The sequence below is a fragment of the Grus americana genome, chromosome 6 (genome assembly GCF_028858705.1).
Source record: "Grus americana isolate bGruAme1 chromosome 6, bGruAme1.mat, whole genome shotgun sequence".
Taxonomy (NCBI): Eukaryota; Metazoa; Chordata; class Aves; order Gruiformes; family Gruidae; genus Grus; species Grus americana.
The window spans coordinates 2709812-2770759 of record NC_072857.1 but is presented as its reverse complement, the minus strand read 5'-3'; the positions used below and the strand labels follow the sequence as shown (position 1 = coordinate 2770759).

General features: G+C 44.6%; 2 protein-coding genes across 3 annotated transcripts in view; one reads left to right on the top strand and one right to left on the bottom strand.

The window, feature by feature from the left end:
* Positions 1-2249: 2249 nt before the first annotated feature.
* On the top strand, positions 2250-40288 carry LYPD6 (LY6/PLAUR domain containing 6). The gene is made up of 5 exons (XM_054830178.1): positions 2250-2658; positions 30445-30605; positions 32076-32174; positions 37500-37630; positions 38599-40288. The coding sequence occupies exons 2-5, from the start codon at positions 30488-30490 to the stop codon at positions 38800-38802; spliced, it is 552 nt and encodes a 183-aa protein (XP_054686153.1). The 5' UTR covers positions 2250-2658; positions 30445-30487; the 3' UTR covers positions 38803-40288.
* Positions 40289-53431: 13143 nt separating this feature from the next.
* MMADHC (metabolism of cobalamin associated D) overlaps positions 53432-60948 on the bottom strand; it is a 14283-nt gene continuing 6766 nt past the window's right edge. For both annotated transcript variants that reach the window (XM_054829883.1, XM_054829881.1), the window contains exons 6-8: positions 59988-60118; positions 56844-56930; positions 53432-55501 (exon numbers count right to left, since the gene is read on the bottom strand). In XM_054829883.1, the coding sequence (XP_054685858.1) occupies positions 55307-55501; positions 56844-56930; positions 59988-60118 (413 nt within the window). In that variant the 3' untranslated portion in view covers positions 53432-55306. The remainder of the gene's footprint in view (positions 55502-56843; positions 56931-59987; positions 60119-60948) is intronic.

The window sequence follows — 60948 nt, the reverse complement described above, 5'->3', positions numbered from 1 at the left end:
GATGCTGTCTCATGGTCTTGCTGTTCCTTTTGTCTTCTCTTCAGGAAGCTCCTCGTCTGTATTGTTATGATTGATTCATTGGGATGATTCACGAGGACTGAAAGCTCCAGCCAGATGAGTCTGTTCCTATTCATGGTATTCGTGGGAATAAATATGAATATAATTACCTATGCATTATTAAATCCTGTGTATCAGGCTAGGGTTTTTCAGTCTAAAGGGTGATCTTTGAGCTGAGTCAGGACCTCAGTCCCAGGGTGTTCGCCCTCTGTTAGCAACACTCAGTGTCCGCTCCACTCCTTTAACCTCGTTCTCTCATTAGCTCCCCTGAAAAGGAGATGTCTTTCTCTACCCATTTCTTTTTTGGGGTAAGGCCGCCTACCACCTCAGTCCGTAGAGGACCACTGAATACTTGCTGTGCCGCAGCCAGTTTACAGCCACCACCTGATGCAATCGGTGAACCCAGCGAGTAAACCCAGCCAGATGCCCTTCCTTGGCCCAAGCAATGCCTTGTGTCTACCCGGGGCTGCCACAGCTTCCTCCTCACATGGGCTTTCTGGCTCCTGTCCTCTCCGTCCAAGCGCTGCCTGCTCAGCACCAAGCGAGCTGCCTGCTCAGCACCAAGCTCTCTGCCTCCACACCCAGCCCTGACTAAGGTCTTACGCCCAGAGCTGGCATCTGCCTTTCAAATCACCTGCCCGAGCAGCTCATCGTCCAGAAACACCCAGCAGCTCTGGTCCGGCACCAGGGCGAGGGAGGGGATCTTGCCCTGCCCACACAAAGGTTTGGTCCTCGGTCCCTTAAAGGCTTTCCCAGACCTCTGTATTTATGGTCTGTTCTGCTAAACCACTTCTCTCTTTCCCACTCATTTCTTCAAGTCCTCCTTCTGCCTCCACCTGACTTGTGGGATACAATGGTCCGAGGAGGTCTGCCCTTGACTTTCATTTTTTTTGACGCTGAGTCATTGCTCCATTATGCAATATTTTTCCTGCAAAACTCTAAGGAATCTTTGAAATGAATCTTTATACCATATTAACCCTAAGAGGAAGACATGGACCTCTCCAAGATGCCATGTAGGTAAATAATAAGCAATTAATTCAAGAATTGGGTCTGACTGCAGCCTTTCCAGTGGGTGAACAATGGTTATATCAACAGAGCAACTCTTAAAATGTGAGATTATACATAGGAGCATACACGTGGCAGTGCTCAAAACCCAGAGGACAAAAATATCTTTGGCCGTGTTGGAGACCTGTTTGAGAGCACTTATATTTTGCAGATGATATTCCCACAAACATTTGCAAGAGGAAATGGGAGCAGCATGGAGCAGGAAAGACCGGTGGTGCCACGCCAGGCTCCCACCGGAGCCCCTGCCCCTGATTTGTGTTTGGGATGGGAGCGGGGGACAGGTTGTGTAGCTTCTCCCATCAGCAAGAGCATTCCTGGCTTTATTAGCAGCTTTCAACCAGCAGCCAATGCTGATTTAATACTAATGCTTTTTTTGATGAATTGTTGCTTAGTCTGTTTTGAATACTTTCTGCATGACTAATTAATGTACCGAAATGAATTAAACTGTGGTGTTAAACTTTACGCTAGTATGTGCAAACAAATGGCTGGCAGTCGCAGCTCTTCTTCAATATTTTATCTAATCTTTGCATTCTCAGGGACTGGGCATTGCTTGTTATCTAAAAGCCACTTAGCTAAAATGTGATGTCATGCTTCTCTAAATACGTGTAGGTATTTATGTTCAGTCTGTTGAGAAACAGACTTGAATATAGGGAGATATACGTAATTACATTCTTTTAACGATAACAAAACCCACTTGAAATTGGCAAGAGATGAAAACCTGCAGCCTCATATACGGAGTTTTGCTTGAGTAAAGCGTTCTGTAACATTATGCTGGGATAAACCGGCGTGATTCATCCATCGCTGGAAGGACACTCCCAGCAGCAGCAGATAGTTAGAAATCACTCCCTAGCGAGTGACCCCTGTGAAGAGCGGCATCAGCCCCCTCAGAGGGGCAAAGCCGCTGGCAGTAAGGTAACCCTGCAGCCAGGAGCGTGAGCATTTCACGCGGGAGCAGCGCTGGCGAGGCGCTCGGTTCGCGCTCTGCTGTGGTGGGATGCGATTCCTTCTGGCTCACAGCTCCTCGTTCTCCACGCTTTCGAATTTATGCTTTGTAGTCCATAGATTGTTGGGGTTTTTGGGTTGTTTTTTTTTTTTTCCCCGAAACAAAGAAGACTTGTGTAAGAGAGCAGAATAATAACATAATTGTTTGATATGTATATATATATGCTTGAAATAATCCACCATCTAATTTTTAATGAAGCATGAAAGAAAACTAGAGCTCAGCACAATCCGTGCCCGGCGAAGATCCTAATCTTCCCTTCCCGACAGCGGAGAGCTGCAGCGGCGGGCACATTCGTTCCATGACCGAGCAGCGCGGCTGTCGCCGGCCCCGGGAGGGAGCTGTACCGAGCCCGCAGCCCGAGGGGCCGCCGCCGGGCCGGGGGAGCCGGGAGTCGGGAGAGGGCAGCGAGCGGCCGGGCGGCACCGCCCGCGGGGGAGCACCGGGGGGACGGGCCCGGGGTCCCCCGTCCGCCGGCTCTGCCGAGGGCGCGATGGAAACTCCCTGAATGGAGCCAGGACACACGCGCTGCAAAGGTACGCCTCTCTCTACTATGCGAAATCTCTGTTTTCTAACCTTTGCCTCTAGTACAGCAAAAAAAAAAAAACCCAAAAAACCCCAAACCCAAACCAAACCCGCACCCCATCTTGCGATCTCAGTCTGGAAGTCCCTTCGGGTGGCGTGTGCGCAGACCAACGTGCCGGTGCTGTGGCAGGTAAAAGGTGAACCCGAGCGGTTTCGGGTCGTTCCAGCACCCGTCGGGTAATTTCAGCTCCGCGCACGGAGCAGTCGCCCCACCGAGGGCGCGGAACCGGCCCCGTGTCGGCGAGAGGACCCGGGGGGGGGGTGGTGTCCCGGGGAGCCCCCTCCTGCCCACCCGTTTTGGGGGTGACAGCCGGGCTGACACACCGCCGCCCTCCGAGTCCGCCCCCCCCCTCCGCAACACCCTCCTATCGCGGATTCATTTATTTTGGGGGGTTTCGGGGGGCTTTTGCCATCCGGCGCCGCCCCCCGGGTCTCTCGGCGGCTGCTCCGCGGAGCGGATGGGGAGCTCAGCCCGCGGGGGCAGCTCCGCGATGCTGACACCCAAAGGTGGGTGCTCCCGGGGCAGAAAGGGGTGTCCAGCCGCAGGAGCGGTTTGTCCGGGTGCTTTTTGCAACGAAGGTGGGGTGATGGAGAGGGCGAGGTGCGGTTGTATGTCCGGCTGGTCCTGCCCCGCTCCCCAAATCCCCACTGGATTTAGCAGGAGATGAGGGGGGGGGGGGGGGGTGTGTGTGTGCAAGCTGTATTTTTTTATTTTTTTTGAGAGTCTGCTTATGAAAATGCAGTTCTTCACAAATTGTTTTCCGAGTAAAAGCAAATGAAATAATCTGTCGTGAGTCTGCAAAAGAGAACTGCATTGCTGGTGCAAAAGAGCTTCCTGCTCTTCCTTGGTATTAAAAAAAAAAATCCCTATGTAAAAAATGAAATTAGTTTCTTAGACAAATAGTTGTGTTTCCTATTGTAGCCAGCGTGTGCGCTCTTTTCTGCTAAATATGCTTTCGTTGGAGGGAATATTAACACTTTCTTAATTATAATTACATTCTATAGCTAGCACGATGGAAAACACTAAATTACATCGCTTGCCAGTACAATAGGTGAGCTGTATAATTCTTTCTTGTGTCCATGTGATTTCTTTTACATTTTTGAAAATTTACTTGGTAACGGATGTTGACAGGTATGAAAACCTGCACAAATTGTGGGACTAGCTGCAGAAGTATCCGCTGTGTTTAATACAGTTCACTGTTAGGTGTAAATTTGTTGATTTTTATTTTTTTTTTTTAATAGCATCAGAAGTCCAGGCTACGCAGAAGGGCTGTGTTTCGTCTTTTTTGGTCAATATGAGATTCATTGTAAGGCCACGCCAGAGCACAGGGCTGATGGTTATCACGGACTGTGAACGTCTGGTGGGCAGAACTGGCACAATATATGTATTCTCTCTCAAAACAAAATGATGTTGCCTCAGAGAGCTTGTTCTGTGGAAATTAATGGCGAATAACAGAGATCTCAGTGTGAACTGGGTGGAGATCCCCAGTGTGGCCATTAACATACCTTTAGAACTTTTTTTTTTTTTTTTTTTTTTTTTTTGCTTTTATTGCTGTGGAAACCCCATTTCGTACAGAGATACGACTATCTCGATGCATCAGAGCTGAGGGCTGGTGGTGTCAGGAGGTTAGGCTGGCTCCTGCGTCCTGCTCCAGCTTCACGGCGGCGGAGCCCTGAGGATTTCGGTCCTGCGTGTTTGGTTTTCTGGTGTGAAAAATGTAACGGTGCCGTCTGCTGTGGAACAAGCGCTTAGGGAAGGGCAGCGGAAATGAAAAAAGTAGATATCTGTGCTTTAGCGAGCGATGAGCTTGCAGGCTCCATGCATTGGTAGAGAGGAGGTGTCAGGATGAGGTTTCTTCACTAGGTCCGCGTTCGCTTTGCTGTGGGAGAAGGTAAAAATAAAGCCTCGGTGAGGCGCTTACGGGTGGGTGATCACTGCAATAATAATAGTGATTTAGCTCATTAGTACTGCTCAGATAAAATGATTCCCAACACTCAACTGATCAGTTATGCAAACACTGAGGAGAGGCTTTTAATCAGGCCGGTCCTTGGGTCTAACCCTGCCGCCTCCTGTACGGCCCTGGGAGGTGCCAGCGGGGAGGGAATCCAACCCTTCGAGTTTCCACTGGATTTTTTAGGCCAGTGCTGACATAAAAAACATCTGACAAGTCATCCTGGTTGCATTACAGTAGAAGACTTGTTTGCTGTAAATCTAAAACTTTATTCATGCGTCAGTGATCCGTTTGTTTAATTATCTGGCATTCGCGTGTCTGATCTTGAGTCTGATTTCCTCCAACTCTCTGGTGTAAAAGGTAAAGTATAAGTTACGATGTAGTTCAGAAATAGAATAAATTATTTTTTCTGGTTTTGCTCACAAGTAGGATTGGGGTTTTCCACTGGAAACCCAAGTCTGAATCCCTTGATTTGTCCAGGCTTCCCACTACCCTTAGAAACTGGATAGATCGGCAAGTACGGCGGTTGAAGGAGTGCTAAATTAATTGCTGTACATCCTTCAAGATGTTATTTAGCCATGTACGAACCTGACCTTGGTAAGCTATAACCCCCCCCCTCCTTTTCCTGGCCCCCACATTGCACATAACGTCTGTCAAATTGATGTGATGGAATAGGCAGAACAACTCGCAGGGGTCAAGGGATACAACAGCCGAGCTTGGGCGATGGTGAACTCTGCAGAAGAGATTGAAGTATGTATCGGTGCGGCTGATGGTTTGGTTTGATAAAGCTCAGTAAGACGTATTTAGTTAAAATGAACTCATTTGTCTTGAAAACAAACTCTTATTTTAATCCTAGGGTGGCTGACGTGGTCCCTGGGTAAAACATGGCGAATCTCGATTGCTGATAGGTATCTTCCTTTTGGGAGAAGATATTTACTGAGTGAGAATAGCACAAAGTAGGTGGTAAGGTAGAATTGCTGGTACTTCTTTGGCACTGAATAAATTTTTACATTAGACAATACCTTCTTGTGATATAATTGGTGAGGAAGGACATGAGTACAAATATATCCCATGTTTATTTCATCTTTTTTTTTAAATTATTTTGGATTCAGTGATTTTTTGAGAGGATGGGTCGGTTCGAACAATGAGACTGCCTGCCTGCTGGAAAGCCTTCTTCCTCTTATAAAGTGAATAATTCTTCATAGATTTCCTTGTTGCCAAGCGTTTCAATAGCTGTAGTAGACCTTAGATGCCCATTTTTCCCCGGTGAATTTATTGTGTTCTTTGTTGTGTGGTGTGACCTACTCAGCGAGGAGCGTAGTTCTTATCCCTCAGTCGCCATATGTTCGCAGCAATGAGTGTCGTTTTCCGTAAGTGCCAGTATTCGATCTGTTGTGCATACGTGGGACTTGATTGTCTCCGATAGAGTTTTTATAAAGCTGTGGTGGAAATTGTGAAGGTTTCATGGTAGAGATGTATCTATGTAGGTGGGACTGCTTCACCACGGACCATATATCATTGCTAACTTCTGATTTTTTTTTTTGACATTTGTAAACTGAATAAAATCCTGTTTTATCACTTGGCACATGTTGAAAAAGGGAAAAGTTGTCTCTAAATCACACTCATTTGTACATTGCACAGCTTTGCGCCTACGTGATCCCCAGTTCAGACCCTTCTGCAGTGCTGCAGGGCGCGATTGGGTCTGAATCCACAATATTGCTATTTATTTGGCTCACAGCAGTGCCAAGGCAGGGCGTTAAGACTGGGTCTCTCTCAGAAGGGATACTGCAGATGCACGCAGCAGGAGCTGTGCCTCGTGCCAGGACTTCACTTTGCTGTAATACTCAGAAAATTCTTCATGGGAACCTTGAAGTTAAACATTGGGCTGGACGTGGGCTGAGGACATAGAATATCCTGCGTGCTCCTCCATTGGCGTGTCTTTACGAGTAAGCCGTTGTGGGGGCTCGCCTTGCTGCCTTGCCTGGCTTTATATAAACTGCTATGTATGCTATATAAACTCCTATGTATGCCATATAAACTGCTATGTATGCCATATAAACTGCTAAGTATGCTAGGACGGGACGGGAGGAATAGAGTCAATTATAATTAAAAGTTTTACCGTGTCTTTTTTCCCGTTCATATAGTATATAAAATTCCTTCTGCATTGCTATTTAAATTCCGGGGGTTTTATCTGACCTTTCATTCTCTTCCTGTACAACTGCCTTTCCTTTAATAGAATTACATAAATTACTGTCATCAAATTCTGCCTGCAATTACTTTGTATCAGTCAACCTACTGCTTTTGTGTGTATCTGCTTTCATCTCATTAGCCGTTGTGCGGATGAATTATGACTTGTAGGTAGTTGACTGACTAGCTGTCAGATGATTCCTTTGTATACTGAAGGTATTTGGCTGGTAAAATGTTAATGTAAATATTTCAGCATTAGGCGGGTTACAAAATTACTGGGGTTCGTATTGACAAGGGTGTTTCCATACTCAGGGTTATGCTGTGCAAAAGAAGAAAAGTATGTAAACAGATTAACAAAGCAAATTCTTGGGATTCAGAAGTTGGCTTATAGTGCAGTGAATAAAGTAATTCTGGAAAACTGGAAGTCAAGTGAACAGGGTATTTGCCTAGTATTTTGTATTCAGAAATCCTAAAGGCTGTATATTCATGGCCTTGCCTAATTTTGAGCTTATTAGATACGGCTATGAAGTGCCCAAGGGCAATTAAAAAATATCCCTCAAAAAAATAGCTTTTCACAGGAACTTAGATGAACGGCCGCTGTGTTAGTGTTTGTGTTTTTTAAATTTCCCCCCCTCCCTTTCAGTGGCTGGGAATTGCGAACTCCAGTCCCCATTCCCTTGCACTGTTCTCATTCCTTTGTTCACGCAGAGATTTTCAGATGAAATCACTTTGCAATGCAAGTCCACGCTCTTCTCCAGCATTCGTACTGAAGCGCAGTCGGGGCGATTGCAGCTTGTTGTCCTTTTATGCCGCGATGTTCACATCACTGTTACAGAAAGCAATGGGTTTTTGTCTGGGTGGTGGAGGGAGGGACCTGATAAGCTCATTTCAGGAGTTTAATCAGCTGCAGAATGGATGTTTTTAAGTAAACGATGTGTGTCTACAGCTGTGCTTTGGAAGCTAAGGTAAAGGTATGTCATAAAGGTTTCAGTCACCTGAAAATAAGGTTGGTAGGAAGGAGAAGGACAATCAAACCAAAATATTCTTCACTTAAACCACTCGATTTCTGTTTGCCAGCTCCAAGCTTTCTTGTGCAGATTTTCATTTGTTTGTTGCTCCGCGTTGGCACTTTGAAGTAGATGGAGTAGATTCAGCTAGGTTATTTTTCAGATGTTATTTTTTGAATAAATGAATAAAAGCTAATTTGGGCAATTGTGTGTGTAACCAGTTTCCCAAAATAACGCTGATGTGAGTGGAAACAATAGCTCTTGTCTCCAGAATAATGAAAGTCCTTGACAAAATTTTAGCATCTTAAGATACCGCTCTGTGCATCTGTTGCTGAAGTCATACGGTCTCGTGGGCTTCCACCGACCAAAATCCCAAGGAGCGGCAGTTTAACTTCAGCATCCCAAATAAACTTGAACCTTTTCACCTGGCGCTCGCCTTTCCGGTGAGTGCATGCGCTTTATTTGAATGCAATAAGCAGAAACAATATCCGATCGGGTGGCCACTGATATGTTGTGATATGTTTAATTCTGTCTCATGCATGTTGTCAGGGATGAAACACGTGATGCTCGTGTTTGTTTTGGAAAGGCTTCCCTGAATTACAGCGATGCTCACTTTGTTGGAGTTGATGGGTAAAGCGTGTTTAGGCAGGATAATCGGTTTGATGGTTCTGATGTGCACGTGCAGTTGCGTTAGACTCGATCCATGGGTGTTGTATAAATACCCATCTCGGATGACGTTTGCGTCACCGTCGCCACATAAGGTTTGTGGCATAATAAAATAGACCATTTGAATTTTCATAAACAAGGCAAGACTTCAGATAAAGATGGTTTTGACATGAGCACTAGTGGGTTTTCATGACTGATTTGGCTAATACTGTTATTGCGGTAGTGTGTATGCTTAAATATTTAATGGAGTTTAAGTTATTTTTACATACTTTTTTTTTTTTTTACTGCATCTATTGAGCTGTTTGTTTTTGTGGATGCTGATGAGGAAAGGATGTCAAAAGCGTTTTCAGACTTTTTTGGCCTTAAATATTTAGCCAAGGGCATTTGTTTTCCTTGTGTTAATATAACAAGAGTCTAAAGCTAAACCAGTACGGGGCTGGATTTCGTAGAAATCCCTACTGGTTTTAGAGCGCTCTTTCCAGACAAACATTTGGGGCTAAACTGCTGAGGAAGCAGATGCCAGTCTGCAGATATTAAGAGTTAATATCTCTTGAGATGTGTTCATTCTCTTAAGGAGCTTCCAGCCCCCAGCGAGGCTTCTCGGGAGCGAGATAAGAGGGGCTGGCGAGGGCGGTGGCCAGCATCTTCCGTCACGGTGTCGAGCAGCGCCGGAGGAGCGGGTGAGCGTAGGGTAGGGATACGTCTGTCTTGTGCAGAGCCAACCGTCAACGTTGAACTTGAACCCTGTGTCGTTGGGGTAACGGCTGTGACTTCGGGTAGGTTTGCATAGCTTCTGAACAAGCTCGTTTGGCGGATAACAACTGTGGTGTTTCAGAGCATCCAAGAAGTAGTTTTGGGGGGAGTGAAAACTTTATTGATTCCTCCCAGCCCAGGAAAAGAGTAAGTGTCCTTGTCCTCCTTGTTTTACCTCCTGTCTCTGCTGAATGATGAGCGTGTGCATGGAGATATATATATGTGTGTGTGTGTGTGTGTGTGTGTGTGTGTTCACTAGTTGGTCTTCAAGGACTGAAAAAATTTTAAAGTTGTTTTATCAGCGTCAGGCAAGCTGCTATGTAAGTATGAAAGTTTCATTGCTATTAAGTGTTGGGGTTTTTTTCAACAAGAGTTTAGCTTGCTTATGCCAAACTGTACAGTACTTCAATGTAGAACAGAGTGCAGAGTTTTTTTGTGGGTTTAAAGTGTTTTTAAAATTCTTATAATTTTCTTCTTTTTTTTTCCCAGATAAAAGAGGTTTTAAACAGCTTCTACCTTGATATACCTTGGTTCTAGATCTGATATTTGAGTGGCAAAAAGGAAAAAGACTTTCTCGTGGCTTTTAGTTCTTGTGGCCATTTTTCTGTGGTACTGGTTTACTGAGAAAATTTCAGTTCAGGCAGTGAAGAGCATTGTTAAACCGATGAGTTGTTACCCAGGTAACAACTAAAAGGTAGAATATTTTCTCTAAAGGTAGAATATTTTCTCTTGAAATAACATTTTGTGTTATTTAGTTTGGTGTTCAGACAACAAACCTCTGGCTTTCTGGAACTGGTGAAATGAAAATCTTTGAGTATGACCCGGTTTGGCAGCAGACTAACCAGCAACACGCTTTGCCCCAGTAGACCATGAGCCCCATGTCTGATGAAACCTGCTTTCTTACGGCTTTGTGTCTTATGCTGGTGTGTGGTTTGTAATTCATTTTTTTTCCATGATTGGGGCACATAAAAGTTTTCTCTCTTTCTTTCTCTGTTGGGTTTGGGGTTTTTTTGTTGTTGTTTTGGGGAGAGGTTTTGGTGGTTTTTTGGGTTGGAGGTTTTTTTGTGTCTAATGAGGTACTAATGCAAGCTCCAGTGTTTCCTCAACTGAGGCACCTGGAGGATGTTTCCAGTGTGTGTGTGTTCACTAATTTCCCAGCCTCTACCTCCATGTCCAGCCTGGCCAAATGCCACTGATGGGTCCAAGCATTGCTTTGGATGGAGAAGGGAGCAGAAAGGCACATAATGACACACCCGTATGATGGCAAAAGCCTCCTTTCCCTAGGAAATCATGCTGAAGATGGGATCAAAAGAAGGCTGAAAAAAGAGAGAGACGCAGTAACATAGACACATCAGGTTGCTTTTTTGCCCATCTCTGGTGAAAGGGTACAGAAATGGTGGGGTGACCATTAGGTGACCCAATACATTGACTGGTGGTGGGATTTGAGGTTTGAAATCCTCACATATGGAGCTGGGTGTTGTTTCCCTCACCTTGAGAGTCTGGTGTCATTACAACTTTTTAGCACTTCTAATAATATAAAAATACTTATTTCCTAGCTGGCTCTTAAATACCTTTTAGTGGATTAGTTTGACTCACATCAACTAAGAGCTTGATCATCTGCCAGCCGCTAGTGTTGGGCCAAAGCTTTGTAAATTAATGAGCTCAAGGTGATTAGTACAGGTTTTGGTGCTTTGGACCATGCACCAAATTGTTGCCATGCAAGGTGTGTGTGGCTGTACATCTGTCACTTTTTCCCCCCCTTTTAATTCTTCTGCTATGAAGACATTTGCCTGGCTTGACAGTCAAAATAAACATGAAGGGCTCTGTCTGATGCCCTTGAATGAAAATTCTATTGAGGGTCCAAAAAGTAGGATCAACATTATAACCACTGCTTTGTTATAGAGACACTTATTGCTGCGATAATTCTGACTCTGATCTCAATTCAAGACCGTCGTGTATTTAGCAGGTTTTATCTGGGATCCATTCACAGGACGTGTTATGGGAAGAGGTTTTAAGGTCTTGCAGCAGCACTCCCGTGTTGCTATTGTGAATGGAAAAATAGTCTTTAAAAGTGTTGGTACTTCCATCGTATAGAGTGGTGGAAAGCTACCCAGAGCTTCTGCAGACACCAGTGCATCTTACTGATAAACTGTTGACTGTTAGTGAGTCAAAGAGAGGAACTGAGCTGTTGCTGTTACTCAACAGGGCAAGTTCTGGTGATGTCTTTAGCACGTGCATTATCTGTAGAATTTTTAAAAAATATAGTAACTTTCAGTAAAATGTAACTTACTTTGAAGGCAGGGAAGACTCCTGCATTTCAGACATCTCAAATGATGGAAAAATGGTGTGCACTGGATATCCAAATTCACTCCGGCATTTGTAGTCCAGTGACAATTTGATGGAACTGGCCATGGAGGCTCACGTTCCCGAGGCACGTCCCATACCTGCTTGCATACAGCATCTTCAGGAACAGAGAGCACTTCCACACTGAAAGCCTTTTAGTCGATTTTTGTCCCTTTTGGGGATTACTTGATAAATGTGTTCGTTGATGCCAGCCTTGGTCTTCACTCTGTTTTTCTCTCCGATGTAATTGCTTTTCTGAGATCTTTACAATCCTCTTCTTTCCACGGTTGTCTGAAACGGTTTACATTTGTTGGATATCATAAGCTTTCTTGAGGGAGGATTATTTTCAAGATGATTTGTCTTGAAATGATTGCCTGTGCTTTCAGCAGCTGTCAACAGCATCTGACAGGGCTGGACCACCAGTTAGCAGTCTCAGCTAGATCTGTCTGAGCACCATTCATGTGCTGGATTTTTTGCATTATTCTCAAGCATTTCAAGACAGACTTTAATATCTGCTCATTCTTTTCAAATCCAAAATACCTGCAGAACTGTTAACTTGATATTTCTCAGGGCATCGTGTCTCACAACAGTTCCATTAAAATTGGTTTATTATTCAGGAGTGAGGCTGTATCTGTGGTCTCCAGGCACTAAGTCTCCGTGAACCTCTGGCAGGTATATTTATTTTATCAATCCTTGGTTGCCCTGTCTGCTGGGGTTCAGGTCCATCTTGTCGGACTCACCGAACATGGGACATAGTTGGGGTCCATGCACAGTTGTGCATGCAGCAGCTGCCTTGTGCTTCTGGGCAGCTGGAAGAGCAGTTGGGTGCCATTGAAATACTAGAAAAGTCATGTCCCGTGGACAGACCTTGCAAGACATGATACTTGGCTGTATAATACAGCACTTTCTGTGTCATCTGAAATGTTTTGGTTCTCTGACACTTAAAATGACATTTTGAGATTGCTTAAAGAAAGCATCACCATCGCCAGATCTTTGGCCATCTTTCACGGCCATTGCTGAGCCCAGTTCAGGCCACGTGAGATGGAACCTGCCAAGCCTGATCCTTCAGGGGTGGCATCCTCCGTGGCCGATGCTCAGGGACAGTTGGGCGATAACAGAGTACATTTGTGCAGGTAAAATGCTGCTAAAGCTAAGCAGCCGTTGGCCTCAGTGTGAGTTGTAACATCTGCTTTGCAGATTCTCTCCAAATCTGACCCATAATCATACTCTTGACTTAGTTGTGATTAGAACTCCCAGGTGTCTACAGCTATTGGGACTGGTTGGCAGTGGTGCTAAATTAAGATCCAAATGATTTCTTGTAATTCAAAACAAATAGTGACTTTTCCATCTCCAGTTGGGGTTTTAGGTTGCGTCTTCTCCCCCGTGTCACAGGCTCCACGTTTGGGAAATGAGCAGCTGGGCAGGCATGTCCTGTGGTGGGCAGATCTGAGCTGGTGGTTTGGTGCCTGCCCCTGTTTTGAAGTCTCTGCGTCTGTCTACGCTGACTTAAATATAGCCGCATTCCGTAAGAGCCCACACTGTATTTTGTTCGATGCATGTAGAAGCTGATAGTGTGATAAGATGGTAACTGTGCCTTGAGTTGGACGTATATATATTTCTATTAACCCCGAGGGCAGCATTGTAAAAGTGCTCTTTTGTTTCCAGTTTAGCACACACAGGAAGCTCGTTTTGGCTTCATTTAATATCGCTGCTCAAACTGGCGGGGAATCAGAAATTTAGTTACATGACATCATACCTCTGGCACAGCAGCATGGCTTGGAGCTTCATAGAAACCAACCCCCCTGATACTAAATCAAAAATTTAAATAGCTCTGCAAGTCTGTCATAACAAGAGAAGGTTGTATGGCACATTTTTTATTTCTTCTCTTCCGCTTCGAGAAGAAAGACGAGATTTTCCGAGCTGTTGCAATGATCTGGGTACCGGAGTTTGAGCAAGCACAAGGGATGAAGTGATGGGTTCGTGCTCTGGGGTTGGGTACCCGCCCTGTACCCCTCTGCTGCTGCTGCTGGGGCTGAAAATTCGCCTGATCTCCTGGTGCGGTGCCTCCCCTTTGGCCTGGGCCTGCCGATCTCCTGCAGAATTGTAATCATGAAGATTGCACACATTTCCACTTAAGCTAAAAATATACATATATATATATATATATGCTGGCAGATAAGGGCATGTAGGGGTTTAGCTTCAAAGAGTTGTAGCTACTTTGTTTCTGGTACACAAATGATTATTTTATTAATTTTTTTTTAGCTGAAATAATATAAAGCAAAGACTTAAACCACTGATTATTTTGTTTTCGCAGGTGAATAATTTTCATTATTTAGGTTTTCATAGTGTGTATTTCTGGAGGAAACAAATCACTTGTAGATGGGGTGAGACCTTTTTTTGCTTTCCAGTTAGTTTTATTGCATAGGGAAGGTGTCATGGATGTGTGCAGAGAGTAAATGCAAGAGCAGACTCTACAAACTTCCATCTAGTATTTTTTTCTTTTATTTCTCTACCTCTTTTATCCTGAGTGATGCTTCCCCCCCGCCCCCCGCCCCGGCAGGAGTGTAAATAAAGCAATAGGTGTCAGCTTGTTCTGGAGGAGTCAGCTCTGGTGCCCGTCTTCCTTGTAAACAAGGCTGTAGCAGAAAGAGCAGACACCTGATCAGATGTGGAAACCTGTTTTCTCATTAATTCCTGATGCTTCTCACGCTGCTGTATAACTTTATGAGGAGTTCAGAGAGATACTGTTCCCCTGGTTCGGGAGGCTTGGTTACTGCACGCCTTATCCTGCCGCATCTCGGCAGGCCTAGATTTCTTCGGTTACCTGTCCCTTCTCTGCAGAAAGGTATATTTTTAAAAGCGTTTGTTGTGCTCTGAGGGGTTTTGTACGCTGCAGACAAGGGACCTGGCTGATGGTGGGTGAGAGCGCGATGATTTCTTGGTGCCAGACCCGACGGCACTGCTTTGGCTCCAGTGCTTGGCTAAGTGGGGTGTGAGCAAACTATTTTTATCGTGTATTCATAATTGTGGTGCTCGGAGCTGCGGCTGCAATGATGAGCTTATGTGTAAAGCTGCTGTGGGTGCAGGAGGTGCCAGGTCCGGGTGGGTGCTGCAGCTCTACGTGGGAACGACGTCTTTGTTCAGGTGTTGTGGGAGGATGCTCGTCCTGCCATGCAGTGGCACAGCAGCCCTATGGAGCCGCTTTTCGAGGTCAACAGAAGGTTTTTTGCTGACCCGAATGCCATTGCAGCAAGCTCCAGAACACCAGAGGACAACAGAGCAGGTCTTCTCATGGGAATTTCTGGTTTCCTCATGTTTTTGGAGTTACCGAGGCTTTACATTTAAATATAGAAGCAAACCCTGCCAGACTTCCACCGAGAGGAGCGTTGAGGGTGTAATCACTGAGATAACCACACATCTTTTAGCTTGTGACCCCTGTGTGCTACCAGTGACCCCTGTGTGCAAATGCAGGAGCTGTGCGTGCTCGAGTGCCTGTGCCACGAGCACCCTTGCATGGCATGGTCTCGGCTGCCGTCTGGTCGCGTGGCTCTCCCAAGCGATGTCCGGGCATGATGCTGGGGCTAAGCAGGGCTATGCACCACTAACCATGGGTGCTTTGTGTGTGGCCACCCCTTCTTGGCCTTCTCTTGGCCCACTTCAGCCCAGAAATCTTAACCCCAATGAGTTATTTAGGGAGAATAACTATTGGGAATGGGATCTACCAGTGAAGGAATCATGGGTAATCAATCGGTTTTCTTGGGAATGAAAGAAGGAAACAAATAGGAAAGGGGAGCAGGAGTTGGTTGACCCTTTAAAAATTATGTGAAAAGATTCAAGATACTACAGGGGAAGGTTCTCTGGCCATGGTTCTCTGGTGAACAGGCAGCTGATGGTGATCCTCACTCCTTGGCACTGTTCCTTCTAGCTCCTGTAGCCCCTGCCCAGGATGGTGACAGATAATCATTGCCACCAGCAAAGACACGCTAGCACGTGCTATCACCGTGTCTTCGTTTCTGAGTATCACCAGAGATGACTTCACTTATGTGTTGGGTGGAAGCGGTCAGTGCCCGGAGCTTACAGAAGGCCACCAGTGCTGAGATTTGCCTGCAGTGCTGCAGAAGTTGGGGGCTCTTCTTTGGACAAAGTAGATTTCTACAGCGCTTCCTATGGAATGGTATCAGATAATCTTGCTGTCTGTTTGTAGTGCTGGTTTGCTCCATAGCATAGTCTCACTTTTTATAGTTCTTTTTTTAATGTTTTTCTTGCATTGGTAGTTTGAGATATTTACAGCTAGTGCATATTTTACTTAAAAATAAAACAGAAATGCCATTTTTCTTTAGTTAGAACCCAATATGGATTTAAGCACATAGATGGTTTTACAACCAATGACTTGTGACATAATTAGACATTACGGAAATTAAATCAGTCTTTTAGTGCCAAAATGTGTATCTGTTGGTGAGTAGGGTGTGAATGATTATAGACGTTGTTGAGTAATCTGTGTTTTATCTATAATATTCTTGGAAAGGCCATAATTTCCTATAAGAACCTTGGCCTGATTTAATTTTTCATGAGGTCTCAATTGCACATAGAAGAGAAATTAACTAAAATAATGCCATAGAAAGCAATCTGGAATTCCTCTCATCAGACATGTTCTCACTTATCGTTCGGACCAGTAAGATTTTTGAGTTTTCAGCCCATTCGCTAGTTAGCCTCTCTGTTGGCTTTAGGGAGTAAACTTCTATCATACTTTATTCTAGACTGATTTAATTTTTTTTTTTTAATCAGGTTTTCAATTATCTGTAAAATCTTTCAAATAAGCAGTTCTTACTAGTGCTTGACTTATTGTCTGTTCATTTTGTTTTGGGTTTTTTTTCTTTCTTTTCAAATAATGACATGAGCCACATTTTCTGGCGTGGTTGTGCTGCCATCTATATGTCTTGCAGTACTGGCCATGCTGACCTGTGGGCAATGCTCTGTTAGTGCAAAGGAGCCTTCAGCCTTTGGGAGGAGGGTTCTCAATGTTAGGGAGGTCTTTGCTAGGAAAGAAGTACGACGAAATCAGTGTGGCCTCAAACCGGCAGGACTTGCAGCTGTTCACAGCCAATACAGGTTAGATGATGTGACTTGTGATGGAGGACTGGATCAGTCCGTGGTAGCTCCAAGGAAGGAGAAGCACAAGACCTGGATTACCCGGTTTGTGTGAGTTGAGCTTTTCTCTTTCCATCAGCACTTCAGTCTTCAGTGCTCATGAACATTTATGTTTAGAGTTTATCTCAGTATAATTTGTAGGTAAGAAAATGAGAAGAGTAGTTTGGCTTAGAACAGAACGGTGGAAGAAGGTCAATTGCTGGAGCCCAAGCAGCTTCCTGATGGGTAGAGTCAGCAGGTGGTTTCTTGCAAGCTTTTGGGAAAATTGCCAGAAAGTTATGGAACTGCGCAATGGCAGATGTGTCTATTGAAGAAATTGGAGAGAGTTTGAAAAGGAAAGTCGTGTGTTCTGGACTTTGGGACCCTTTTAGATGGCTTGAAAATACCAGTTTTGACAAAAAATGCCTTTGTGGGGAAAAAGCATTCCCTCTGGTAGTATTAATGCCACTGCCTAATGCTGATATTGGCCTGGTGCTTCAGCTGGAAAGCAAAACTGTACAAAGTTTCAGTTCAAATGTTTTAAATAAAAGGGTCTTATTTAATTGTAAATATTCATTAGTATTTGTTGTGATAAAAATACGGCAGTGTTGTGGCTATGACTGTGGAGGGTCTCTGCTAGAAGCCTACTTTCTCCCAAGGCTGGAGGAAGAGATGTCCTCTCAGGCTCATTATTTATAATAGTATATTTACTGTCAGCGTTGGAAGTAATTGTCAGAAAAGGTAAATTTTAGAGAAAACAGTAGAGGAAGGGCAGTGTATTTTCAAGTCGGATAAACATTTCACCCATCAGACATGGATTCCTCAACAAGTTGGGGTAGGACCAAGAGTGGAGATCAGGTCTAATGAAAACCAGTAAATCATGGTCTTCCAGCAGTGAAAATGTCAGCGGTGACATAATGAAAGCTATATATCGTGGCCTGTGGAATGCCAGATGATTCATCTGTGAAAATTAAGCAACTGGTTAAATCAGGGGGGCACATTTGGAAAATTACTTCTGCTTTTAGCATGTTCTGTAGGTGAGTGTTTAAGGCAGATGAGTCGGAGCATGATTTTGAGGTATTCTTCAGCTATGCTGAAGATAACATCTCTTAGCTGGCAGACACTTGAATTACTGATGATACTCCATAAACACTCTGAACCTTGGGAAAGTGGACTCTGATGCCAAGGTGATGAGACATTTGGATCGAGCAAGAGGCAGAGGAGATGAAGAGATAAACGAAGGAGCAGAGGAGTCTGCAGTGAAGCTTGATCTCCAGGAGGTGAGAGGTTTGATGGGCCAGATTGAAGATGGAGCAGGAGGAGGTCTGCCTTAGCTCCCTGTTACTGATATCCAACATGTTATTTCATATCTTACGTGATATCTTTTCCATCCGGTGAACTAATGATATTAAAGCGTCTCAGCTGAATGAAACGGACACTAGCAGAGATGACAGTGCATGGAAAGGTGGTGGGTGGAAGGTGTTAACGGAGGTGTTAGGGCAAATGCATGAGACATCAGGGGCTGGTTACAGCTGACGGCAAAGGGGTGATGAGGATGTCAAAACCCCTCAGAGGCTGCCTGACCACCCTCCACAGGAGCCTGCCCCAGCTGGCCTTATCAAAGGCACAAGACCGAAGGGGTGACAACTCTACATTACGGAGATGTTCCAGGATGGAGGGTAAAATTTAAAGCTTAACTAATACCAAGTAGGAGTTATGTTTTAAGTCGTGTACTGGAGGTCGGTAAACTTGCTGAGCAATGCACACTGACCCAGCGTGGCCAGGTACAAAACGATCCGTGAGGTGCATGCTCCAGTTTACCCCAGCAAAGCAAGTCGAGCAAGACCCATGCCTGTTGGTGAGCGGGGCCACAGAGGCAGGAGGGTGGACCCACCAGCTTCTGCATTTTCCTCATTTTCTTATGGGAGGAAGTGTAAAGAGATGTGGTTTTGTTCAACAAATGTGGTTTTTGTCTCTATCCTGGACAACCCAATCTCTTCACACTCAGCTCATGTTCCTTTTCTCTGCTGATCTCGTGCCACGTACGCCCCGGTGTCCTGGCTCCCAGGCTCCTGCTTCAGTGTGCTTCACTCTCCTGGGATTTGTTCCGTTTCTGTTGCCAGAACCAGGGTTTACCCGTTATGATGGGCACCGGGTGGTGGTCCCATGACTCACAGGATCTAGCCCACAGAGTCTTCATATAAGGTCCTCAGTGGTTTTCCTGCCCCCTCTTCCTCTTAGCAATTTTTTAGGTAGCTTTATTTATGTATACATTATTTCTGCCACAAGACAAAATGAACATATGAATATAATTTTGTTATTTTGGGAAAATATCAGCCAGGCAGGCATTGTCGTTTCAGAGAGATTCACTTTTTCTGTCCTTGCGCACCGTTGTTATATGAAGCTAGCCACGATCAACACAGTAAATAACCCACAAACTCCAGGTAATTATTTCTGGTGGGTTAAACTAACAATTGGAAGAAAAAAACTAAACCACCACAAACAAAAAAACCCTAACCAAATAACAGCAAAAACAAGAAAACAAAAAAACTTTTCTGACATTGCTTACCAACTAATTGGTCTGGTTTTGTGGGAAATCCAGGAGGCTGAGAGCCTGGCTTTGTGCTCGCAGTGATTCCATTGCAACAGGATTTTACCTCTGTGCAGTATCTTGATTTGCTGTTTTTAAAAAAAGAATAAATATAAATTCATGCATTAACTTTATGACACGTTAGCAGATAATTAATGATCATGGGAATGTTTTCCTGTTTAACTGTGTCATACAACAGTATTTTTAATGAGACTATTGTGTTATGCCCATATCCTTGCTTATGCGATTTGTATGCAGTAAAATGGAGGGATGATTGACAGTAATTAGCTATAAGCGAAATGTAGGGAGGGTGCACAGCTCGTATGAAAACAGAATGAAAAATTAAATACACGAGGAAACTGGTACAATGGGGAATTAATATGTCTCCACTTTAGTCCTGCAGTTTTCTGCCTACAGCTAATTCACTTTATAAGCCGTTGCCTCCAGAGTGAACTCAGAGCAACGAAGTGGTTCCGATCACTTTAGCTTCAGAAAGATGAATTAAAACGAGCGTGAATCAGCTAGTCAGTGAATAGCGCGTGCCAAGGCTCAGCTCCGTTCGAGTCAGGTTGCAGGGCGAGCACTTCGTCCATCCGCAAGCTGTAGTGGTATTAACAAGAGAAGATTTCTGTGAAAGAAAAGGGTAAAGAGCTTTCTGTAGGAAGGCAAATATATACTGCTGCTCAGCTTCACAGGATGTGCGGATAAGTACCGGGGAGCACACCGAGGTCTCCATCTCAGAAACATCCGCTGGAACCCATCGGTGCAGGGCTGGAAGCTCGAAACGGTCACGGGGCTGGTGGCTAAAATGAGGGTGGCACTTTATAGCTTCCCATCGGAGTGGGGACGGTCGTTTTCTTTTAATTGGCTTTTTTTCACCAACAAGTTCGAAAAATAAAGGAATTAAATGGCTTTTTCTGGGAGGACAAGTGCCAAATAATTAATTGGCCGTTGAATTCAAATAGCACTTGAAAGTCTTATGAAGCAGAGGGGGGGTGGTTTGGCTTTGGGTTATGCTGCATTTTGTTTTTTCTGGAAAAGCTATTGCAAATCTGAATGAATTAATGATGGTAGTGTTTGTTTACTCCATGGATTAACTAGATGGCTGAAAGAACACTAATTGGTCAGTTCTAATTTGGATTTCTTTTACATGACTTTAATGATATGTAGCTTTTCTAATGTTTATACCAAATAAAATATACATGAAAATCAGAGGGATGGCAGCGGAATAACTTTGAGTAAAGCTTTATGAGAAAAGTATTTAAATTTCAGTATCATATGATAGAAAACATAAAAGCAGATTAATTTTTTAATTTTTTTTTTTCGTGTAACTAATTGTGGAAATTTCTGCAAAGAGCGATTTCCTACAAAGTCTCCTATGGTCCTTGTGGAGCAAAGAGCGGCAGTACAAATAATAAAGAAAGGTCCTATTTATTTTGATGCACAAACCAGGTTTTGGATGCCACCTCTGACTCGGCTAGATGCGGACACACACAAAAACACGAGCTACTTTTTTTCTATCAGGAGAAAAAGGAAAATGAGATACTTATCCAAAGGATCGTTGTGCGAGGCTCGGGTCGTTGTTCATTAAACTTTATGTAGGCGCCGAAAGCGTATGGCTGGGAACGGTCAGCCCCTTCCCAGTTATTTCCCTGAGGGTTAGCTGCCGACATCGGTGCGGCATCTTCTGCAGCCCGGTTTGAGACGTGCTCTTTGGAAATAAGCAAAAGCAGCCGTGTTGTCCTCATACGTGTTCCCCCTCCCTTTGTGGCTTGATGGTATTTTTGATGCCTTGTGCCAACGGGAATTCACGCGTGGGTTGGGAAATAAAAAAATGGCATGAGCTCTGTTTGGGTGAGCTGCCAGGGGAACGAGCCCTTCTGCAGCCTAATCTATGCGTGTCCGGGGCTGGAACAATACCACCTGGTGTTCATTAACTACTACAGAAATATGTTAAATTGTTTGGGGAAAAAACATGGCACTACAGCGTGAACGGGCAGAGCAAAGTTCATTAGTATCTCACCCATCGTGAGGAATAGTAATGGCCCGATCCTGTTTACGCTGCTTTTGGTGACAAAGCTCTCTTCGGCGGGAGAAAAACCTAAGTTTTGAATTAGTTCATAGTAATAAAATCTCATTTCCACAATGTCGTGTTTTCAGGGCTGATCTCTGAACTTCCACAAAGCTTGCTTTGGGTCGATGCCGAGCAGTCTGTGACTCGGTGCCTAATCTAGCATGTCAAATGTGCGGGGTGATGTCCGAGAAGAACTGTCACAAATCGCTCTGGAGAGCTGGGGGGGAAGGCATCAGGAGAGCGAGGACACAATGGTGCAGATTGATGTATGGTTTTATTAAAGCACAGTTTGTTGCATGACGGACAAGCGTTTCAACTCACTCTTTAACGTCTTCCTCAGTGTTTAATACAAGAAGTTTCTTGTTGTCAATACTTTTGCACAAAAGTGCTGAACCTAGCCTTGCAGGAAAGTGGGGGGAAAAAAGTGTTTTCATATGAAGATGCCCTTTTCACCAATTAGATTTTGAGATGTCACTAAGCTGGCTTGGGTTTTTTTTTTTTTTTTTTTAATTTGGCCCAAGCATGCTTGGTTAATTGGGAAGAACACATTTTTGTAATCAGAAGGGTTCGGTGCTTTGGCTCTCTGCTTTGGTCTCTCCCCAATTATTCTGTGTAACAGTCTCCATTCACAGCCAGAGCCGTAATCCTGCCCATTCGACAAGGACGGGTTTGTTTGGAGACCTATTTTCCACAAAGTCCTACCAACTCCCTCCTGCAATTTTTTACAACTTGAAATGTTTGTTGCTGTAGCACAAATAAACTGTTCTGTGAGTTTACCCAGGACTGACCTTAGGCTAAGCAGTCGTTCCTTTCATCCTTTAAAGACACTGAGCTTGTGCTGATGATCCTCCTGGTCTCCAGATCATCCCAATTTTCTAGGCTTAATAAAAACTCAGTGGGATCGTCTCATTCTTTCAAAACTGCTGTGAATATATATGCCAGCCTGGTATATAGACTAGGAAACTATTTTATTGAAGTTTCATGTCTTGGTTGCAGATTAGATCATTTACCAGCTATCTCTTCGTAAGCATGGGGTGCCTTCTCCTCGTTTGTTTGATTTCACTTGTGTCTCTGGCATCTCTTACCCTTTGGCTGTATTTTAGCTGGTAACATGGTGCAAAGTTTTTCCTTTTTTTCCTAGCAGATGCGTTGCACAGCGGTATCGTTGGTGCTTCCCCATGTTTTAACTGGAATGCTCTTGCCTATTGCGTTAAATGTAAATAGGAAAGATGGTCCAGGACGATCCCAACTGCTGTTGCCATACTGAGCCTCACCCAAATTTAACTTACTGCATAAGCTCAGGACCTCATTTTACTTTTCCCTTGGAGAGGACCGCCACCCTGCCCGCTGCCAGGGCCGTTTCATGGTGTGGCCATCGACCCCAGACCGGCAGTCGCAGCCCCCCTGTCCCGAAACACGCTGGCCGGGCACCCTGGGGCTGGCTGCACGGAGCCCGGCACCTCCTTTTTCTATGAGACTTTCACAAGGAGCAAAGGGGAGCCGTATGCAACGTGTGCTCCGCACAAACAGCATCCCTCCCTTGGAGAGAGGACCCCTTTCTGTGGCCCTAGTGAACTTAAATTTTTATTTAGGAAAGAATTTACACCCCCTCTTGCCCTTTGCAGAGGAGCCTGGCTGCTGGAACTCAACGACTGGTTTTTTGATTCTTATTAGCAGGAAAATCCCGGGATTTCAGTGCTCACGCATGGTTTCCTTATCCTCTGTCTGCGTGGAGCCGGGCTGTCTGGGGCTCCCTGCACATTGAGGTCAGCCCACGTGCCGTGGGACACGGGAGGGGTGAATGCCGCATCCAAAATTCCCAGACTGAGCCGAATCCTGATCTTACGCATCCTGTTGAGTTCAGGGCTCGCTGCCCCGCTGCCTCCTTCGCGCGCCACGCAAAAACCTGGGGGGTGGGTCTCGAAGTGATTGATCAGATCATCCGCGTCTGTCTGTCTGCTAATTCGGAAGTGTTCATGGTCACAGTCTCATATATTGTGTCTAATTAAGAAAAACAGTCATGGCCCTGCACCCCTGTGTGTTGTATGGGGTGAAGTAGGAATGAATATCTAACTTTTAATATCTCTCTTTCTCAGTTTGACACTTTATTTGCATATATTGTATTTTCTCATATGAACATCATGGCCTGCCTGATTTTTAAGGTAATTTTTTTCTGTCATTTATGCCAAATACTAAGTATCTGAAATACTCAAGTGAAATACATCTGTTTCAACTCTCTTCTGTGCTTATCTGAAGCCCACCTACTCTCTGGGGATGCATGAATACAAGTGACATTTTACTACCACTCATTAGAAGATTAAAAGGGGTCTGTACAGGTCCTAAGAAAAGTTAAGCTTTTTCTAGCCAGACTAAAAATATAAATAATACGAGTTGAACATAGAAGCAATGTGGGACTTCTAAAATAATCTTGAAATCGCATCTTGTTAAAGATTAAATTGCATCTGAGGGAAGATGGCGTGAGAGGGAACATATTGTACCCCCTTCACTTCCTCAGGACGTGGGCTTTTAGCTCAATGAACTGCAGGCTTTGTAATTAGCAGCGAGGCGATTAGATCGTCCACTTTTCTGGGAGTAATTTGTGCACTAATTGTGTTTGATTGTTTAATTACTCTTGCTTACTGTAATTGAGGAGAGGTAGCTAACCCCTTTGCAAGAGCTCCTACAGGTTCTTTACACAGAAGTTGCATGTGTTTCACTACATCCTGTATTATCAGGAGGGTAACATATATTTAAGCACTCCCAGGGCCAAACTGCAAAGAAAATTCTCTAAGTGGCAAGTGGAAAGAAGCTGGATTTGAAGGCAATTCAAATGAATTCCATTTTTTGTTCAAAACCTTTGTAATGTGTAAGGTAGGAACTAAAAGCCATGATATAAACAGAAAAGACAAAAAAAAGAAAAAAAGAAAAAAAAAAGAAAAAAGAGAAAAAAAAAGAGGTTAAGAATTCAGTAGGAGAGAGATGAGGGGAGAAAATTGCAATTAGGGCTGGCAAAGTTGCAAATAGTCTCTGGGATTGCTTTCCAGGATCCTGCACAGCTGGTAGATGGGAAAGCTTCCATTGCAATTCAGATTTGCCTTTGGACAGTGCTGACATTACACAGGTAGAGATGTGGGGATTAGTTTTTGAAGCTGTAGAGAGTTGCAAATGAATACATATATGGAGTTTCCACTACTGAATCTAGAAACCTGTACCTTTACGTGGACTGGAAGAAAGGCAGGAGGAAACGCAAAGAAAAGTGAATTAACTCTTGCAATTGTTGGGAAAGTCACATTGGTGACGTGCAAAAGGAGGAACTACTGTTGGGTAGACTTTGCATCCAGAAACAGATCTCCCAGCATTGTAGCTGCTTTGACTTGGTTTATCACTGATGAAGAATCATTATAACATAGTAGAGGGATGGTCCTGCTGACCTCGCACAGTGTAGCTTGCAAGAGCAAATTACTCGTGCTGCGGTTTCTGCAGTTTCTCACAGATGTTGCTGCTTTGGCATGTTGTGCTTGATACTTTAGGGCTGATATGTCTACTGCCTGCTGAGAGGGGGCTTTTATTTGTTTTTACTCTTTTATCTATCTGAAAGAAGTGTTGCTTTAGGGCACCCTGAGATGGAGGCTCTTCCAAGTGAAGAGATAAGAGGAAATGTCTTCAAGATGAGATGTGGTAGTAAGCCATAAAACTTTGTGATTTGGCCCAGACAGCGAGGAGGAGATGTAGGAGGAAGGTGGAGCTGAGATGTCAGCAGAGCATCAACCTCCTGTGAGACTGGGCAACCTCCATCTGCATCAGACATCCGGGGAGAGCAGGGCAATACTTCATCTCCCGTGGGAGGGATGTGGAGGGGCACTGAACACCGCACCATGTGCGGTACTCAAACGAGGAGGAGAACCACAGAAACACCCACAAACCAGGAATTCCTTCCTGCCTGGCCTTGGCCAAATGGTTGTAGGGGAAGATTTGATGTCTGACTTTTTTTTTTTTTTTTTTTTCTCCTGAAATGCTGCAACGTTTGCTGCAACCTTTCAGCTGGCAGCAGCCCAGCTCGTGGCCATCAGTGAAGACCAGCTAGCAGGTATCTACTGAGCTTATGAGAGGGACGGGAGGGACAACTGCATCCTCACAAATAACTGTGCTCTCCAGCAACGTGTCTCCCCCCCAGAACCGGAGGTCTGACGTTTGGCAGCGCCTCTGCTCGAGTGCTCCCTGGTCCTTCCTTGGAGGACAAGGACCTTCCATTGTCCCCAGCGCTGGTGACAGCGAGGACGACATGCCACCACCCTAATGAGACCTGACAAATGGGCAATTGGGCTGCTGCTTAGGGAATTTAATGGTTAATTTCCATAGCGCCGTGTCAGGGCAAAGGGCAGGAAGAAGTAATCCTGCTGCAGAGCGGGGCTGGGGATGCCTTTCCATCTGAAAGGTGCTGGTGAAGCTGGAAAGATTGAGTTAACTAGGATTTCTGTGTCAGCACCCAAGACCTTTTATAAACAGACTGCATGATCTAAATACCATGTGACTATTTCCCCTAACTGCAATCCGGTATCAAATTCAGAGCGGGCAATGCCATTTTCTATTAGGTTGGTGCATGCACGCTACTATGCACGAGAGGCTACTACATTTGGAAAGGAGCCGAGTTAATTCAGAAGGAAAAAATGCGTGCCCATACGCTGGAGAACGTATGTTCCACTGTGCGAAACATCAGCGTTTCCTTAAACATCAATAAATATTTTCTCAATCAGATGTAGCATATTCATACGTGTATTTTGCCCTCTGTGAAAGGCAGAGCTATGTGTACATCCTCAAAGTATTTGTGAAATATTGAGATTTCTGACAGTAGGTACTTCTATGTACACAGAAATATCTATTTTTATACTATCTGTGCTTGTATGAAATGATGAGGTAGAACATGCTCGCTGTGAAGCGCAGTGATTGTAACGCTCTCAGGTGTGTTTTTTCCGTAAGTATTTTCTACTTCAGTAACTGCCATGGTTCAAAACAGTGGCCAGGCTGGCCTCGCTCTGCTCTGCTCAGGATTGTTTTGTAACACAGAGGTTTTTTTTTTTTAATTTTAATTCCTTACCTGTAACAAAATCTGTTTCAAAAACATAAAATAGAGACGGGGAAGTGAATTCTATATATTCGTTTGTGGTTCCTGCAACTGATTAGAAGTGGTGTTGGCAATTAAGCTGCTTGTAAGTACAAGAGGCGTGATGTGAGTATTTTTAGCGTGCAGCTGGAGGATTTCTGCCACCCTTTCACGCAGGACTAACAGCCACTTGTCTTCTGAATCTGACGACGAGGCAAGTATTGGCAGTTACGTACAGACATTTGGAGACTGGCGGAATGAGCGATTTGCCCCATAAAAGGGAGCGTGTAGGATAGAGGGAAAACTGGTGTCCTCAACTGGAAGACTTCGATCAGTACTGGAAATACAGGTGCTTTTTGTGATTATGATGAGAAAACTCAACAAATTATTTTCTTATTATACCTGGGAGGAATTCTTGCCATTATTTTAATCTTGCTATGTTTTAACTTAAAATGTTGCTGTTTGTCCCTTATGTTCTCGTTTGATGGCATATGTTAATCATAGGCTGCGGTTGGGAGTTTGCCTTGAGCTATGAAGAGCTCCTCTCTTTGGGGTGGGGGTCCTAAATATTTTGTACTGTATCGCAGGATTGCTGCTGAGACCCTGTGAGCTGACAAAGAGTTTCACTGCAAACTGCTGGTTTCTTGAAATGAATAATAGGGCTTGTTAAATCCGCCTTGTTTTGTCTGGGATAAAAAATAATCCAAAGCCCTCTCTCTCCTCCATAACTTCATTATCTTAACAGTATGACTATAAGGCAATTTCCACGTGTGAAAACGCAGTTGCTGTTGAGTGGCTCTGGTGAAGTTGACGTGTGTGCGGTGATGGACAGGTCTCCTCTTGCGTAGGAAAGGAGAGACTCAACTCAGGAGTCCAAACACATCTTGTTTCCTTGCACTGAGCATCGCGTGTGACTTGTGTTACATACAGATATGTGCCTCAAAAGCAAACATTCCCGGACTGGAACGTGTCTACCCAGTGTCGTTGCTTGTGCGGCTGATGGCTCCTGTTGTCCTCAGCTCAGGACCATCAGGACAGTGTCAGTATTTGGCCAGCTCAGCCACAGGTCCGTGTGGTTTTAGCCATGAGGAACTCAAAAATGTGAATAGTCCTAAATCTACACATGGACCCGGCTCCCTCACTACGGTGGGCTCCAGTTGGGTTTGCTGGGGGCTCTTCCTCCAGACCCCACAGAGAGCCACCGGTCCCGTTTCTTTTGTCTTTCTCGTGGCTGGGAGAGGTTGTTCTATTTCCTTTCTGCTTCGAATCCGGATTTCATTTTCCCGTGGCTGATAGGCATCTGTGGAGTAAAACCAATGGAAATTGGCATTTCCCCCTTCGTAAGGTTAAACCAACAAAGTTTAATGCACCACGTTGTGTGTTATCTGTTTCCCGCACTATTTTTATGGACTTCACGGTGTTTCAATAAAAGAGCTGTTTTCAGATAAAAGTCAAGGATAACGACAGTCTCCCCTGATGGCCATTGCGCTGTGAGCCCTGTGTGGGTCTCCACTGCAAGACAAACATTTGGAGGCAGAGGTGGAAGGTTACATCCCCACCCCTGGAACATCTTTCCTGAAAAAAAAAAAACCAAAACATTGATTTATTAAATAATAGCTACCACACTTTCAAAGTTGCTTAGGAAATAGCTGGGTACTGCAGATCTTTTGGTCAGTCTGAGCGGAAAAAAACCCAACCCTGTGTGTTCTGGATGGACGCCAGTGGCCAGGGGAAATCGGCGGCTCCTGCCTGGCTCAGCAGCCACGTCCTCTCGGGGCTTTCCTGTCCTGCTTGGTTTTTCAAGGCACTTTTTCATAATTTTTAAGGAATTGTAGTAATATGAGCTGTGTATTTAACAATGCATTAGCGTTGTGTGCTCCTGGATGGCTCCCCAGAGCCTGGGTACGGGGATTGGGATGCTCCTGAAAGCTGCTGGTTTTGGGATGGCTTCATGAGTGGTACTGCAGCAGGTATTTGTTTCTGCTGAAATTAGTTCCCTTCATTCAGGGATGTGGGAAAAATATGCTGCATCGTTTGTCAACAGTGTCACAGAGGGAATAAGACCCTTTGGAGCACGGAAGAGGAAAATGTAATAATCACTTTATGTTATTAACAGCAGCCAGCTGAAGGTAGAGACAACCTGCAGCAGCTGGTGCTCCTCACCTTTCCTGAGATATGTGGAAAGTAATGTGGAGCTTCACAGCAGGGCACAAGCAATCCAGGAGGTTCTTGGAATGCATTGATGATAACTTCCTTCTGCAAGTGAGAGAGGAGCCAATGAGGAGAGGTGCCACGCTGGACCTTGTTCTCACCAACAAGGAGGGACTGGTGGGGAATGTGAAGCTCAAGGGCAGCCTTGGCTGCAGTGACCATGAAACGGTGGAGTTCAAGATCCTCAGGGCAGTGAGGAGGGCGCACAGCGAGCTCCCTACCCTGGACTTCAGCAGAGCAGACTTTGGCCTCTTCAGGGACCTGCTTTGTAGAATACCATGGGACAAAGCCCTGGAGGGAAGAGGGGCCCCAGACAACTGGTTAGTATTCAAGAGTCACCTCCTCCAAACTCAGGAGAAATGCATCCCAGCAAAGAGGAAGTCAGGCAAAAACACCAGGAGGCCTGCATGGATGAACAAGGAGCTCCTGGGCAAATTCAGACACAAAAAGGAAGCCCACAGAGGGTGGAAGCAAGGGCAGGTAGCCTGGGAAGAATATAGAGAAACTGTCCGAGCAGCCAGGGATCAGGTTAGGAAAGCCGAAGCCCTGACTGAATTAAATCTTACCAGGGATGTCAAAGACAACAAGAAAAGCTTCTATAGGTACCTTAGTGATAAAAGGAAGACCAGGGCCCTCTCTAGAAGGAAACAGGAGACCTGGTTACCCAGGATATGGAGAAGGCTGATGTAGTCAGAGAATTTTTTGCCTCAGTCTTCACCAGCAAGTGCTCTAGCCACACCACCCAAGCCTCAGAAGGCAAAGGCAGGGAATGGGAGAATGAAGAACCACCCACTGGAGGAGAAGATCAGGTTCCAGACCATCTAAGGAACCTGAAGGTGCACAGGTCCATGCAACCTGATGAGATGCATCTATGGGTCCTGAAGAAACTGGCGGATGAAGCTGCTAAGTCACTATAACCATCATATTTGAGAAGTCGTGGCAGTCTGGTGAAGTTCCCAGTGACTGGAAAAGGGGAAACATACCCCCCATTTTTAAGAAGGGAAAAAGGAAGACCCGAGGAACTACAGGCCGGTCAGTCTCACCTCTATGCCTGGCAAGATCATGTGGCAGATCATCCTGGAAACTATGCTCAGGCACATGGAAAACAGAGGTGATTGGTGACAGCCAACACGGCTTCACTAAGGGCAAATGGTGCCTGACAAATTTGGTGGCCTTCTGCGACAGGGTTACAGCGTTGGTAGATAAAGGAAGAATGACTGATATCATCTACCTGGACTTTTGCAAAGCATATGACACTGTCCTGCACAACATCCTTGTCTCTAAAATGGAGAGATACAGATTTGACAGATGGACCACTCGGTGGATAAGGAATTGGCTGGATGGTCGCACTCAAAGAGTTGTGGTCAACGGCTTGATGTCCGGGTAGAGACCAGTGATGACTTTATTAGCATCCTACTGAGGTTTTTGAAAACCAGTTGCTAACTGGTTAAATTATAGTGACAAACCTGACCGCCCTTCCCCTTGGCTCCCATTTGCAGCTCTGTAGCTGGGAGAGGGTTTGCCCAAGTCCTTTTCCCAGGCGGTGGCAGGGATGTCACTGAAGCCGAGCCAAAGTAACCACACTGCTGCCTGCCCCTGCAGCAGGGCAGCTGAATGTTCGCGGGACCATCGCGGTTTTGGTGAGGTTGGGTTGATGGGGGCCGAGGTGGTGGCCAGGCTCCTCACAGGTTTGCTCTACTCACCCCTGTTCTCCGCTATTGCCCAGGTGAGGATCTTCGGCCGCCGCATGAATACGGCTTCGCCCGGCGATGGCCTCGCAGCCCACGCCAGCATGGGTGCTGCTGCTCAGCCTGCTGGCCAACTGCCTGCAAGCCGTGCAGCCCAAGGACTTCACCGTGAAGGACATCGTCTACCTCCATCCTTCCAGTAAGCCACCTTTGCGCGGGCTGCAAAGCCACGACTGGCCGTGGCGTGGTGGTAAGGATGAGGGTGAACGTGTGTTAAGGCAGCAGAAACATTGGGGTTGGGCTGAGTGCTGAGCAAAGATTAAATAAATATCCCCAGTACTCATAAAACTAGTTGATATAAACCCAGACTGTTGCTTCCCAAAGGGATTAAAGGACAGATAGGGTTACAGGCAGTTGCTGAGTGTGTCAGGAGCTTTTTGTTCGCTATTTTCTGTTCCTCAGTAATCTCTCTGGCCATAAGACCAAGCCCCATGGCCACCTGGTTTGCCCGAGCACATCAATAGCTGTGAGCAAGGGCCAAATGCAACCGTTCACAGCTGTGGCACCAACTGCTCCTGGTTTTATTTCAGTAACTCCCTGAAGCAATGCAAAGTTATGCATTTTTACATTTTCCGTGGACTCTCCTTTCACTAGTCTCTTCGTCAGATACAAACTTTTATTTAATTCTAGGAGAGCTGTGCCTGCCATCTGTTCCTAGAAAAAGCTCACTGTCTTTCCGAATTTGGCTGAAAAAATAATATTCTGTACAAGCAAGACAAAAATTCCTCTTTTATGCCATAACCATGACCTGCTAGGGGTCTGGGGTGAGAGGGGTGAATTTAATTAGTGCTGTTGTGTTGTCCAATCCCAAGCTGCCCCTTGAGGGCACCACCAGCCCCACCAGAGATGCTCCCAGGTGACTTGCTGGCCCTTACCCAGAGGAGCTTGCCTGAATGGGGTCTGGCCCGGAGCTGGTGGGCAAGGCAGGAGGTGATGAGGAGGGAGAGGTGAGATGTGGCCCACGGGGCTGCAGAGGTTCAGCTTACTTTGCCCCGTGGAGATAAACATGACCCCCTTCACCATTTGGCTTCTGAGAAGGTGGCAGCATCTTGAAGATGTATTGAATGTGCTGCAGAAGCCCTGCCAGGAGACCACTTAAGAAGTTACGCTCTTCATTTGGCGAGATAAATTAGCGCGGAGTCTGCTGTTAAAAACTGGAGATTCAGCAAATTGATTTTTCTTTCCTTTGGGGACATCAGCCTGCCTTCAGAAGGGGTAGCTCGTTTCCTCGGTGGGACAGTTTCCAGAAGTATTTTAATCCATCTGATATTTTGTTATCAGCACTGATAAAGTAGCAGTATTGGATGTGAGCTCTGATACCAAGAGAATAAGTACTCCTTGCTCACATTAACTCCCTTTGAAGTCAGCAGCGGGCACTTTTGCACGGTAAACACGGTTGAACCGAGTCCTGATTGTATCTGTACGTACCTTTCCCGCATTGCTATTGGTGATAGGATTTTTACAAATCAGGACCAACTCGATGAAGTTGACAGGTGTGCTTGTAGGAAGATATGTCTAAAGAGAACAAAAGCCACTGTGTGCCTCTGAAATGCATAGTAGAACCGGATTAATTGGCTCATTTTAACTGAATATTGTCTATTCCTTTCAGCCACACCGTATCCTCACGGATTTAAATGTTTCACCTGCGAAAAGGCAGCAGATAATTACGAATGCAACCGATGGGCTCCGGATGTCTATTGTCCAAGAGGTAACCAGCTGCATACTAGCATTTAATTTAAACCCACCTTACAACAACCGCCCCCATTATTCCTTACGCGCACTCGGATGCTGGTGATTGCTGCTCCCGCTTGTAAGCCTCCTCGACAAGAAAGATGTGTAAGCGATACGAGTAATCCTTTAAGCTTTTCTGTCTTCTGTGGTGGGTGAAGTTTAGGACTTTCCATCTACTCCCTGTACTCCTTTAGCTCAGCTGGACGTTAAATCAGACTGACGTTTATTAAGGGTTGTATCTCTCTTACCGGTGAGCATGGGACCGGGTCTTGCTTTGTTCGCTCCCCTCCCCGGTGTCACAAGCCTGTGCTTCAGGGCAGCTGAGACAGCCTCTTTTCAGCTGACATCAAGGTATTTTCAATATTTTGGGCTCGTAACTCCCATCGGAGTCTGAAGTTGGGAACAGCTCAGAAAGGGCTTTGGGATACAGGCACCCAAACATCAGATCCAGGTATCAGTGAGGTCCCCAGATCTCCCGCTCCCTTACCCCTTGTCTTTTTGAGATGCTCACAAGGCATTAAGATTGTGCACAGCCTCTGACGAAGCTCTGAACACAGGTTGGGTGGGCTGTGTCCTCACCAGCGTGGGAACCACGTGCGGGCAGGAGGCAGCTGTCGCGGCAGCCGGGGCGGTGCGGGCAGAGGGATGCTGCCGGGGCTCACCGCTCCTCTGGTGCTTTCTGTAGGCTCAGCAGCGCTGTTCAGCTTCTACCCAGAATGTCTGTGGTCTTTTGTGGGACATTACAAGTGCCCTCAGAAAATATTTATTTTGGAAAGAGAAAGACCGTAACCTGCACTGCAGGGATGAGCCAGCTGCATTTGCAGCCTGTGTCAGAGCGCGTTATCTGTCCGAGGCTTTATTTCCTTTGAGCTCAAATCTGCACAACATCAACAACGATAAAAGAGCCCAGGCTGGCTGGCATCAGATGAGACCAACGTTCACGGACGCTCCCTGTTTTGCAGGAGTAGGTGATATTTCAGTGGCTAAGGACAGCGTTGCCTGTAGATGGCTGCGCAAGGAGAGAGGCGCGACTCCAAGATCTGCCTTTAGTAACAGCCAGCAGAAATGACTTGACCGAAAAAGATATGCTAATCCGGAAAGCGAAGTTAGTACTTAATGGTGTTCAGGGGAAGGGCAAACCAGGCTTTGGTGGGTCTGTAACTCATCAGCTGTGTTTGTCCAGACCGGAGCTGCTGGTTACGGTCACCAGCCCTCCTGCCTGCCGGTACGAACGCCCACTGCACGTTCATGAAGTAAGGATGGGGTTTTAGCCATGCGAAGGGGCTAGCTGGAAATCTGAGTCTATCTTTAATCTTCAGCACAGAGCACCTCTTCTCTCCTTAAACTGGAGGGACCGATGATGTTTTTCACTCCGGTGGTGCCCAGACTGCCCCGACACCGCGATGCCTTGGGGCTGGAGCACGGCTCTGCCTGCGGCACAGACCCCCAGCCCCTTGCTGCCAGTGCGATGGTGGCCACGAAGGAGTAACTGCTGAGTCAGCAGTCGCTGTGTTTCGGACGAGCAGGGAATTGGGGAAAGGGGATGAGCACTGTGGCTTAAATGCTCTGTCCTTATTCTGTGGCAGTGGAAGCGAAGCTGGTAACGTCGTTGCTCCCCACTCGGCAGGAATCAGCCATTGCTTCGGGATGCCTCATCACCGACAGCTTTTGTTGGCATCTCTTAGCTTTGCATCTCATACACTTCTACATCAGAAAGCTTTTATTAAGCCAGCTTTTTCCTTTGTCGCTTTAATTTTCAAATGTGATTTTGAGTTCGTGTAAGGAAGCTGCAGAAATGCAGCCTCAGCTTTGAGGCGTGACTGCAGGCGTGCTCTGGGGGCTGGGGTTATCTGCTTGGGTAATTACCTTATCTCTGGCACTCAGAGCTGTACACTTACGGTGTTGCCTCCCTCGCTGCAGTGACCCAAGCCCTTGTTGGTTTGCATGGGTTAAGTGGTAGGAGAAAAAGAGAAAATTCCATCCTGGTATTTAACTTTTGTTTTGTTTTGTTTTGTTTTGTTTTGTTTTAAGGTAGAATGCTATTAAACCCAAAATATTTTAATTAACTATAAAGTAGGACTTAAAGGGAACCACATTCTGTGTGTAACAAAATTCATTGTAATGGAGAGTAAACCCATGAATCGCTGTATTGAACAGAGATTAGAAAAAGCATTTCCTAGAAGGCAGGCCTCCTGCTGTGCATTAACCTTGTTTTCTGTTATTTATTAGCTTCAGCTCAAGCAGAAACGGTGTTAGTGATCTAATTTGTATGGAAATACTGCACTCAAAATACTCCCAGTATTCTTTTTCTGGACGGCCTGTGGGCAGGCTGACACCTCGATGATGGCCACCACCACCGCGGTGATGTTCCAGCCACTGCAGGTGGCACCCGAAAGCGCTGTTAGAAGCTGCGGTTTGGGAAACGGGATCTCAAAAGTCAACGCGTGACTCTGGGCCCTTTGAAATATCAGATTCAGTGTTTCTCCACCCAGGTTAAAGCAGAGAGGACAATTTTCTCCTACTGCAGAGACATACCAGCCTTGCTGGGTCTCAATGTACGGGGCGGTTTTGCTTACACTTAGCCTGGCTGGCTGGCTGCACCATGACTTCTGGTTTCAATAGCTGGTTTCTTCATTCGTGCTCCCTTTAAGGGTAGAGGGAGATGCCCATGAGGTGGGCCCCACGGAGAACGTGCGTTTCAGCCGTCGGGTGATGCCGCTGTAGGTCAGCATCACTCCCGGCAGGTCGAGACTGAGGCTGTCTGTGGTATATAGGTGTTTGGAGATACCTCGTAGCTGAAGCACATCATGCAGTCTTTGCAAGAGAGTTCCACCAGAGGAAGGAAAAATGCAAAAGAAGCGGTGACAGTGTCACTTATCATGCCGGGGGTCAGTGTAAATCAACAGCCCTGAAAATCCCCCAAATAATCACATAGAGCAACAACGTCATTTTCAAATGCTTTCGTAGTGGAATGTGTTGCTGGACAGCCTGAGTATTACACCACGATCCGCCTGGCTCTCAAGTGCCTTTAAAGACTCTGGAACTGCAAAATTCAGGAAACATAAATCCATACTTTTTTGATACAATACCACCGAGACCCTCCCTCACCCTGTGGCCATATGGCACGGGCACCGCTGTACGTAGAAGGGTCAACTTTCACGCTGCTTGTTTGAATCCCTCTAAATTTCTCTGTTACTTTTGGTAAAATTTTTACAGCGTTGGGCCTGTGTTCTTCACGGGGTCAGCTTGGAGTCCCTCTTCCATCCCTCCAGCCGTCAGCCTGCCTATCTGCGGAGCAGTTAATGTACCCCACCGTGGTGATGTTCCCCACCTCTGCTTTGCTCTGGGTTCTTCTGGTGCTCTCTGGTCTGATCCTTCTCATAGCGCCTGTCATCATTGCTCTCAGCCTGCTCTGAGAAGAGAGGCAGACCACAGTGCAGTGCAAAAGTTAATATTAATCTGAGTGAGTGGATTTTGTTGCTTATTGTAGACTTACTCTGTAGCTGCAGCCCTACCTTGCAGGAGATGATAGCCATCAGCGATGCCTGTACGAGGAGAGGCATGCTTGGTCCCTCTGTGCAGGGGAAAATACATATTTCCAAGATGATTGCACATATTTTCTAAAAAAAACACACTTGGAAGAAAGAATGAAACAGCCTTAAAAGAGTTATGGGGTGCTAGAAGCTTTATTTGTTCCATCTGGGACCTGTCAGGGGTGAGCTCCGCTGCACAGCCAGAGCCGTAGCAGGAGAAACAAAGCTCCAGCCATGCATGCCCAGATCTGCTGGGGAACGGCACTTCCAGGCAAGGTCCTGGGAGAAGCTCAAAGCCGTCGTGCAGAGAGTGCTCCCCTTGGGGTAAAACTGGAGCTTCGCCCCTTGGGGCAGGAGTGCCTGGAAAACGCGTTAAAAGCCACGTGCTGCAGCTCTGGCCGGTTTGAAGGAAGGCAGCACACCCAGCGTCTCCAGCCTGCGGTGATAAGAGGAGTCTGTTTGCTGTGGGTATCGCGCTTGAGTTAAGAGCAGGTCAAAGATATGACAGCTGTCTGAGGGGTTTTATTGCCTAACGAGTAACATGTTCAGTCGGCAGTCTCGCTCGGCTGTTGCCGAATGCCTAAAACATGAGAAGTATGCAGGGCTTTGCCCATCGGAGGTGAGGGCTGAACAGGAATGTTCACTTTAAATTAATTACACTCCTTGTTTTCCCCTTGTGAAAGCAACAATTTTATTAATAATAAGGTCGATTAATAAGAAGAAAGGTATAATTTAGAGAAGAAATATATAACGGCATGTTTCCTGTGTTGAAACATCCAGTGTTTTCATCTCGGAGTGCTAGGAAGGGGACCAGCACCTTCAGCTTCCCTCTGATGACTAAAGCGTGAAATAAACCCAAATTCCTTTAAGCCTGAGGACAACCACAGCATTTCTCAGTCATTCTGCCTGGAATTTTCTGTGCGTGTTACAAGTGTCACTAGCGAAATGGCTTAAAAAAGGAGGAGGAAGAGGAGGAGGAGGATGGTCTCCCTTGGGGATGAGGGACCCCACAGGAGAAGCGTGCAGAAGATGGGAATACCAGGAACACAGTTCATTTCATGGTGCTTTTCCCAAAGACTGGGGAACTGAGAAATTCATAAATCCTCGCAAATGTTTTGAAGGTGTTTTGGCATTATTTTATGGATGATAAAATGGAGGGACGGGGAGGGTGAAGGATCTTCTGTGGGCTGTGCAGGAGCAGTGGGAGAGCCGGGATGGGAGTGTGAGCAGTGAGGACAGCTTGCACGGGCTGTCAGGATATAGGGAAAGGTGTCTCGAGTGTGCAATGCTTTAGGTAATTCTGCAGAGCTAATGGTTGTGCATGAAGCTAGAAAAAAATTAAGCCTATACCAATGAAAGTTAGCTTCAGACATAAACGAGTATTGTGAATGTTTTCTTTTTTTAAAGACAATTCCTATAAAAAACTAACCGAGCACCAGATTTGGGGTGTTTACCCGAACCTCCCTCCATAACCTGCTTATCCAGCGTACGTTTCTTTATCTGTACTGCAGAGACCCGCGTTAGTATTGGGAACCAATCGCCATGGTCCAGAGTGCTCTGAAACCTCAGGTTTGCGCCAGAACTGGGGCTGTGGTCTGGGTATTTAGTGACATTTATGTATGGCAACAAATACATCAAAATTATCTTGTTTTTTAAATGCCAAGATTTGGGAAAAAAAAAAAATCTAAGAACTCTTTCCTCTTTCTTCCTATTGTACACTATGGCAAAACTTGAATTTGACAAGTAAACACATTTTTCTGTCTTTCTAGGTACAAGATACTGTTTCAGCCAACACATGATGAAAGCTACTGGAGAGAGCGTATCTGTCACCAAACGCTGTGTACCATTAGAGGACTGTCTGTCTACGGGTTGCACATATGTAAAGCATGAAGAATACAAGGTATAGGATAAAAATTGGCTTTTTCTCGTACGAAAACTGGGCAGAATCCTTCTGGCCTCCACCAGAAGTCTGACTGGTTCAGTAGGTAAATCAGCATCGTCAAAAATTTCTCTTCTTAACGAGCTCATTTCCATTCATTACAGAAACAAAAGAATAACCTCTCACAGAACAAAAGATTAATCTCTTTAAATAACTCTCCTGCCAGCGGCTCAGGGGAGCAAACCACTCCCCGAGGGCTTTGCCTGCAGAACCGCTCCGTGTTTGGTCCCCTCTGCTCTGCGACGGATGCTCACCGGCCGTCCCGTGCTTTTCCTACCGAAACGTGCCGGGGAAAGCCTTGAAACCTTTGGAACAAACGTTTGATATCTGAATCAAACAATTATTTACGAAAGATTTTTCTGAAGGTCAATAGTCGACCTTATTGAACTTCTCCGACGGGTTAAAATAAAAGAGCTTTCGGAGCGGCCAGGCACGCTGCAGCCCCATCTCTGTTTCGCAATTAATTTTGTTTTATGCTCTCTCTCGGCCTTGGGTGAGTTCGTGTTGTTGCTCTAAACCTGCGTGCTGGGGCAGGGTACCGGCACCGAGCACTTGGTGACAGGCAGCACAAAACCCCCTATATCAATAAATCCTGATTTCTGTGAGTCCTGGCTTGTGAGCTCTACTTCAAGCAGACAACACTGGGTTTCATCAGTTTGCTGATTTGGGGTAGAAAAGAAAATAACCTCTCTGAAATGGATGTGTTCTCCTTGCACCGACCAATGTATTGCTCCTCTACAAGTGGAATTGTTCTCTGAATAGATGGATTTTTTAAAAAAGGGGAAAAAAAAAGAAAAGAAAAAAAAAGGATAAAATAAATCCGACTGGCCACTGTGTTCCTTTGCAAACGTCATACTATTTTCCCTACGTCTTTATTCAGTGGTATTGGTATTTTTCCAATAACCGAGTCATAACCTGGTTTCTTTCAGATCTGCACCTCCTGCTGCGAAGGGAGCATCTGCAACCTGCCCCTGCCAAGGAACACAACAGACGCCGTATTTACAACCCTCTCCCCCCTCAACAAAACACAGAGACTTTCACATCCCGTCCTGCTGACAACGGCGTGTCTCTGGCTGGGGCTGATGTCACAGCGCTGGGTCACGCTGCCACGCGTGGCGGGTCCGGACAGCTGAGCTGGGTGACATCATCTGCGCGAACGTTCAACCTCTCCCTACGGAGCCGCGCTTTGGGGTTGCCTTAGAAAGACTGGGTTTCCTCCTTATTTTTTGGCAATGATGAACTAGTGAGCCCGGGATGTGGACGCATCCGAAGCGGGTAAACCCATCACGTTTCTCCACTCTTTTCTGAAGAAACTCATTCCAAATGTTCCCAGAATCCCTGGCTGAGACCGATACATACACTTTCCTTAATGCCTGTCTTTTCTCCATGAAGAAATGTTATTTAAAAGTACTTTATCACTGCCAGCTGCTGTTATCATCACTTACACATTTGAAACTTTCTTGTTATAATTTGTCACAGCACTAACTCCGGCGTCTCGTTAACCCGTTTCGAGAACACAGGGTACATAATACATAGGTCAGCATGTCTTGCCGTCTCCCCGCATCCCCTGCTCTCGGCGAGGGTTTTGCTGGAAGGGATGAGGTCAAAGGAGCAGCAGCAGCTTGCATCAGGCCAGCGTCGCACACAGATGCTTCCTCCGAGGTTGTCCACCAGCAGCACGAATAACACCACACGCTGGGACGTGCGGGGCATCGCTTTGGTTTATAAGCCAAACCAGAAAAAAACTCTCAAATCTCCGTTCCCGGAGCGTGATGAGAGGGGGGTGGGTGTGTGGTCCCCGACCCCGTCTCGAGGAGGAAGGCGTACGCAGCGCTGCTGGGTGTGCGGGTTGAGATGCCGGCGCCGGCCGAGCCGACAGGTTCCTGGTGGTTTGGGGCTTTGCATATTTTCACATTTTGGCACCTGGTCCTACAGCAGGAGAGAGTTCATCCTGAATAGCTTCTGTTGTTTTATTTAATGCACTCCCACTCCGGAGTGGGGACTAGCTGCAGCTGTATTTTGGTGACCTGTGTTGCTTGTTTTGCTCGGAAATCATGTATGCAATATTTATTTTTGTATGTTGAGTAAGATCTAAAGTGTTTAAAAGATTCTTAATACTGATATTGCCAGGTAAAATGGTTGTTTTGCAAGTAGGTAAGCCTGTAATATATAAATTATCATATAAATATATATATAAAATGTTTTGCATTATTATTGAAAGAGAATCAGCTTTGTTTTGCAGGGTCAGTAATAAAAGCAGGGTATCCATGGACTTGTTTTAAAGTTAAACCAAACTTTTTAATAATTTTTTGTTTGCTTGTTTTTTGAAAACACCACTATAATCATAAATTGTTCTTTTATGAGCTAATTTTTGGCTCCTCGTGCTCCAAGGTAACTTGCGCTTTATCAAGTTCCAGTGTGCTTGTGCTCGGAAGTGATTTTTTTTTTTTTTTTTTGGGGGGGGGTGAGTTACACAGTGAAAGGGAAAGGCAGATGAAGGAAGCCAACGCTGGAACCCAAACACTTTGTAAACACCTTCGGTGCTTTGAAAGGGCTCCTGGAGGGTACCAGCAAACCCCCACCTAGCAGCATCTGCCTGCGGTACCATTAATAGCCGGAAAAGTGCAGAGCCGAGCAGGCAAACCGCTGTCCTGAGTTCTGTGGGGTCTGGAGTGAACTCCGCTTGCGCTCCAGGGAGTTTTACTGGAGGCACAGGAGGAGGAGAACCGAGAGCAGCACTCATGGTTTCGTTTCAGGTGATTTCTCTGGGGAAGGAAAGCCCGCTGGAAGCCTCGGTGGGCTTTGCTGAGCGATGGTTTTTAAAATGTCTGCATACTTCATGTGAAAATTGAACTTTGAACGTTGTTTCTTTCCTTCTTTTTAAACTTTTTATATAAAAACTAACATTTTGGAGGAAAGGCTAGATGAGCTCACTCACAGACCAACCTTGCATTTTGATGTCCTTTCAGCTCGCCTGCGACTTGCCCACAGGTCTCCAGTGTTAAGAGGGTGGTCACAATCTGTTATTTTATGCAAGTTAGACCTGTCTCTGGAAACCCTGAAAAAAATCAGCCCTGCCATCTTTCCAAAGCCTGTCCCCCTCCTCTGCGGTGCAAGGTGCTTACTCTGTACGGGTTGGGGGACAATGAGGTGGAGGGGCAACGACTTCTCCAGCAGCAATTGAAATTATTATTATTATTATTATTATCATTATTATTCTGCGAAACGGAAGAGTTTAATTCTGGAAGGAGCTCGTTCGGCTGCTCTCCCAGGGTGGGGGTTAAACAGGGTTTCTGCATCGGCCGAGCGTTTCGGCAGCGCTGCTGCGTAGGAGCAGGGCCAGATCCAGGACACGCGCTTTGAGAAGATGGGTTGGAAAGCCGGCGCGATGTAGAAGCGTGGGAAATCTGGGATTACTCGGGAACGTCTTGCTTCTTTGTTCAACCAAGGTGGGCTCGAGGCTCGAGCCATATTGCAGGTGGCCGGCAGTAGCACCTCGTGGGGACCTCCCCACCGTCGCAGGGCTCACGCGCTGGTGGTGGCAGCTCAGCTGGATGTTTCAAGGATTCGTATGTCATCTCCCTCTATTTTCCCTACATTTTGCAGTTTCATTGTTATTTAACAAGCCTAACCCGTGGTATGGTAACTCTGAGATGCAGATAACCACCTGGGCTGAGCTGCAGGAAGGGCCAGGTCTCTTCAGAAGGAGATGTCGGACTTTTAGGACCACTTCCACCCCATGCCAGGTGCGGTGCACTGACAGACAGGCTCTTCATGCTGTATTCAGGTGACCTCAGGCAGACCGGAGGCTTTTCTGGCTCCCTGGTAGTGCTCTCTACCCACAAAGACTGGGATGGCACTGATCAAATTCAGTTTTTGGCATCGTGGAGGTGTTAAACCAAGCCGGTTACTTCCACTCCCCTTGTAGCCGGGGAAGGGAAAAGTGGTGTTTCAGGGACTGACTCATGGTATGCTAAGGGGGGGGTGATTAAATGGTGTTAATTGTGGATGTGCCTAGAGAAAGTAGCTTGGAAATGAGTACTACGTCCCAGCTGCCAGCCACGCGGTTATGCCAAGGCCGGCGCTTCGCAAACTCCCGAGCAGCAGCCGCTCCCAAGCGCTTCACCAGCTTTGCTGTGACCTGGCGTCACTGCGGACGGAGAAAGTCCCGGCTCTCGTGCTGTGCCGGTGGCTGTCCCCCAGTGCCGTGCCGTGCCGCAGCTGCGCCCTTCCAAAGGGACCCGAGCACCGTCCCGCCCAGCTGCTCGCCTCCGGCCGCGGCACAAGGGTTACGGATGCTGAGCGTCAAAGAGCAAACGGAGGCGACTGAGAGTGGTGGGGAACCCGCACGGCATCCTCCCCGTACCGGCAGGTCCCTCTGCCCGCGGAGCTCTTGGGGTTTGTTTTTTTTTTTAAGCACATAAATGCTGAGCTGCACCGTATTTATAGAAGCGATATTCCTTTTAAATGTCTAATTTTTTTTTTAACTGTTGTAAATGCTGTACATTTGTATAAATAAATGTTTTAAGTATTCAGATGATGCCTGAGGTGTCTGATAACAACGTACAATCGCTATCACCAGCCCCGCTCTTCGGTGCGGTGCCGCCCCCTGCGCCGGGACACTGCTATCTGCTCCCCGTCCCCTCTTCCTTTTGCTGATGTTATACTAGGGGAAAAAAAAAAATTAAAAGAAGAAAAAAAAAGCGCGCTGTATTTAGGGCATTTTGGTTTAACTCCCACCGTAGCTAATGAATCTTTCCCATGGTTTCCTCCTGTTGAGTTCCCATTGTTGCAAACTGGTTTATATTGGACATTTAAATAAAGTAAGTCTGAGGAGATGCCTGTTTCGTTTGTGACCCCCAGAGCTTCCTTTCCCTCGCCTGCTCTGGGAACGCTTTACGTTTTCCATGATTGTGCTGCCACACTGATTTAGTCCCAGTACGTTCTGGAGGTTTTAATGCAGTTATTTCTAATTTCCGCTCCTGAAACCAGCGTTTACTTGGATGTAAACAACTTCAGGTAACTAATGAAAGGCTTTGGACAAAGTTAGTTATGGTAATATGGAGAGAGTATAGCTCAACTTTAAAAAAAAAAAGAGATACATAAATTAAAGATATAAAAGAATATAGCTGTAGTATGGGATATTCCCTCATGTTATGCGCACAGAAGTGAATTTACTTGTTTTTCCTGAGTTCTGAAAAGGCTGTTCCAGCTCAGCAGCTGCTTCCAGCAGTGGGGAAAGGCTGAGCCGAGGCTCTCCCGGCTGCAGAAGGTGAAGATACAGCAAAGGCAAAACACAATAAATCGATGTTTGCCAGGGTATAATGAGGGAAGCAGTACTGACCGGAGAGTACGCTGTGCAATTAATGCTCTGTGCCTAAAGCATCAGGAGGAGCTTTGGGGGGGGGTTGTTGTGTGAGGATGTCAACAGGTCTCTCTCAGTAATGAAAAAATCTGGTGGCACCTTAGACGTGAGGTTCATTAACGGTTTGCAAAATAGCTGTGTGAACTTCTCAGGAGGACGTCGTTTTCTTTTTCGGATGGAGACTAATGGTATGGGGCAAGCCGATAGCAGCACTTTGCACACAAAGGCACGCAGACGGCTCTCTCGCAGCCCCCGGTGCGGTAGGGTCGGGTCGCAGACGCAGGATTTGCTGCCAGCACCGGCGGCTTCGCCTGGCAGCAGCTGAATGCGGGCAGGGGCAGCTGGAGGCAGCCACGGCGTTTCTGCACAGCCCCAGTTCCCGCAGCTTTCTGTTGAATAAATGCAATTTACGGCAGCGCAGTAAACCCACCATACCTTCACTCACGGCTCCTGAACTCCCCCTTAGTCCCAAAATAAATTTTTCTCCGGAGGTTCAGCGTTTGGGGCACCTTTGGCTTACGGCCATGCCTTGAGGTAAGAAGGGACTTGGTTAGCGCAGTCCGAGAGGTGCCTCTGGAACCACCAGTGCCTGCCGGGGGACACGGTAACCCTCGGGACACGGTGACCCTCGGGACACACACGGTAACCCTCGGGACATGGTGACCCTCGGGACACACACGGTAACCCTCAGGACACACACAGTAACCCTCAGGACACACACGGTAACCCTCGGGACACGGTGACCCTTGGGACACACACAGTAACCCTCAGGACACACACAGTAACCCTCAGGACACACACGGTAACCCTCAGGACACACACGGTAACCCTCGGGACACACACAGTAACCCTCAGGACACACACGGTAACCCTCGGGACACACATGGTAACCCTCGGGACACACACAGTAACCCTCAGGACACACACGGTGACCCTCGGGACACACATGGTAACCCTCGGGACACAGTAACCCTCGGGACACACAGCCTTGCACACTTCTCTAGCTCACTGCTTGAATTACTGATATTTGGCATTAGGGCGCCGTGAGCTGAAGGCAGATGTCAGTTCACAAATGCTGTGCTTTCATTTCTGCAAAGCGGCTGAATTCATCGTCAGTAAAGACAATGCAACTTGATTGTGTAGCTCCTTCCCTCCCCTTGAACGACGCTACGCGCAGCCTTCACCCGCTTGCTTGGGCAGATTACTAAGCAGCACAGCTTTCAGCAGCCCAGTTTATGCAAAACCCACCCAGCACCGAGGCAGCCAAAGCGATGTTGAACCTCCCGATCGCAGCAGCTGCAATTCCTAACACTTTTTTGAGACCCAAGAACCTCTTCTCCGTTGCCAGCCAAAATCCAGCACAGTTCCCCAAAACCCAGATTGGACTAACTGGCAGAGCAAAGCTTTGAGAGCATTCCCCCCCCGCCCCCCAAACAGGCAAATGTGATGCCCCAGGCGTCTCACTGATGCCTGGAGGTTCCCATATATTCCCAGTCAAGCATCACAACTCGCTCCTTCCTCCGAGAGACTGCCAACAAGTTGAACTCTGATCCTGGCAAATGGTATCACCATACCTATATGTAGCTAGAGGGAGAAGAAATCGAAAACGCACTTAAAATACATTATATTATGGAATCAACGGCAAGTGTAAGTTAACCATGATCTGAAGGTGCAAACCTTGGAAATGGTAATGCCCAAAGTGGCATCAATTCAGAATTAAAAAAACAAGATGGGAACCGACCCTCTGAATCAAAGCCCTAGCACACCCCGCAGCATTACGCTTCCTGCTGCATGTCAAAATGAGCTTCCAATTTTTCTTGCATCTCGCTAATATATGCTTTACGATGCCAACCTCATTACATCGTTTGATCGGTTCTTGTACCAATTTCCTTTGCTTGTCTCTGGGTGGGATTCCCCTTGGCATGAATCCCAAAGTCCCCTTAGATTCCTCCTTAGCCAACCATCGACCACCCATTGCCAAGGCTGATTTAATAACACCGTTTCTTTAGCACTGACATTATATATTTGAAAGCATTTTAAATGTATCTATTTTGACTTATATGTATTAATGGAGTTAAAGGTTTCCTATCCCTTTTTTAAGATTTGATCAGGTTTTAGACACATAACTTACACATTTTGTCACACGGAGCTCAACCCTACAAGTCTTAGGCTAAAAATAGCAGGATGGATGTCTTCGACATGACAGAGTCTATCCACAATAAATGCAAACAAAGCCAACACAGGGCTGATGATACTGGAAAAATAAAGAAAAGTGACACCAAGCTGTCAAAAAAAAAAAAAATCTCACAGAGGTTTTTATGCTGAGAAGCAACCTGAGATGGCCAGCTTTACTGATGTTTATAAACATTTCACTACTCGCCAGTGTAAAATTTAAGTACGCTTTAGTTGTGCTAGAGATGTTCCTATCAAGCTGTACTGAAGCCGGGCTAAACCTCAGCTTGTCAGTCCATGTGTTTTTAGAAATGACCAACCCCAACCTCCTACCCAAAAAAGCATTGATTTGGGACTGGGGCAAGGAAGGAGAATATTTCAAGTAGGTAACTATTTTAAGGGAGTAACTTGCTCAGGTTTTTCCTGTAAAAACGTAAATAATCCTGCTGCTGTGAGGTTGTGTGCCATGCAGTGCTGTACCTGGACAGACAAAGAAAAGAGCTGTACTTAAAGCCCATGGCAGGCATCACAGGGAACAGAAGAACGTGGGGTTGATCTTGCTGACCCCATAGCTGACCAGCTGGGACGGGTATTTCTTATTGTTCACACTCAATTAATGTCTTATCAACCTAAGCATGAGGTAAGGTACAACATGTGTGCCCGTACACGGCTTTTTCACAAACAAAATGATGGGTTGTCACCTGAAAACATCCCACTAACCAAAATTTTGAGTTTTCTCCAGGGGAAATATATTCCAACAAGTTCATTTCCCAACATTTTCTACCAGCCATCACTTAGTGGCTATGGGCTATCGCTGTATCTCTTTTAGAAACAAACCCCTCCCCAAAGTCCAGCCCTCAGACTACATTTGCTTGTCTTAAAGCTTTTCCAATCCGCCAGACGCTGCAATTCTAGCGGTAGAGATTACTTTCTCGGTGAAGCATAACACCCAGCTGCATGAAATTTCAGTCTCATAATCCTGTTAGGTTTCCCTCCACGCCGATGAGACCTTTGTGTTTGTGCAGCTCCTGAAATAGCAGCCTGAGCCTTACTGAAAAAAAAAAAAAAATTAAAGCAAGAATTGCCATTGCCAAGGTGAAAGGCTACTATTTTAAAGGCACTGCAACAGTCCGTGGAAGATAAAAGCTACAGTCAGTTTGCAACTATTATTTAGTCCCCTTTTTTTATGTGGATTTGCAGGTTTGGGTGCTGGGCTCAGAGCTCCACCACCAGCCTTTGGCTTTACTCCAGGCGAGACCATGGTTTCTTTCCTTAATGGACGACGGCAGGATACTTGTCAAGAGAACAAATAACCTCACCTATTTCTTGTCCTCACTGTGGGCGTTAGCGTGTAGCGGAAAACCTCATTCATTACACTGGAAATTTGGGAATAATGTATGCTTTTGCAGTCAAATTTTCATTGAGATACAGATTTTCAGAACCAATTTATTTTGAGAGGTAGGCAGGAGCAGCGGTGGAAAGGCTTCATTTTATTGACATTGTCCTCATCAAGATTTCAGTGTTTTTCCAGACTCCCAGATTTCCCAGCTGGCCCCACAGGGAGCAAGGGTTGGACCCGGCGGCCACCCGCAGCCCCATCCAACACCAGATCTTCAGTGAGGCTGCAGCAAGACTTCAGCACCAGACCCAGCAGAAAACCTGAACGGTAGCAAATGGCTGGCGGAGAGAGGAAATACTCTACGATTGCCCATGTGGCGTACATACCAGTGAAGCTGGTCTATTAGTCTCATTTGTGAAAATCCTCCTTTATAAAGGATTCCTACACTCAAAGACAGATATTCAGTCTTGTGCATGCACGTAAAACCTCAACTTGTGTAAGAGCCAGGCAGGCACACTAGTATCCATATGTCTGTAAGTACCACACATATTTATATACAGCATATGCCATGCATCTGTATGCGTGTGCGTGTATATATATGTCTCTTCAGAAAAATGAGAACAGAACATGTATATGGAGAAGGAGGAGTTGGTCACGGACCGTTGCTAAACATGCGCAGTCTGTAGTGGAAGTCTACGGTCCACACCGTAGGGTGTAATAAATACTTTTCCAAATAGCACAACTAACTACATAGGTAGTGATTATCGAGGGTTTAGTTAAAACAAAACAACCCCCCCCCACCCTGGCAAAGGCAATAGGAAGTGTGTGGATGCCATGTCTTTAACGAGATTAGCTGGAAGAGCAGTGGCCTTGGAGGGCTGCAAAGACCAAAGCCCATGCGCGGGTGAGCCAGCCCTGCGTCCGTTCCCGTTGCTGTGGAATATTTAGGTCATTAAATGGGACGTGTCCCCTTGGGAAGGGACAAGCTGCTGGAAAGGAGTCAAGCCTGCACAAGCAGAACCCCGCTGAGTGGTTTTAGGAAGGACACGGTCACCTTTCATGTTGCTGGTGGGGATTAGAGGAGCAGCAGGGGCAGGAACGGGTGGTCCCGTCACCCGAACTCCACAGGCAGACCAGGAGGATGTCGGCTTGTGGGGAAATCCCCGGGCTGAGAGTCATGTGCTGCTCAGGACGACTTTCATAAATAACAGGATGGAGTTAAATGCCTGGGTTTCCTTTGAGTCCTACTCTGATTCCTGCAGTAAGAATTACTAATGTTATCGTCTACACTTTTGTCTCTAAATCCCAAACTTTTCTCCCTCTCTCTCCTCTCCCAAAGTACCAAGCCAGCAACGATCCTGCCCTCTCCTCTCACACACTTTTCTGTTCCACACCTCTGCACAAATATACTTTGCTCCTGCACCTCTGGGGCTTCTCATCTTATGATTCATCACCAACTTTCATTTTTCACTATTCTTGAAATTTTATGTACTTCTGGATTTGAAACACCCATGCCATACAACACTCCCCATTACAGCGAGCAAAGATGACTGGACAAAATTAAAAGAGAAATATATTTAACTCCTGCAAGTGAACAAAGCAGCCCTGGAAAATCAGTAAATAACCACGTTTATCTTGAGCTCGTCAGCTCCACTCCAGTGTTTAAGTTCTAGTTAAATTATTTTCACAGTATTCAGAGCCGAAAGGCCGAGAGCATCTCACAGATGTAATTTACCCACGTCGGGGCAATACAGCATTGATGAAACCCTCTCAGAAGAGGCAGGATTAGTTCAGCAGCTCAGGGCTGTGCTGCAGGAGGACAAGCCGGGCAGGGCTGGGGGGGACCAGCCGCAGGGCGTAGAGCCCCAATTCCCCCCACCCCGAAAACCTGCCTCCCCCAGTAACCAACGGCTGAGGGAGGGGGGTTCTGTTTAACTAGAGAATGGAGTTTGTTCGGTGTCTTGCAGCAAATCCAGCTTTGCTGAGCCGCTGCTAGAATTTGCTATTTTAAGAGGTTTTGTGTTGGAGTGTAATGCTTTTAGGGTGCGATCGTGAGCAAACGATTCGGTCTCAGCCAGCCGGTTAAGACACATCAGCCTTAACCAGGTTAGAGGGTTAGACCCCGTGTATTAACGGGGCATGGAAAGCCCTCGCACGCCAAAAATAAACTTGGCATCTCTAAAACAGATCTAAGCGGTATAGATCGTCAATGCCACATGCGTCCCCTGGCAAAGACCTGCTCCTGACAAAGGCGGCTGTCAGATGCCGTTATTCCCCTGGAAACAAAGAGAATTCTAACAGAGCAGGATCCTATGAAAAAGCCAACACATAACTTATTCTTGCAGCTGACACAAGCTGTTATTGTTGTCATCAAGCAGCTGCTGCGAGCCTCGGGTGCGTGTGTGCATATGGGCATGTACCTCCTGGATAACTTCCAGATTTATGGGAAAGTTCCCCAGGCGAGTGCCAGCCTGCACGAAAACTTCAGGGCACAAAAAGCTCCGACTGACCTGCTTGGAACAGCAAGCTGGAAGCAAGCGCGCGCGGCAACGTTCAACCTTCCTTGATGCATTAAAGTACGATGAGCTGTACCTCTGTTTGGTGGAAATTAGAGCAGGTCTGCTGGCTTTAATGAAATAATTTAAAACAGCTAGCCACCCGCCCCCCAAAGATTTTTAAAAACCCAAAGTCCAGGTCGTATCAGTAGCAGCAATTAGTGCTCAGCTGATGGAGGTTCTTTGGCCAACGGTTTTAATAGCAGGGTCAAAACTTCGGTACTGCATCACTCTAATTGCAATTAAAATTAGTCAGCCCTGCTGAAGCTATGCTTGAAGAGGAAAAGTAATCCCTTAAAATAAACTGCAGGAATTTTACTATATATTAATATCTTATCCATAATTAGTTTCTTCTGCTGGAAATTCCGACCAACTTTAGCGCTCATTCCTGACGCAGCGATTGAGCAGAGAATACTTTCTGGCCCAACCAGCACGTTCCCTTTCACAGCACGCCTAGCTATAAGCATCCTTCCCATCCGACGCTTTTTCAAGCTAAAAAAACCCAACAACACAGAATTGCATCCAATTAGAACAATCTCTAAACATACAACGAAGTATTGATACTAAAAGACGAAACTATATAGCCAGCATGTGTGTATATGCTAGTGAGGGGTTGTTTTTTCCGCCCCCCCCCCCCTCCAATAGCACACACAAGCCAGTCCTGGAGCAGCAGCACTAACGAATTCTGCTTTGTCTTTATTAGGAAATAATTCACCACTACACTATTTTGCATTACAGTCCTAGTGAGTTAATAACTAATCGCAGGTCTGTGATAACAGGACGATACCTTGGTTTCAACGGGAGTCAGCAAACTCAAGAGCAGTGGTAGCGTTTGCACTCCGGGTTTACTCAGCAAGACTTTGTCAAGAGCCACGAAGGATGTGGAGACGCGAGCTATGAAAATGCAACTCGGGTTATTGCTATGGATTTGCTAGCGGGTCCTAACAAACCACTGTAAAATCCTGCTGTTTAAAAGGGAAGCTTAAACCACAGCATTTTCCTGAGCACAACTTTTATGTGCATAGGGACAGCTCAAGTAAAAGATAAATATTGACACATATGTGGTAAAAACCGCTCTTCAGAGAGAACTTTAGTACTTGTGCATAGATTTTGGCTTTGTATAAGAAAAATTGGAAAAAAAAATCAGAAATTTTGGAAAATGTTGTGTGAAAACACCCTAATTTGATAGAAAGATGAATATGTACAAATATCCATATTTGGGATGTTTTACTTTGGGGTTAAGTGAGGCATTTCAGCTCTCCCCAGTTAATTCACATAGACATGGTTCATTCTCCTTCCACATCTCTGCTGTGGTGCTACCAGGGCATCTTGGCATTCACTTGCTATCAAAGCCAAGGGTTGTTATCGATGTCCACCAAGTATTAGCTCAAGAACAAGGGAGGGAATTAATTTAAGATATAGCACTGTGGTTTAATAAGTCGCCTAGTTTCTAAAGTACGTGACTTCAGAAATATGAATCTGAGCATCTCTTAACACAACGTAACAATAACCTCCTGATCTGTACCTATCAGGCATTTTAGACCATGCACCCATGAAAATCAATTCCACGTGTTCTGAGTCAGCAGCTTTCACATTTCTTTCAGCCCAGCAGGCAAACTGCACGGAGAGCCGCTCTACGGCTGTCTGCGGGTGCGGCGGAGGGGAAAAAAAGAGCGTGGCAAGTATGCTCTGATGTCTTGCACCACACAAATCGTATTGCCACTCCATACTTATTTCGAATCATTTGAGCAACAGCACCAACGCAGGCTCCGCACACCGAGTTCTTCCAAATTCTTGTTTTTCCACTACATATCCAGATTTCTGCAATTAGCTTAGCCTGACTGGGCAGAAGTTTTTGGAGCAAGACAAGCTCACAGACCAAGTTTCATGTACGTTACTGTGACAAAGTAGTTTACGTCCTGCGGTCTCACCTTTCTGCATCAGCTACCTGGAGCTGTCTAACGTTACAGCCCTGCTTTCCTGCGGGTGTATGAACCAGAGCGTCTCTTGATGAATGACAACGCAATTAGCAAGGAAGGGCAACAAGCCTGCAGCCAAGGTGGCCGTCAAAGAAAAGGGGCCCTCTCCCCCAAGAGATACCTTTGACCCTCTGGATTATTTCGAGAGCTTTTTTCCCAGCCAGGTGGCTGCTAGCAGGAGGAGAACAGAGTTCCTCACTGTTTATGCTCTTTAAATGAGAGCTGTTTGATTGCCTGGCTTGTTTTTCCTGTTCTCTGTAAATGTATGCGCAGCGAACATTAGTTGGAATGACAATTTTGAGGGTGCTGAGTAAAAAAGAAGCAACTCTTAATAAAAAGAGGCTTTAAAAGAACTGGGCACATGAGGCAAGTCACAATTACTTTGCTATTATGTTTCAGCTCTACATCACTAACAGTATTTTAACTCCCTCCCCATGACAGGTTGCCGTGTTAATTTTTAACTCGGTGAATCAGGGAAAGACTGGTTTATTTGCGCTCTCACAAGTTAAGCACAGTTGAATACAAAGGTAAGTTCTAAAACCTGCGCTGTTACATGAGGATGTGTCATAAATAAATCAATGAGTTCAGTGAACTGTACCAAAGTGGTTGAGTAGAGGATTTGGCATGGACTCCTCCATACACAGCCCTCGATCTATTAAAATACCTTACTCTGTCCTACCCACCACGGACATCTGTTACCTGTTGTTTAGGTAACAGCTCCTCTCTTACAATTAGCTCTAACTGTAGCACAGCTTAACCATGAACATTCACGGCACTAAAACCCACGTCAGCTTTCCCCTTACTGAAAAGAGACATTTTTTTGGTACTTGCTACTTTGACCTTTCTACCGGAGTCCAAGTAAAAATCATCACCGAGTCTAAACTTTAGGAGCGTTCAGGTGGAAAGAGAAAGATCCCCATCACTGCACTGAAGACCTCAAGATAATTATTTCCCTGTACTAATCCAACCAACAAAGCAACGCCTTCCTATTTCACCGAGCTCAGGCGCACAGTGAGAGCTCCCATCTTCTGCAGGACGGGCAAACACCTCTTCCCAGCTGTGAACAGTATCTTCTTCTGCTTATTTATCCCTATTGAGCTTTTAAGCCTGGTTTCAAACTTATTTTTGTAAATTAAAATAAAATCCTGTCACCGCTATTGTCTTTAGCAGTGATGGCAGGAGACTATGGTGGTATAGAACATCACCAGGATAATAGCTTGTGTAAGATCAGTACAAAGATATGTTAGGAGAGAAAAAAACAACTGCCATTCTTCTCCTCGCCTTTCCACAGAATTCCCAGTAAAGACATTTAGCTCAGTTCCTCCCATCTCAGGGCACCTAAATGACAGACATTTCACCTATTACATTTCTGCAGCCTTTTGACTACTACTACAGATAACATTTAGACTTGCGTCATTTCAAGCATAATCTCCATGTATGCTAATGTGCTTGTAAATGTAACTGCACAAAGACAGCACTGCTCTTGCGATGCTCACCACCACCCCTCTAAATATGTTTTTGTGGAATTTATTGCAAAAAATAAATTCCAGTATATTTGGTAGTGAAGTAGTAACATTTAGCAATTAATAGCCTGAATTAAGAGAAATAGTACTTCCCAAAGAAGAGTAATCTTAGCTGAGGAGGTAGAGGTGACCTTACATACACTAGCTCTTCTTCTCACGTTTATTTCTCTACTCTAGAAAGGAATATAATTTTGTAACACTGAAAGTTATTTTGGTTTTTATTATCAGAAGCACAGTTAATCACACTGTATTCAAGAACTTTTATTTCATAGTCACAAGTTAATATACAGTACAGCTCTTCTGATGTAAGGGAAATAGAACTGGAACAGTTCTAGCTTCTTTTGAGAATCAGTACGTATGCGAAAATATCATTTAGAAAAATATCAGGAAATCATACCTCCCCTCAAATTCTGGCATGAAACATCAGTATTAGTGAAGTCAAGGCAAAACTCCCACTACTTTCAGTGAGATTTTTGCCTCGGGTTGAAGCCATTTGAAAAGCCACTGTGAAAGCCCTTTACAGGACAATCTTTAAAGGACACAAACTCATAAACTAGCATCCCAAGCTTAATTTGAATAGCTGCCTGACAGCTCCCACCCTTTCTCAAACAGAAAGGTAAGTAGAGCAGAGTCACCTGAAGAAAAGATAGCATCAAGATAGTTAAAATATATCTGAACCATTTCACAGAATTTTTTTCTAATATCCGTCCAAAGTTCTCCCCAGCAGTGTACTCTATTGTCCAGTGAGATACTAACTCTCTTTTAAAAAATGAGCTAATTTGTGTTCTGCAAAATGATTGTATTTTGCAAACAGACAAGACACATGACAGCTTCTCAAGCTTTTTTAATCCTCTTGATGAGAATGAGAAAAAAATCAATAAAAGACTTCAAAGTAATACAGCTTTCTTGGACAGTAGAGAGGAGGTCAAGAACTTGGGTTCTGGAAATGCAGCACAAATTCCTTAACAAAGAGAGAAATAAATCCTGCCTCAACAGCCATACACGTCGACCTTGGAATGTGCGCAGGCTAGAGCCAACAGCGATGACAATGACGGTAGGTGAGCAAGATAACCTCTGAATTGCTGGCTTAGTGAGTGAATTTAGGGTGGACAGCACTCACTTCTCTGGTGGAAAGCGTTTCTCACTTCCACCTCCGTGATCCAGCAAAGTTACAGCCTTGCAGCAATCATTAACAAGGACAGGTACAGGCACTTGGTAGAGGATCTGGTTTTAAACCCATTAAAGCAAAAAAACCCCCCAAAAACCAAACCAACCAAACAAAAAAGACTTTGGTGATAACTGGCTTAGACCCTGAGTAGGGAATAGAAGTCATATACAAACCTAGAACAAGTTTTAAATCCATAATAGTTAACATTGGAAAAAGACACAATGATTAAAATCCCTAGGTACCTGAAAGGAAGCTAAACCTCTCAGATGATCATCTTGTGCAGCCATTAGCCAGACAAAAGTTGCACTAAATTTTGACCGAGTCAAGACTGAAGGATTCCCATTGTTGCATGAACTGGCACAGCTACTGCAGTGGTGCATTAACAAATGGCCCCAATAACTGACTGTGATGAGACTAAAATCTAGTTCCTTAGTTAGTCTCTGCAGTGAGGCAGCTGACAGAGTTGTGGAATTTCAGGTGCCTTCAATTTTCTTCACTATTCTCCCTCCAGTAACTTCAACTGAACTGACTGTTTTCATGACACCCGAAGACACTAGTTTACTGAAACCCTCCTGTTGAAATATTTTTTATAATTGATCATAATTGCAATAATTGATCGTAATTGCTCTTTGCACAGGCATTTCAAAATTCCAGAGACGAGTCTAACTTGCATCCAAGTACAGAAAAATAATGATGATATCCAAGCATTGCCCTATTATCTTCCCCCAATGTATTTAATGACCTAAGAAAGTTACAAAAGCAACTTTAAATTACATTTACATATATAAACCAATTAAATATATTTAGCTAACACTGATAAAATAAAATCCCAAGCAACATGAAGACAAAAAACTTTGAGAGATGACTGATTCTAGAGTAGTTTTAAGACTAAAAAGTCTTACATTGCTGAGTCTCTGGATGTAGCAGTCGAGTGAACACTTCCCTATTGAAGTATTACTTGTAGTTGTGACCACTGAAAGCTTGTCTCATTATTCTCATTTTAGAACAGCAAATGAGTGATTAGTCCAGCATTAACTTCTGCTGTTTTTATTAAGCTCTACATTCTGCGAGAAAAATTTTATTACTTATTCACTTTATAAGTATTTACTTTTACACTTTTTTTGCCACTTATTTCAGTAAGTGGCAAAATTCATAGAAACTTCAGTGGCATCAGGATTTTTTAATATTAAGAGCACAGATTTGTTAGACACTGAAAGACAAAATGGTTAAGAAGTGTGGCTTGTAAGAGAATATTAAAAAGGATATGCAGATAGCTATGTACATGTATGTTTAAATTTGTTCAAGACGAAGGAAACTCACAGCTTAAAATTCATGTGGCACATAAAGGTATCTGAATGTTATCAATTAATATTTGAAGTCACATGTGGTGAACACATTCACAAAAACTAAAATAAATAACAGCTACTTTATTATCTAAGAATACTTTAAAGTGTGGCATTTCCTGACAACGCTTAGGGAGAATCATCAAGTAAAAGAATGCAAGAGTCATAAGAACTTGTTAAACCCTGATGACTGCTAGTTTCCACTTAGTTTTCTCATGATGGGGCTGTCAGGTTCAGCATTAGTGAAAATACTTCCTACAACCACATGAGTACCCCAGATGTTGTGACGAATAACTTTGCAGCAGCCAAGATCATCAACGGAAAATCCCAAGTGGCGGTAGCGTTCATCTGTTTCAAACAAAGTGTTGTTTGTGTAAGGTCCAAAAAACTAGGTGGAAAAAGAAAAAAAGAGAATTTTTCATGTGAACATTTCCAAGAACATTTAAAATGTCAGAAGTACCTCTTCTTAAAACAAAACCTAAACCCAGAAGTACCAGTTACATCTGTTGGAGAAAGTTTTATTTATGAAATCTACAGAGGAAACCAAGCAGACCACCTCTGGTTATACTGGTACCCCATATTTAAAGATCTCCCTTTGTCACCGACAGAGCACTGAAGGCCTTACAGTGTGTTTGAATGTCTAATCAATCACGCATACAAAAAACCTCAAGTGCTTTGGAACGGTTCTCCTACTTCCACAGGCATTAAGGATAGAACCCTTCTGTGAAACAGCAAAAATAAGACATGCACCTTTCCAATGAGCCCCTATAAAGAAAGATGCTTTGAGGAGCAAAAAATGTGTGTAAATTGGAAACAGGTATTTCAGTTGCTGTATCTCAGGAGGAAGCTCCTGACCAAAAGCGTACTCTTAATGAACAGGTTATCGGTAAGGATGTTACTACTGAATTGAAGCCCAAAGACAGAACCCTACCTTCATCAACCCGTAACTATGCCTTAAATGTCTGGGAAGCTTTTAACAACTATACACACCTTCGACTGCCTGTTCACCTTATAAACACCCCCCGTTAAACCTATTTGCCTCTGTTGACACGATAAATCACTGCCTTTCACCATGTTTTTAAGTAAAAACCCAATAAACTGAGCTTTGTCATGATTATGTTCAACTGTGATATGGTTTTAACAGTTCTCAGACATAAATACATAGCTTCTATCAGAGCATGAGCATATTTCTCAATTCTCTCTTTTAAGTTTTAAGACTCTCTATGTTTCACAGATGTCTTGGTACAAAACTGTCAGCTCCTCCAGAGAACTGGTGTCATCTGATAATGAATGCCAACATTGTTTAACAGGAACAAGCTATTCATATTTTCTGTGTAACAAAGATATCGTTGACTAGTGCAAAGAGACTTTTTAAACCCCTCCATCTACACGAATAGGTGTCAGGACTACAAAGTTACCTTGGGAGGGCATAACCAGCCTATTCAGCAGTGACCAAGAACTTTTGACATAAAACTTCCACAGTTATCCAAAATTCAACTTCATTGCTGAACAATATTCTCCCACCAGCCAACAGCAATGACAGCTGACACAGTATGGAAACTGGCTCAGGGTTACTATCCTATCTTACTTTACGAAAGGAGTTATCCTATTGTAACAGCTTTTGAGCAATATGAAAATGTTGAATTTAACCCATATAGAAGAATACAAATACCACTGCTAGTTAGGACACAGCAGCATCCATTGCATATTCCATGCAGCACAGAACTTACAGCCAGTCCTGAGGATGGATCAATGAAGTCAGCCCAATAGCCTTCAGAACAGATTGCATAGCAGATTTCCTTGGCACCATTAATAAACTTAAAGAAAATAAAAGGAAAGAAGGATAACAAATGAGATTTTTGTTCTAGTGTGTGTGTGTGTATATATATATGTAACACATATAAAATATTTTGAAAATGAACAAGCACAGATTTCTTTTGGCCTCTACTAATAAATGAGAAATTCAGCATACTTTCAATAACAACATTAATCATATTAACAGGATTAGAATTAATGGCATACATTAGACTACTCCAATCGTATGAGATTTAAAAGTGTTCCTTGTGCCAGTCAGTAATGGATTAACAGCTTGTACAAGGAATAATGTAATTGCTTTGATTATTCATGCAGACTACAATCATACCTGTTATCCTCTTTAAGAAGTCAACCACTACTTCAGGTATTTCTGTGTTATTTCCACGAGTTTACAGATCTCACCTAAACTCCACAAATTTGACGCTAAATGTACCATTAAATATATTTTTATAAATATACAAAAAACATAGTTTTGCTGTAAGGTCTTATCTCAGCCAACAGGACAGTATTACGGAGTTCCTCCTGCACTACAAATGTTTAACTGCAAACGATTTTAGAGAGCGTTTAAGTTTTGTATCATGATAGCAAACAGTTCCATAAGCACTTGACTTTTACACCAATCTACACCAATTGTCTTATTGTAATGAACTCATGGTCAGGATGAATGATTATTTCAAACTCTCCCACTATTTGACAATCAAAGTTGTAGGTCATGTTTCAATTACACTGGACGACATCAGCTGATGTTCCTGAAAACAGTATTTTCAAGTAAGCAACATGCCAAGAAGTTCCCTGCTCTGTAATGTGTCATCAAAAGCCTCCCTTTTCTGAAAAGATTGCTACAAAAAAAAAAAAAGTAGATTCTTTAAGCTAACTTTAATTTGAGAACTTAAGGGTCTTTTTGTTGGGTTTTTTTTTTAATCTGTGTTGAGTTGCAGTTACCTGTTTTTCAGAAGAAAATTCCACCAGGCAGATTTAAAGCTGTGCTCCTGTATTCTGACATCACAACACAGGGCACAAAATAATTATATGACCTACAGATTACATAGCACATTTTTTTTCCCACAGATAAATCAGCAAGAACAGGAGATTTCAGCTATGAGCTTTTAATCACCTACACCAGCAGTTATGAGGTTACAACCCATGTTATGAGGGCCAGCAGGGGCCCATAGAAAACTTCTGAAAAAGCCAGCAAAGGTGAGTGAGGGAAAAAACCCCACAAAACTCGAGACGTGATGGTTCTAAAACCGTCCATACTCTCCGAGAAAAACACGTCCAAGTGCAAGAATCTAAACAGCTGAATACACTGATGTATAGTTAAGCACAAACAGAATTCACACAGCTTCCTCAAAACGTGAAAGAAATTCCCTAGTCTCATAAAAGAGAAATATTTCTAACTTCAGAGTAAATATAATACTTTATTTAAATTCCGTTATAAAAATGGGACTGCTCTCTGTAATTAGTGCCGCAGCAGCTCAAGGTTTCAAATTTATAGAAATATTATTATAGTCACCCAGCTTCAGTCCCTTAATGGTCCGAAACAAGGGAAGTTTATCCTTTACAGTGATCTGTTCTGTATTTTGAGGTTTGATGGTTCTGATGATTAAGTATATTTCAACCGTAAATTAAGTCACAAATATAAGCAAGCCATCTGAAGACAGCATTTTAGGCACCACATTTCTGATACAGTACCTCTTTTGATCCAGTGTTGTAACAACCCCTCAGCAATCACTTAGGGTGAGGTTAATCAACACTTGAGATTCACTACTGTAAACATTTAGGTTTGACTGTACATAACTCTCATTACTTTAGCACAAGCCTCTCACATTAAATTAGTATTTTTAAGGTTACTTCTAACCATCTATGAAGCAAACAAACAGACCATTTTCTTGTGAATTTGCTGTTAGTAACCTTTAGGCCGGGAGGTTACATCCAACATCCTAACACCCCTACAATGACTATATTAGACTTGACAGGGAGGTGCACAAGGAAGAAAGATGCCAATTAACATATAATTAGACCAGATTACAATGCCAAAGACCAACAGACCATAAATAATTCAAAGAGAAGAACACATTAAAATGAAGGGAATTTTAATTTGTGTGTAATCTTTATGTTGATCCTTCAGACTGCTTCTTCCTTTTTTGTGGTAACCCTTGCAGATGTGACCTGTGTAAAGCAGTACAATTTACAGGATTGAAAATGACATTACCAGACTATTTTCAAGCATAAATACAACCATTACAATACAGATGAAAATACCGTAAGATAATTTTTACTAGCTTTAGAAAAATTATAACAAATAATATATGGAAACGTTGTACTTTGAGGTGCTAAGAAAATAATGCCAGCAGTGGTGAACACTGACACCTGCTGGAGTACACACACAAAAAATCTGAAGAATGTGAAATAAAGCAATTTTCACTGAGACCTCTAGTGGCAACAGAGCAAGAAGACAAAGTTCATGAGGATGGTTAAGATGTAATAAATACAACTCATACCCAGGCTAAAAGCATTAACTGTATCCATTATTAGAATGGGGGAAAAAAACAAAAACCAAAACCAAACAAACAAAAAAAACCAAAACCAAAACAGAGCAACCACTTTTTACAACTAAGGAAGCACTCATCAACAGACTCCGTGCTGGAATATCAATTACATTACAGAAAAACAAACAGAGCAGTGAAATTCTACAAAATGCATTGTACTAAAGCTGAAATCAGGTGAGAAAATAGTTGCTGCCCTTTAACAGCAACAGGACAACAATCAAGTATCTTTATTAATTTTCTGTAACATTTTACAACCTTTTAGAATACTTTTGACTCACCTCACTATAAAGAATTTAACAGTTCTATGAGACATTTCATGTAGTAAAAAAGCTGCAAAGCTGGGTAAAAATATCTTCCATGTTATCAGTAAGAGAACATAGGATTAGCTCAAAAATGGTCTAAAAAGTAATACGGTATATTAGTACCAGAGCTTGAAATGGACCAAAATACAGACATAGTTCACAGAAGATTCATCTACGAATAAAAGTCATGCTACTGTCAGCTACTTACATTTTCTAACAGCATTTCTCTCTCATCCTCCACTTCTTGACTCCATACAGTCATATCATTTTTAGTCTTCTGGGTGACAGTCAATACCGTTAAGCGGTTGGCATTCACTTCCGGAAACATTGACTCAAAATCTAGAAAAGTGAAACTGGCACGTTAGGGCATGCTCTTACATTTTGCTTACGATCTTTCAGTTTTAGACAAATTATTGACCCTACTTTAGAGCCTTCCTTTCATTTAAATCCAAGATACATGTGTTTTTTCATGTCAGATCCAGCAAACAGCTGAAGTGCTGATGTTCCTTTGTGGAAACTAATGCACCTTGGTAAGGTCCTGTTAAAAGCAACTTAGGCAACGGAGTTTGCTATTTCAAGACCTCCTGTTTAATTGCAAGATGATAAAAGCCCCACTACTCTGCACATTTCAGAATGTGCAAACAAGTGCCTTTCTATGCCTGTAACACCAAGTATAGTAATATTTCGAACTGACCACCACTACAGTTGTCCACACACATAAGGTGTGAAGACCCTTATTTTCTGGCTCAGCCATATTACGTGATGCACACTGATTTTTACATTAAATCTTTCAGTAGAAATGCCTCAGATCTACCCCCTAGGTCATGACAGCAAACTCTGTATCAGTAGCATACTATAGGCACGGTTGTGAGAGTTCTTCCCCTGGGGCAGAAAAGGCCCAAACCCATCAGGATTCTCTCTCTACATCACCTACTGGACTACAAACAGGAACACACATGAAGTGCTGAAGTCATGATGAGGCTTCATGGAGCCTTGTTTTCAGTGTGGGAGGAAAAAACCACCTTCCAGAATTAAAAGCCCAAAGGTTCATTCTTTCTTACTGTCTGAGAAGTATGCCCTCTTCAGCACCTAGACCAAGATTTCAGCCAGATTTCAGTATCTTCTCTCTTTCAGTAGATCACTTTTAAAATTAGGAAGTTTTATTCCAA

Bases quoted from the DNA above. Each gene is read 5' to 3' on its own strand.
- LYPD6 (XM_054830178.1), top strand. From the start codon at position 30,488: ATGGCCTCGCAGCCCACGCCAGCATGGGTGCTGCTGCTCAGCCTGCTG. The intron at 30,606-32,075 runs GTAAGCCACCTT...TATTCCTTTCAG, and splicing joins CGTCTACCTCCATCCTTCCA to CCACACCGTATCCTCACGGA. The intron at 32,175-37,499 runs GTAACCAGCTGC...CTGTCTTTCTAG, and splicing joins GGATGTCTATTGTCCAAGAG to GTACAAGATACTGTTTCAGC.